The sequence below is a fragment of the Lepisma saccharinum genome, chromosome 30 (assembly GCF_977018435.1).
Source record: "Lepisma saccharinum chromosome 30, izLepSacc3.1, whole genome shotgun sequence".
NCBI classification, from domain to species: domain Eukaryota; kingdom Metazoa; phylum Arthropoda; class Insecta; order Zygentoma; family Lepismatidae; genus Lepisma; species Lepisma saccharinum.
The window spans coordinates 9,268,889-9,323,329 of record NC_139258.1 but is presented as its reverse complement, the minus strand read 5'-3'; the positions used below and the strand labels follow the sequence as shown (position 1 = coordinate 9,323,329).

The 54,441-nt window shown below is 40.0% G+C and overlaps 1 protein-coding gene across 2 annotated transcripts; it reads left to right on the top strand.

The window, feature by feature from the left end:
- Positions 1 to 8,290: 8,290 nt before the first annotated feature.
- Positions 8,291 to 49,247, top strand: LOC145981831 (uncharacterized). 2 transcript variants are annotated; one of them, XM_083115272.1, is made up of 6 exons: positions 8,291 to 8,595; positions 21,345 to 21,876; positions 26,405 to 26,513; positions 38,683 to 38,794; positions 40,727 to 40,955; positions 48,918 to 49,247. In XM_083115272.1, the coding sequence occupies exons 2-6, from the start codon at positions 21,353 to 21,355 to the stop codon at positions 49,090 to 49,092; spliced, it is 1,149 nt and encodes a 382-aa protein (XP_082971398.1). In that variant the 5' UTR covers positions 8,291 to 8,595; positions 21,345 to 21,352; the 3' UTR covers positions 49,093 to 49,247. The 2 variants fall into 2 exon arrangements, with proteins under 2 accessions (XP_082971398.1, XP_082971399.1); XM_083115273.1 differs by lacking the exon at positions 8,291 to 8,595 and adding an exon at positions 8,618 to 8,966.
- Positions 49,248 to 54,441: the final 5,194 nt, after the last annotated feature.

The window sequence follows — 54,441 nt, the reverse complement described above, 5'->3', positions numbered from 1 at the left end:
CAGTGCTCGAATTTGCATAAGCATCTTCCTCTGCCTATATACCCTGTCTCAGGTATCTCTGGAGTAAGGCTGTGCATAGCAGCAGAGAGAGGAGGCGAAATCGAGTGGACAGAGCGAAGCAGTACATGCAATGCTGGGAAGGCTGGTAACTGGACAATTTAGTTTTCGCTTTGTGAGACAAAGCAAAAACTAAATAAAAGCTTTTAATGAAACCACTTTAAAGTCGACGCGCTAACTACGTTAGTCTTTGAGGTCCACGGAGCGCGCCAATCAGCTGCAACAACCACATTGAACCCACAGTGTTGCCACCTTGTCCCTCCATGCACAAGCACTTTCCCACGGTCTCCACATTGAAGTTGCAAAGTACTGCAACAGCGTATCCACAGTTATGTGACTGAGACTCCAAGTGGAGTAGACGAGCAGAATGACAGCTGCGCCGATTGGCTGAAGGTTGAGTGTGATTGGACGAAAACAACTCCCTGCTATTTATCACCACCCACCTTCGTGGTGACAGCTTTCTTCAGTTCTTCAAATTAAACAAGTGGAATTTTACTATTTCTGTAACCAGTTAGTGAAGGAATTAGTTTGGTACTTCACAAATATTTGGTATGTATTAAAGTAACAAATTATTTTTTTTAATAATAATGTATTTTTAATTATTTAGTAATTTATTCTTACATTTAATGACATTATAAATATGTATATCGTATAATATATAAATATGTATGGGGTGAAATTGTAGATTAAGATCTTTCCCCCCACCAGTCTTCAATGATTTCACACCCTGCACTGTAAGGCTAACCGGGACTGAGCATACAGTAAAGTGGAATCCGAAACACTATATATATCCACCGGGAATTGAACCTGGGACCCATTGGCATGCCCAATGAGGACTTGGTGGGGTTATAGCACGCACCTTTGGCCCAGTATTCCTAAAAAAAGGAACATGAAGTGCAGGAAAAGATGGCAAAATGATGGCTGACTACTAGAAAATGTAACCTAACCCCCTCCTTTCGAAAATCCTGGGCATGCCAGTGCCGGGATCCCTTGTTGATTACAAGGTGCACTGGCACTGCTTTCGGGGCCCTCACTTCGAATTCAATTCGGTGCTATGTATCGATCTCGACCATTTTGGAGGTGATGTGATCAGTACCACGCTCCGGCCGCCATTACCCCCCCCCCCCCCAAGGTACCCACTGATTTGAGGCTGAGTGAGCCCTAAAGCCGCTTTAAGCGGGGGACAAGGCCAGAAAAATTCCGACCTTACATCTCCCGCGTTGCAGTCGGACGCCTTACCCACTAAACCACCACGGCGTGGTAGTAGTGCATAAATATCCTAATGTCACAAAATCAGAAACTTTACCTTACCTTTATGTGAGTTCTAGGGGTGTGCAGGACAGGCCCGTAGCCATGAATTCTTAGTAGGGGGACAAAGTCAATTCTTGAGGGGGCAATTTTTTAATATATTATTTCGCATTGGCAGATATAGTGGGGTACATAGGAGGACGCGTTGCGCCCCCCCCCCCCCCCACACACAAAGCAATTACTAACCGGAAAGGGATGAGATTGTGAAACTCCAACGAACAAAAGAAAAAAAGTCTAACATCAAATATGGATATAATTTAAGATAAATAGGCTAATCCGGATTGTATCTACTTGAAATTTAAGTGTGCTGCCACCGAAAATCGAATCTGAGGCAACTAGATTGCAGGTCGATAATGTTAATAGTCGATTAACACGTACCAACTTTATAAATCGTGCTTCATAAGTTTTTCCTCTAGTTTCCAGTATGCAAGATTTTTACGTATAAACGGATCTAACAAGAATTCAATAACACCAATGTGTTGTGTTAAGCAATAAAAATCGAATAATAGTAGTTACATATTATCTACACTTTGATGGATACTGTAAAAATTTGTAACGTACAACGTCTGTTACATTTTTTGTACATTAAAATATGGGTCTCTTAGGACTACCACGGATCCTATTTGCTTCAAAGGGGAGACTCTTACATCACTACAGAAAATGTTGGCTTACTGGTTACATTAACCAATTTGCTAAATATTGTGTGAATTGTATTATTTTTATGTTGAAAACACATTTCTTTGACACCCGACAAACAAATGGGAACCCCTTGATTGATCAATGACTTCTTGAATTACGGTGTCATTTCATACTAAGTTGCATACAGGGGAATTTTGTATCCTCTTTACATTATAATAAAAATGTTCCTTTATGACTATAATATGAAATCAACTGTACAGTGTATAAGGGGCCTCCTTCACCTTACTCCATCCTTGCTGTGTGAGGTCTCACAAATACCTGTCACCACCAAAGCGTACAAACCCCAAATATCAGGTTTTTTTTATACTGATACTGATTTCTGTGAAAAATAGAATGGCTTAAGATGAGTAAAATTAGGAAAATCCACTCCACAGCAGAAGAGTTGACAGAATGTTTTGGCAAAAAATTAGGTTATAAAAAAGGCAAGGTCTCCTGTATATAGTACCGTGCCATGAAGACACATTTAGGGGATGTGGGGATAGATCCCCACACATTGAAGGTGATGTGATCAGCACCATGCTCCGGCAGCCTTTACTCCCCAGAGTTACCCCCAGGGACCCATTTATTTGAGGCTGGATGAGCCCCAGAGCTGTTTTATGCAGAACAAAACCGGAAAAATTCCGATCTTAGATCACCCACCCCAGGAATTGAACCCCGGTCTCCCACGTGGCATACAAACGCCGTACCGACTTTTCTTATTTTTTAAAGGAATACCCCTAAGCGGTAGTATGCCCTGTTATTCACTTTCTCTCATGTTGTCATTTTTTACATTTTTGGACAAACACAAACATCCATGTCCAAACTTGGATTTGAATCCAGGACCTCTGGCAACGCAGCGTCATTTTCTTGAACCTATATATGCAGGGCAATTTTCACAGGGTGTAGAGGACATCAAGGCGAACAACGTTTCTTATATTTGCTCGTCCAGTTCTTGTTTCGATGCTACAATACAAGCCATCGAAAAATGGCATCATCTGCCATCCTTAATGTATGCAATCCCAATTAGCTTCACGGTTGCAAATGGCATTTATTTTTATTGCCGCTAAAAATTCTAAAAGCAATAGAATACTATGGAAATCATAGCATGCCGACAGGAAGTCAACACATATCCTTTCCTTTATAAAATATATTTATCAGATCACGCACCCATGTTGCTTATCATAATTACCCCCCAAAAGACACCATTTGAATTTGAAATCATCGCATTAATGTAAATTACTATGAAAAATCAAATTACACGTGTTAAATATATTATTTTAGGTTGACATTTGATTTCTAAGGGGGAATGGTAGCTTTGCCCCCCCCCCTTCCATGTCCCTACATTATTTTACTTTCACCTAGAAATTTAGTGTAGAGGAATCTTATCACCGATTAGACTCTTAAAGAAAATCAAGTATTTTCAAGCGATTAGAGTTCAAAGCACTACGGGGGAAGAGGGTGCAGTGGCGCAACCACAGGGCATTGCCCCTCCCCAACCTTGGACAGAAATCAATTCTAGGGGGACAAACATTGAGGTTGAAGAAAGCAAGACTAGGAGATAAAAATACAATTCGTAAAATTTTCTGCTTTTATTACAGTTTTGTCAAGTTCAGAGCCGTAGCTAGTGGGAGGCGGGAGTTGGCCCTGGGTGCCGAACGATCTAAATGAAAAAAAAAATGTAAAAGAGAATGCCATGGCGCCCCATGGAATTTTTAGTGCCATATTAAATCAATATTGTTTTCAGTTTGCAAAAATTTGGATGTAAAAGATTTCTTGCTCGCTTCGCTCACAATTTTATTATTTTCTCTAATGCATTGTAAATTACCAGAGAAGGAAGTTATAACTAAGTACTTCACACTCTTACTGCTAAACTATTTTGTCTTAAATGTATGAACACAATTATTTGAAGGAAAAGGAGGGCAGCATATTTCATAGATAATTTATTTATTCGTTATGATGACTCTATGTTACTGCATTATATATACCCACCAATGATATGAAACTAAACAGAGAATAAAATGAGGATTTTCTTTCCCGACTGAACTTGCATCAAGGCTTTTGCCCCTCCTAATCAGAAGGTCTGTGCAAGAATCTCGATCAGTAAAGAAGAGGATGGTGGTCGCCTTTACTGTAAGAGGACTTGTGGAGCACGTGGTGCTATTAACACAGAAGACCATCACCGCGAAGTGCTACACCGAGGAGTGCCTGCCCAAGTAGTTCAAGCTCTCAAAAACACTCGTCCACGCTCGAAGGCAGATGCTTAGTTGGCATCAAGTATTTGGCACCTACGGGACTGAAAGTGCTGGAGCATCCTCCCTACGGTGCAGACCTCGCCATGCGACTCTGCACTGTTTCCTCACGTCAATAACAGGCTAAAAGGAATAGGTTTTCCAATGAAGAGAACCTTCTAAGGCCGTGGGATGACGAGTGTACCCATTTCCCTCAGGAAATATGGAAGAGTTGGTTCGACGAATGGTTTTGAAGATTGAAGAAGGGCAATGTCTGCTGCCACGTTCTTTTTCTGCTGGAACCTCAAAAAAGATGCGCGTGACAGTAGACTCGGTCTTTGTTTTATCGTGATTTCATCATGCTATGTATGCAATTACGTCTGTAACACATACTGTGAAGTTGTAGCTATTACTTTCACAAAAATGTTTTAAGATTAGGTCCCTCAGCATTCTTCTAATAATAAACCTAAATGCTCTCGTAGTTAGGTTAAGTTCTGTTAGCATTAAAATAATATCGCTAAATGTTTTCTAAAGATAAAGGTTCTAAATTACCTGTACATTCATTCCCACTAATCATAAACTTGCATTTCTCTAGTCTTAATCTGTTCTTAAGATTTGTAACATCCTCTTAGCAGACGAATTACGTGGCAGCAGCAAATTTGACGCTTATTCTTACTGCTGACACGTGCGTGGCAGCAGACTCGGCCTTGAAGAAGTGGTGGAAAGTATTTTCAAAGATTTTGAAAATGAGAGGTGTATTGCAAAACTTTTCTCTCCGAGATATACTAATTTATTCTCTAATATGGAAATTAGCCATTTTTGCCAAAATGCAGGATTGTACATATTGCGTCATATTTCAGCCTGTATGACTAGAGACTTGAAAGAAGTTAAGTTCCCTTTGTTGCAGAAAGTCTATTCCTTGAAAACAATGCAAAAGTTTGCGCCCATTTTCCAAAATAACGGGAGAAGAGGGGGCGAACAGCAGATTTTTTTTTAATTGAAATTTGGGGACTTGGCCCCTCCCAACCCCGGTTTTCTCACTTGGGCTTTCTGAATTGTGCACGGTCGCGTGCTCCGATGATTTTGTTTTCAAACAAAAGTTATCCGAAGTAGATTGCTCAAATAGTCTCAGAGATATAACGTTTTTCTGAAATAAGTGTAAAAATTTAAAAATCGCGCGCAAAGGCCGCGCCGAGAGAGGGGTTACTTTCGAAAACCGGCTCGGTTGTTTAAAGGTTAAATATAACAAATCAACCACAACTTACTCTTCCAAAAATGGAGTTGCATTAGTTCATACCTCTTAGAAAGTTGAGATGGTAGTTTCAATTGCACAGCGTTTCATTAGTGGATCAAGGCAGCTAATTCCGTGAACAATGATGTTGTTTTCCGAAAGTCTCAAATATTTGTCTCAGGCAATCACCCTCCTAAAATGGACGCATCTTCTGTGGTGATAAAATGCCACGTTTGGTGTGAGATCTTTCTGTATATTTTCCCCCAAAGGCATAACGTTGTCGCATTATAATGAAGAGGTCCTGTGTTTGACTCCCCCTCCTCTGGTGGAAGCACAATGCACACTGGTTCCACGTTAAACTGTAGGTTTAGTCCCGATTAGCTTATCTGAGCACAAACTAATAAAATCGTCTTCTGGATACTTCAGCTGCATCTACAGATTCTGTTGACATTTTCGGCTGATTCATATGGAAAAATTTATGTGTGGGACGAGGATTTCTAAATAGGATAAGTCACTCATTAGCAATTGAATAATTCTGTAGCTTTTTCCATACATAACTAGTTTATTAAAATTTATTCACTGCAGTATTGTAGTGATTATTGTGAATCCTTCTTATTAGTAGAATGGATATAAAGTTGATATTTCGCATACCATATTGATATTTGAAGATAACAAGTATATAAAAATTGTAATGAAATAAAAAAAAGGACACTTCTGGAATTTTAATGCCGAGCTAATTAAAAAGTCAAAATAATGTATTGTGTTGCCGGAGGAAGTAACGCTAAGATGATGATTTTATTTGTTTATTTAGAGATTATTTTAACCATACCCAGCCCGGGATTTATATAAATATGTGGAGGCCCGGAGATGCAGTTCTCAAGTTCAATCTAAATTCTGATCTAATCTTGATCATACCCTGCATAATTTTGAGCCTCCTAAGCTACTAACTGCTTTTATTCATGGAAGTATTAATTTGATCACAGTTTTTGTTTCAATAGCTCTAGTATTTACTTTCACTTTCTAATGACAACATTGGCTTTTTATAGGTTGATAATATGTGAATATTTCAAGCATAGATAATATTTACAAGTAAAATATACATGTTATGAACACCAGAATACAGTTATTTATCGAATTATTCATATACAGGGTGTCATTTTAATGGCGCCCACGGACCACGGAAACGTATAGAGGACATCAAAACAAACAACTTTTCTCAGTAACATTTTTCTCGTTGGTGCATCATTTCGGCGCTACAGTCGTTCAAAAAAGACCGTTTTGCCGCCTGAATGCTGGCAACCACACACAACATTTGATTGCATTTGTGACGTCATATCCCGTCCTCAAGCGATGCGTTCCAGGGTTGCCAGGAACACTCATATTCTGTGAAAAATGACATAGCTACAATCAGCCACATTATGTACCGTAAAAGAAAACGACAAAACACGTTCTTTAACCTAACAGGAAGTAAACAAATGACACGAAAACTAGTAGAAAGAAAACAGAATTCAAGTGGAAGTGGTCATATCGAATTTTGTATCAGCTTACATTTCAAATATTTGCAAATCTAGTTACCAAGTTGGCATCTACAATTTAGTCTATCCACTTCGTCCTTCTGATACTAGTTTTTGTGACACACTGAACAGATGACAAAATACTAGAAATGAAAGAACTCAAAATCCCAAAGGTAAGCAACACATAATATAATGTATATTCAGTGCATTATGAGACAAGTGACAAAAATGGTTGAAAAAGCAGGGATATAAGTAGTAGTAATACAAGCACCAAGCTCTCCGACGACTGTGTTTATCTATGCACCGGATATACATGTAATGTAATAGTTTGCAACTATGAACAGGACAGTATATTCGCTACTGATTCATAATTAGATTGTTACTGTGGTTGTACGTGTTTTAGCCGTAATGTAACAACGTGAACCTCGGATACTTCCGTTATCAGCACAAAAGTACCACAAGGCATTTGGACACAAACCTGTAGATACCAATCTTGCAATGAGATTTGCAAATATTTGACATGTAACTGGGCGCAAACAGCCACATGTAAGCTGCAAGTCCAATGAAATGTATTGTTGTTGATATTTGACATGTAGGCTGAGACAAAATCCGAAATTGACACTTCATTTTGAATACGTTTTTACCATTTCTCATATCATCGGTTCACTTTCCCCTTCCCCTGAGATGACTGCTGACCTTCTGGCTGGTAGACTATGATGTTCGGTCTACTGGACGCGTTTCTCGCTTCGTTTTACACCTAATCATGTGGTTGGTAGTTTGTAAATTTTCACAAAATTTGTGTGTCCCTTGCAACTCTGCCGTGCGCTATTTCGCCGCAGGAAATGCCGTCACAGATACGATCAAATGTTGTGTTGGGTTGCCAGCATCCAGGCGGCAAAACGGTCTTTTTTGAACAGCTGTAGCGCCGAAATGATGCACCAACGAGAAAAATGTTACTGAGAAAAGTTGTTTGTTTTGATGTCCTCTATACGAATCTGTGGTCCGTGGGCGCCATTAAAATGACACCCTGTATATCTCCAAGTATATGTACTTATTGAATTTGATTGGGTGGGAAATCGGGTGGGCACAGAATTTTTTGGGTTGGCGCTTGCCCACCCGTGCCCACCCCTGGCGCCATCCCTGCCAAAATGCGTTGTTTGGTTCCAGGTTCGATCTAAACTTTTCTGTTACAATAGCTCATAGATACATTATTTCCTTAAACAATCCAAACAGTGTGAAGTGCGTTTTATGTTTACAACAAACAGAGAAACATGTAACTAAACAGAGAGAAATATGCCTCGCAGAACTTGAAGTGAATTAGATCTGTGGTGAATTACACATACTTTTGAAGTTTCTTTTTAAATGAATAGTGATTAGTAAAGCTGATACATCCAATCAATTTTCTGCGAGTAACGTCAATCATTTCACATTGTTGTTATGAACTAATGGTTTTTGACTATATTGAAAGAAAGTTACGGCTGATGTTATTGTGCTACGGCTGTCGTTCGAAATAAGAAGTTGCCAGTGTCTAATTTGTACTATATTGATTTGCTTTTAGTATAGTAAAAAAACTGGAAAAGTAAGGAAGTAGTAATATGATTGAATTGTCATTGGTGTTATTTGAGGAGTTGCTTTCGTGTGTGTATTTATTAGTACAAGGGGAATGATTATGATCGGTACAGAAATTTAGTTAACCCTGAAAAAAAAACAATTTACAAAAAATACAGGATGCCATATTCCTCCCATTCCATTACAGGAGTATAAAATCAACCTTTTACACAGTGATATATCTAAATATACTCCAATACACATCATTACATTGAAACAATATATCATGTAAACTTTTACAGGCAGTTGAAAAGATTATGGAGTACAGGATGTCCTGTAGAAATAGGACGACTGGTAAACTATTCTGGAGTATCTTCTTTCTCTTCAGAATCTACAGTTCATGTAAATATATCTAGTTGCATGTGTAAATGTTAGTCAGATCATATAATTCAATTATACTTGAAGTTTTCTCGGCCCAAGTTCCTTTTGTTTCATTGCGATTTCATCATGCTACGAATGCAATTTTAACATGGTTAGATTTCTAATTTCATTACCTGTTGTCGATCGGCTGAACACCTCTGACTCGTTTATTTCGTCACTTTTTACATTCATACTTACGTATTGTGCATTGCGAAATATTGTTTAAGGTAGGATTTTGCTTTTGAGTCATTCCATGCCAAATCAACACAGATATGTGCAATTTTTAACCTGACCATCTCCGATTCTCATGAAATTTGGGGAGTTGAAACTATGCATGGAACTTAGTAACTATGAAAATTTTAAGTCTCGTGCGTCTTGTAATTGTTAAATTATTCAAGGTCAAAATTTGCAGAAATTGCCTTTTTTGAGCCCGCTTAGCTATACTAAATGTGCTGTAACTCCGCCCCTATTTCGCCTAGGAAGCTCAAATAAAGCTTATTGTACAGGGAATTGAACAAGCTTTCCAGTGATATATAACAAGCCTACCTTTGGATAAAAATATAATTTTGTCACGTGACCTTGACCTTTGACCTTAAATATCTCAAAACACGTCATCACCAAAAATCGTGAAAAAAATATATTTGGTCCCTCATACCATACTCTAAAACATACCAAAAAATCATTCTGGGACTGTAATGGGATCAGAAGATACAAAATAATATGTGTAACTATGTGACTGATAAGAGCCCCATTACATGAACTATGAAGAGTCAAATGTCCCTTAACACCCCCTACAAAATGTGAAGGAGTTATCCTGGGTATAATTGGTCATAAAAGAAATAGGTTAGGCACAGGGAGATCCCTAGCCATGTGTGTCAAGCACAGATCCGGCATATTGTTGACCGCCATATTGAATTCAACGCAAAAATTTCAAAGGAAAGGGGGTTATGTGATATATCAAATCAGGCTAGAATTTCACGACAAATGAAGTGACGAAGGATTTTCCAACATATATTTAACCAGCAAAAATTTATTACTGCATGCTTGTAACCATTTTCTCCTTTTCGAGGTGTTAAAAACAAAGCATTGGAATGCTCCTAACGTGTTAGGAACTCATCGAGATCACGCTGACATCTTGGGAGAGAAAGAAGTATACGCACCATTGCATATGATTTTAATCAGCAACATTCACCAAATAGTTGAATAGTGAAGAATATTGGGAAAAGTATCTCAAACAATTACGTGACACTTCCTTTGGAATGAAAAATTCTTCAGTGACGAGGCAAATTTTTATGTTCACGGTGAAGTTAATAAAAATAATATGCAATACCTGTGATTTGCTCAGTCGAATGGTTGTTCCTGGTAAGCTAATTATGTGGTATAATGTATGGCGAACGGAAATGGTTGGTCCATATTCAAAAACGGAACCTTAAATTGTGAGGGCTTCTTGGATTTGTTAAGTGAACAGGTTTTTTCACCCTTGCTTACGGGATATGGCACTTTTCGAGAGTTTTGAAACAGGACAGAGTGTGACCACACTATATAGAGATTTTCGCAATTTCTTCATGGTAATTTTCTAGGTAGATTGATGGGCACACGGGGATCTATTAAAAGGCCTGCACATTCCCCAGATCTAACATCTTAGGAGGACTTTTACCTTCAAAAACATTTGAAGAGAATGGTGCATTCACTAAAAGTCCCTGATATTGACCATCTGAGAGAAGGCATAGTTGCTGCTTGCGATGTTGTTGCACATGCTACATTACCAAATGTTCTATGCGAGTGTGAGAGACGTCAACGAGTGTGCTCACAGGAACATTGACAACATTATAATGTGCATATATCGTAAGTGAAAGATATGTGTATAATTTTTTGCTGGCGTAAGATACGTTGGAAAATCCTTCGTCACTTCATTTCTCGTGAAATTCTAGCCTCATTTGATATACCACATCACCCCCTTTCCTTTGAAATCTTTGCGTTGAATTCAATATGGCGGTCAACAATATGCCGGACCTGTGCTTGACACACACGGCTAGAAAAATTCCCTGTGCCTAACCTATTTCTTTCATGGCCAATTTATACCCAGGATAACTCCTTCACATTTTCTAGGGAGTGTTAAAGGACTTTCGACTCGTCATGGTTCATGTAATGAGGCTTTTATCAGTCACATAGTTAAACATATTATTTTGTATCTTCTGATCCCATTGCAGTCCCAGAATGATTTTTTGGTATGTTTTAGAGTATGGCATGAGGGACCAAATATATTTTTTTCACGATTTTTGGTGATGACATGTTTTGAGATATTCGAGGTCAAAGGTCAAGGTCACGTGACAAAATTATATTTTTATCCAAAGGTAGGCTTGTTATATATCACTGGAAAGCTTGTTCAATTCCCTGTACAATAAGCTTTATTTGAGCTTCCTAGGCAAAATAGTGGCGGAGTTACAGCAGATTTAGTATAGCTAAGCGGGCTCAAAAAGGGCAATTTCTGCAAACTTTGACCTTGAATAATTTAACAATTACAAGATGCACGAAACTAAAATTTTTTATACTTACTAAGTTCCATGCATAGTTTCAATTCCCCAAATTTCATGAAAATCGGAGATGGTCAGGTCAAAAGCTGTGTTGATTTCGCATGGAATACGTTTTTCAACTAAAATAATGTCCACAACAGTAATTACAGATCGTCCTTCTTTCGCTTGCTTAAGAGACAATGTGGCAGGTACAGCTTCATTAGCGTCGATGATTAGTAGGTTTACAGTGTTTCCAACCTTTTTAACCGAAAGATGCCCCACAAACCATTAACGGTAAAAGGTAAAAAAAAAAAGGTAAAGTGTTCCCCTGTGCTTAGCACCATGCCATGAAGGCGTATAGGGGGTGTGGGGGTAACGCCCCACACTTTCTTGATCGGGTCGTGAGTGGGGGTGATGTGATCAGCATCACACCCCTGACTGCCTTTACCCCCCAGGGTTTCCCCCAGGTACCCATGTTATTCGATGCTGGGTGGGCGCCGGGGCCGCTTCCATCGTTAGAAAAGTTCCCGGATTTGAATTGGCCGGGGATCGAACCCGGGACATTTAGCATGGTAGTCAGACATGTTACCGACTGAGCCGCCGAGGTAAGGTTAGGTTTGGTAAGGTTAGGCAAACATAGTTAAAATTTGCGGTCGTAGTAATATCGGGAACGTATATTTCGTTTTTTCATCTGGTTGGAAACATTGACAGGATGTTACATCATCAACATCCGGTTTACATTTAGCAAGCGAGGGACAGGGACTTCAATTGTGGGTTGGAGAGATATTTTTCGTGAAAGACACCTGATTTTCCGCTCCAGTAGATTCTGCGATGACCGAAAAAACCTCTACAAAGTATCCAAAGGTAAAATTTTCATATCCGCAAAACGTATATCTTCAATTTTACAGGAGAAATTACTTACCAAATGCAGTTATAATTGTGGAAGTTCGGGAAAGTGTTTTCTCGAATGGTTCATTGAATTTTGCCGGTATATCATCTATTTTTCGATATAAATGTGTGACCAATGCACAAAAGCTCTTGCATCCATTTACTTCCAGGTGGATGTAGCCTGTGTGTGACGACGTAATCCCTGTCAGTGTTTCCAAACACGTGTTTTTTGTAACTGAAGAAGGTACGTTTCCGCAAATGGTTTGTGGGACTGTGTGTCAATGGTTTGTGGGGTTATGTGTCAATGGTTCGTGGGGCTATGCGAGAATGGTGTGTGGGGCTACGCATATTTTTTTCAAAACCAATTTTTAACTATTGTAACCTATACATGACCCTACCTAACCTAACCTTACCGGAAATGATTCGTGGGGCTATTTATAAATGGAAAGCGAACATAAAAAAAATTACTCGATATGTCTAAAATTGAGATTATTTGAGTCGAAAAAACTAAATGCCACCTTCAAGAAACAGAATGCAGAATACGTAAGTATCAATGTGAAAAATAAGGGAATTAGAGACGTTTGGTGGTTACTGAAATTTTACCAACAACGGTTACCCTATTTTCTTCTGTTAACACATACTGCGGAATTTTAGCGATTACTTCAGATTTTGTTCAATATATGCTTTCGTAGTTAGGTTAGACATGTCAGGTTTGGTTCTCTTAGCATTAAAATAAAGTTCCTAAATGCATTGTACTAAAGTTCCGATTTACGTCTACATTAATTCCCGCTAGTCTATGATACTTACAGTCACTTGTCCATGGGAACAACACATGCTTGCACAAGGTATTTTTTTTTTTCAACGTAAATAACTTTCTTTCACAATCCAAACAGTGCTCATTACTTTAAGGGAGGTTCAAATTTTGTATGACAATGATTGCTAAAATTGTACGATAATTAGTCTTCCTCCTAGGAAAATTTGAAAAAATAATTTACCGTTTACTCATTTCTTCTATGTTTTATATTGGTAATGGTGCGATCTCGCACAAACGAATTTCTTCATTTTTACAGGAGAAAGTACTTATGGAAAGGAGTTTCTATAGATTGTTGTATTTTCTTCCATCGTTCAATATATTTGACTGCAAATACATGTATATTTCAAGAAAACTATGCTTGCCTAACTGAACCTAACCTAACCTTGCTGGAATGGTGGGGCTATCCGTGAATGGTTTTTTGGGGTTCGAACCTGGCAAAAATCCGAAAATCAGTAAAACCAAAGTAGTACTGTTAATGTGATAAATTGAAGTTATTTTCTTCACAAGAGCAAAGTCTCACCTTCAAGAACCTTTCGCAATGCATAATCGGTAAGTGTGATTGTTAAAAATGAAAGAAATGAGTGAAAAGTGTTTCTTCGAGATCGCACCAGTACCTTTATATTTATTAAGTAACAATACTATGAGCTCTATTACAACACAAACACTGGTACAGTGAGATGCACAAGTCCACGACTACCTATATTTTTTCTCTTGCACCCTACTTGTTTTTAAGGAATGAAATTTTATGTTTAATCCTGCTAAGGTATTAAACGTAATTAAAATTAAACATCTTGTATAATAAGTTGCTATATATTACGAAATTCATCGTCCGGACTTGTACCCCTCACTTTTTCACTTTTAGATGGCTGGTAAGGGATGAACCTGCCCCCCCTAAAAAAAAAATAAAAAAAAAAATCAGGGTATAGGTCTGAGCACAAGTATTGTAGTAATTCATTGATTTAATGTAGAATAACGGCAATGGTTCTGAATGTTTAATGTTCTTCACAAGTTTTATAGGAGTGAAAGGAGTTTTGAATACTGAAAATGATTGTAGGAGTAAGTTCGAAGGTTGAAGAAATTAATTAGCACTGTTGAAAGTATCACTAAGTATTTACCAGAGAAATCATGATTTGGAAACTATCTCACACACAGAGTTCTTACAGATTTTGATGCGGGGGTTTCATGATTGAGACGAGGTATTACATGATCAGGTGTTGGAAACATTTAACGATGCTAATTTAATGCTAAGAGCCTTAAACCTGATCAACCTAACCTAACCAATGAAAACATTTAGAGACGTGATATCCATTAGCACCTCTCGTTACATAATGTAGTAGGAGCAGCAGTCCATATCCAAGACGACAGTAAGTAATAACAACAAATAAAAATCGAACCATGTAATAATGATGCTTAGTTTGGTATTAAATTGGAACCTGGGCCAGAAAACGTGCCTGAATACAATACAATACATGTATTCATTGTTAGACATTGTACAATGCAATAGATGTTGTCTGTTATTGGTTAAATCTTTGTTATTGTATATATGTAAATATACAGGGTGATTTCGAACTCCCATTACAAACTTAGGGGGGTGAATCTAGAAGGAAAAACAAGCCGAAAGTGCCATGTGGCAAAATTACGAAAACGGCACCGTGTGGCTGCCAGAGCCGTGAGAAAATCGGTTCACACCTCTTTCAAAGAGCAATAACGTCTGAACCACGAAAGATACGAAGATCGGCTCTGGCGGAAGTGGAGGAAGTCGTATCCAAACAATATCAGGGCGTTGAAATTGCGGCGCTTTTCGTAATGTGAAAGGGGAATCCCCAAAGGAAATGGGGAATCCCCACTGCATGTGAGCGGAAACTCGCGCAAAATGGAGAAAGACGACGAGGGAACATGCTGTCACAGGACGGTCGAAAAGTGACACATGGAGGGAGTCCCCAGAGGAGCGCATGAAGTGCGACAAATGGAACATGCTTGGACAGTGACTGTCGCGCATCCCAGATGGTACGCAAAACGGAGTGATGGATGTACACGTGCATGCTACATGGAACGCAACGTGCAATTACAATTGCGATATGAACCACTACGTGCCCCCTCCCACCGGGAATTCGTTGAACCCGGGACCTCGGGAGTACAAGGTCAGCCGGAAGTTGGCTCTCTGAGGAGCAGCACCAAATATGTATCCACGTGCTCCACGAATGCTGGGACACGTTCGTATTGTTCTGTACTACATTACTGCAGAGCGTGTAGAGGTATCCCATGCGAGTCCAACGTTAGTCATTAACGTTCTCACGTGAAGGACATGGAACGGGAGCGACCAACCCGTACTTACTGACGTTCCTTCCCGTTCGTAACCTCTGTGATGCATGAAGGTGTGCGCTGACGTCATACTAGGAGTCACTCGCTATTCCTGGTCGAAGTTGACCCTTGCGCCCTCTGGGTATTGCAAGACTGTATGTAGAGAGCGCTGGACGTGACACATTGGTTGAGTACGTACACACGACGTATCTTCTGGGAACATTACGACGTTGTGGGTGTGTGTGGACGTGAAAACTCCCACGATGGTGCAATACAGTTTCGAGGAGTATGCAGACATGATGCTCATTTACGGGGAAGCGAGATGCAATGGAAGGGCTGCCCGTGCGATGTACCAGGAACGTTTCCCGGAACGTGTGACGCCATCACACACCATATTCGAAAAAGTGAACCGTCGTCTTCGTGAATCTGGAACATTTGTTGTGAGTAGAGTGGACACAGGTGCCCCAAGGACGAGGTGCACGCCTGTGGTGGAGGAGGCAATTCTTCATGCTGTGCACGAAGACCCTGGTACGAGTACGAATCGTAGCACGGGATGTTGGTGTATCTCAGTCTGTAGTGTGGAATGTCCTTCATGATCAACAACTGCACCCATATCACCCCCAGAAGGTGCACGCCATGGGTCCCACAGATTTTGAACCACGTGTTCGCTTCTGCACATGGTTTGTGCGTCGTTGCGTGAATACGCCTCAGTTTCCACAGTTGGTGCTCTTCACGGATGAGGCGAAATTCACCAGAGAGGGTGTTTTTAATTCCCGCAACAGCCATGTGTGGGATGAAGAGAACCCATTCGCAACGAAAGCTCGTGGGTTCCAGCAGCGAATGGGCATCAACGTCTGGGCAGGAATACTGGCCGGTCGTTTAATTGGCCCATACATACTTCCACCAATCTCACAGGTCGTACTTAACTGATTTTTCTCCAAGAGACATTGCCCGAGATGTTGGAAAATGTGCCATTGGCCATTAGGCAAAACATGTGGTTCCAGCATTATGGGGCGCCACTCCACTTTGCACGGGACGTACGGGACCATCTGACCCACAGATATGACAGGCAATGGATAGGGCGTGCCGGGCCCGTGCCGTGGCCCCCACGATCTCCCGACTTAACGCCCCTGGACTTTTTTCTATGGGGGCGCATGAAGAGTCGCATTTATGAAACCCCCATCGAGTCTGAGCATGACCTGGTTACTAGGATTGTGGCAGCAGCGAACTTCATTCGAGAGAATCCACTGGTCTTCAATCGTCTGTATGAGAACATTCTTCGAAGGTACAATGTGTGCATCGATGTTGGTGGTCGTCATATTGAGCCCCTGTTGTGAGTTTCCGTTCTGCACACGCCAAAGGATGTTTTCATACTGTCCTTCGCAGTGCTTACGTGCTGCATTCAGAGTTCATCGTCGTTCCTTCATACCATCGGTAATGAACAGAAACATCAAGCAGCAATGATTCAAGATTTAGCACAAGTTGCCTATTTTTCAGGACAAAGGGTCAATATCTGTGTTACTGATTTTTATCTGTTTGTGCTACTCTCTGTTTTCCTTCCGCCAAAGTGATACTGTACATTCCAATGTGAAACCCTTCATACGTACGTGCCAATTCCTTTTTTTTTTGTGTGTGTGTGTGTGTGTGTGTGTGTGTGTGTGTGTGTGGCTGTGCCTTTTAGGGAGGTGTCCCAGCATTCGTGGGGCACGTGGATACGTATTTGGTGCTGCTCCTCAGAGAGCCAACTTCCGGCTGACCTTGTACTCCCGAGGTCCCGGGTTCAACGAATTCCCGGTGGGAGGGGGCACGTAGTGGTTCATATCGCAATTGTAATTGCACGTTGCGTTCCATGTAGCATGCACGTGTACATCCATCACTCCGTTTTGCGTACCATCTGGGATGCGCGACAGTCACTGTCCAAGCATGTTCCATTTGTCGCACTTCATGCGCTCCTCTGGGGACTCCCTCCATGTGTCACTTTTCGACCGTCCTGTGACAGCATGTTCCCTCGTCGTCTTTCTCCATTTTGCGCGAGTTTCCGCTCACATGCAGTGGGGATTCCCCATTTCCTTTGGGGATTCCCCTTTCACATTACGAAAAGCGCCGCAATTTCAACGCCCTGATATTGTTTGGATACGACTTCCTCCACTTCCGCCAGAGCCGATCTTCGTATCTTTCGTGGTTCAGACGTTATTGCTCTTTGAAAGAGGTGTGAACCGATTTTCTCACGGCTCTGGCAGCCACACGGTGCCGTTTTCGTAATTTTGCCACATGGCACTTTCGGCTTGTTTTTCCTTCTAGATTCTCCCCCCTAAGTTTGTAATGGGAGTTCGAAATCACCCTGTATAATTACATATATAGAGAGGGATTACATGGAACTACAATATGTTACAGATACTAATATGAGAGTATATGCATATATAAAGTAAGAGTACGTAGACATAGGACAATTATAATATTAGTGATGATGAAATAATATAAATATGGCAGTGGCGATGTACATAACAATAATACATAAAACAGGAAATAAACAATAGGCCTACAATATATTCTAGAATATTAAATCATTTTTGGGATGGATTTCGAATTCTTCTAGATTATAGAAGACCTTTTCTTTTAACCAAAGTTGAAGTACACTTTTAATTTTTTTTAAGAGAGACACTGCGAGCAGCTTCTGGTAACATGTATAACTTAATTCCTAAGTACTTATAACTATTATGTGTTTTACTTAATCTGATTGATGGTGTGTCGAGCTTGTAACAGAATCTAATATTGTGTCCGTGCACAGTGTGTCTTGCATTATAAGTATATACATTTTCTTTTGTATACACTAGACAAGTAAATATATATAAGCTTGGCACAGTCATTATTTTTAGTTCTGTAAAGAGAATTTTATAGGAAACTGAATGTGAACTGAAAAAAAACCTCCACATTTTAAATCCTGACTTCAGAAAAAAGTATGTTCCAATTAGTAGCTTTTGTACACGGTGTCCAATTGAAGTATTGAAGGTTAATGTCGTGTGTTCCTATGTGCCTTAGGGTACCAGTTGAGTACATTTCATATTGAGTACCATTCTGGATATAGGTGTTCTTTGAAAGTGTCACTTCATCAATCCCATCTAAATACCATTCATCCTCATCATTTTGATTAATTCAAAGAGGCAGGAAAGCAATATAATGATTTTTAAAAATTACAAAATACAAATATATAGACTATATTTATTGTGACAACAATTTTATTGATTTATGATCAGAAAAGAGCAGCATTAAAGAAAAGGGGTTGAAGAAGAATTGTAAAAACTAACCTGTGACTCGCTAAACATTAGTGTCCATTTTATTACCCACTTAATGAAGTATCAATGGAACAGATTCAGGCACGTAGCCAGGGTGGAGGGCTAAGGGGCCCAAAGCCCCCACCGAAATCCTACAAATATCTTATTTAAATAGTGTATAGTGGTAATTAATTTTTCTTCGTTATCAGCATTGAACATCTTGTATAATAATTTGTAATATACTGAGAAATTTATCTTCAGGGCTTCCTCCACTCCCTCCCCCTTTCCCCTCCTATTTCACCTTTATATGGCGGCTGCTGATAAGGGATGTCCTCCCAAAATAAAATCCTGACTATGGACCTTAACAGATTAATTGGTACTCTATCAGCTAATGTAGGCACATCAGTGTAGATTATAACTTTACTAATTTTAACTTTCTACAAATAGCCTGTTTAATGCAAGATTGTGCTATTTAATTTTTTCAATGAAACAGAATTATAATTCGTGCATTCTAGTTTTGTAAAGTAAGCATCTAAGTGAGCATTTGTTTTTTAAAGGCAAAACCTATTGCTGTCACTTGGTTACACACATTTATGATCTATTCAGATTTTTGATGGCTGACGTTCATAGACTAGTAAGTGTAATGTGCTACGAATGAAGTCCTTGGTCAGGCACTGATGCACAATTTTGTTCATTGTCAGTGGTGTGCCAAAGATTTTCAAAAGGTTGTAAGTCTTCATTTGGCCATTTTTTCCTGGCTTTGACATTCTGTTTTTAAGAAAACTGGGCTGGGGGATGGGAGCCCTCACTAGAGGTAGACAAAACTCAAAATAATTCAGGCACCAGCCTCTTTTTCTGAGGAGGCAGGCTAAGAAAGCATATAGGAAGTCTCCTCTGACTGGGGTTTAGAGGAGTGGACAAGACTGGCAGGGGACTCACTTTTCGATTTGATTAGAGACAGGCAAGAGCACTTTGGGAAGGAGAGAAGGAGAGCAGTCTGCCTGACTTAGGTGAACTATCTACCAAGCCTGGAGAAAGGATAGTTTTATTTTAGTCTTCGATATAAACTTCATCATTATTCTTCTACCTCTAGACAGGTATTTGTCCTAATCCTAACCATGTATGTTTCGGGTTCAAGGTTCTAAAATCCAACGAGTGACTATTTGCCATTTCTAGTTGTTTAAGGTATTTTATTTCTGTTGTGCCTTTTGCTGCCAAGCATTTAACATATCGCTGCAGATCTTAAAATGTGGCTAGTAACAGTGCAAAAAATTATAATGGCTTGTTTATTATTCTGATTTAATGATACAGAAAACACACAAACACTGTTGTACTCATTATTTAAAAAATGGAAATTTAAATTACTTTAAGGAAACTCGATTTTTTTTAAAATTTAGAACTGAATTAAAAAATTCAGGCACAGGTAAAATATTTTCAGCCATCGTGACTGGTCACCCTGTATTTTTCTACCCCTGCCCCCTTCCTCTTGGGTACCTCACTATTATGATTAACCCAAGAAGTAGAGATATTTGAAACATTTGTAAATTTTGTATTGGATCAGTAGAATATCATTTTATTGTTATGGGTATATGTTATATTGCTACTCTAAAAGGGGGTATGTGCCAAAAATTTCATATCAGTCCATCTGTAGCAAAAACAGCGAAATAAGTGTAAGATCAATTGCATTTTTTATGTATTGATTAATTTTTCAGTAAATAGTAGGTAAGGTTTCATGGATTTTCTACCAAAGTACACCCGCTGCAAAGTGACTTCAGACCTCACTAATGTTTTCCAGCAGACTCGGGTGCACTTCTTAAGTTCTGACGCTGTCAGTCGAGGGTTTTTCTTTATTTCTCTCATTAGGAGACCGTCTGTAGATTTGGTTGTTTTTCTTGTCCTCCAACCACCAAATTTGTGCTTTGGAATGACAGTCGGGGGCAGTCCTCTGTCAACTGCCAGTACCTACATTATGGTTGTTTTTGCACGACCTGTTTGTTTACATGTTGTCTTTATCAGGACGTTTTCACTTCACCATGCAATCTACTACAATACTTTCCCGGCATATCACAAATACACCTGCACAGTAGTCAATACGGTAGTAAAATATCCAACACAAAGTGCACCGCACAAAACACAGCAATTTATCACACACACACACTACAGCAGAAAGTCACCCTTCCTGTGTCAACTAACAATTCCAAATGAAATGAACTCAACTCGCTTTCAGCAGTAATACACTGTTGCCAGATACGTTCATGCAGAAACAATTCCGTGTTCGAAACAAAACAACACTAGATACAATAGACCGCTTACTACAGCAGGTTTCACATGATGTCCAAAGTCATTTTGCGGCGAATGTACATGAAAATACAGTGGACTCTCTTTAATTCGAACTTGGGTAATTCAAAGTACTAGGTAATTCAAACAGATGTTTGTTATCCTTGAAGCGATCTTCAATGATGTGATGTTTTTGTTAATTTTAATTTTGGATAATTTTTGTGTTCCTTTGATTTGGATTTAATAGAGTTCACTGTACATATATGAATACTCTCACCTAGAATTTTTTTTGTAGAAGCTGCTATGGGAGGGCATTCGTCAGATGAAGAGAATCGACACCACCGAAGGTCATCTCATTTCTCAGGTTCAGGAAGACATTCTAGAAGGCCATACGAAAGGCCCGATTTGGCCTCTGGCTCCAGAGACTTTAAGAGGCCGGACAGAAGACGATCGAGGTCTCCGTCTGCAGATGGTAAAGTTAGAGGAAGAAGTTTCCAAAGACAGACGCCTGCCAGGTACCCTCCCAAGAGGGAGTCTCCCCAAAGGACCTCTCAGGTGGCCAACGGGAGGTGGAACAGGCCTTATGAGCAGAGGGGTAGCTCTTCGCGGATTGGTCTCTTCGCGAACAAAGAGGAGGGTTCGCCAAAACTGTGGCCTCATGACAAGTTTTTCGCTGACAATTACGGTGATTTCTCTCCGAAGAAGGGTGGTGACAGACACAGGACGCAGGAGGATGACTTCTTCGATCATCGCCGTCAGGAGAGAGAGCGGATAGGCATGATGGGAGCCGTTGAAGTCTGGGGGAAGTCACCGCAAAGGATTGAAGAGTAAGCTATTAAAACTGTTACATTGTAATCTGTGATGGTCAGTTGTTAGGGATCTGACAGATTCAGGTTTAAGTCCTTTAGCGTATGATCTCCGGTGGGAATTTTTCCTTGTATAAAGCAGCTCTGGAGTTCATCCAGCCTGTACAGTGGGTACATCTTAACCAGAGGTAGACAAAAACAATAATTCAGGAGCCAGCTATTCTTTTCTTTTGGTAAATTTCTCGTATCGGACAAACGGATTTCTTCAAATTTACAGGAGAAATTACTTACCGAATGCAGTTTCTTTATACTTCTGGAGTTCAGGGAAGTGTTTTCTCGCATGGTTCATTGAATTTTGCCGGTAAATCATCTGTTTTTCGATATAAATGTGTGACCGATGCACGAAAGCTCTTGCATCCATTTACTTCCAGGTGGATGTAGCCTGTGTGTGACGACATAATCTCGGTCAGTGTTTCCAAACATGTGTTTTTGTAACTGAAGAAGGTATGTTTCCGCAAATGGTTTGTTGGGCTATGTGTCAATGGTTCGTGGGGCTATGCAAGAATGGTGTGTGGGGCTACACATATTTTTTCGAAACCGATTTTAACTATTGTAATGTATACGTGGCCCTACCTAACCTAACCTTACCGGAAATGGTTCGTGGGGCTAGCTGTGAATAGTTCGTAGGGCTATCAGTGAATGGTTTGTGGGGCTATGTAGGTATTTTTGGGTGCAGTGGGGTGGAAACACTTCATGCCGAGTACGGTAGTGAAACTGTGTCCACTATTTTGCGTGTTACCGAAGGCAAAAAGAAATGAAGAAAACTTACTCGATATGTCGCAAATAGAGCTTATTTCCGTGAAATAATCGAAATGCCACTTTCAGCAATGTTCAAATTAAATAAACTAGCAAATTTCAGCTGTTTGTCCGATACGAGAAATTTAATCATGGGCTAAGAAAGCCGCAAATTCAACTAAGCTACACATTTTGAAATATGTTCTGATCTTACCTTATTTATTCTTAATTGCGAAAAGAGAGATGCGGTAGTAGATAAATATGGAGAAACTAGTACTCACTTTATCCACAAAACTGTGAAGCAAAAACAGTTTCGCTGATAAAGTGAGTGCTAGTTTCTCTGTATTTTCATAATTTAATTTATTAATTAATATGAGATTTAATTGAAAGTAACCATAACAAATTACAAATTAGCCCTGTGCTAATAAGAATTGTTTCAGTACCTCGGTAAGTTTCATGGAGAAAATTACAAGTGGCTACATGGCACACGTTCCACATGTCTCCAGGTCGTGGCTAACATACCCGTGTAGATCTGTCTAATTGCATCTGCATTTTTTGTTTTCAATCCCACTATGCTCCATCGTATGGGGGGAATGCTGATGGCATATTTCACATGAAAAAATAACATGGTGTAAGGTCCAAGGAACTTGCTGGCCATACAATTGGTTCTCCACGACCAATCCATCATTGTGGTAGGTGCTGATCGAGAAATAAGTGCATCACATTTGCAAAACTGCCACACCGTGCTAAAACAAATTTGCTACACAAACTTGGAATACGGCATGATGCTTGAGTGAAGAATCTGAAACTAAGTTGTAAGCACATCCTTATTATGCCACTTCAATATCTGAGACTAATTTATAAAAAACTGTATATATATTCCACTGCATAGATGTACTGGAGATTGAGAATTGCTATGAATAATTGATTATAAATTATTAGCTTTGCCCGTAATCTCACTTTGTTGAACAGAATATGTAACGTGTTTATTTTAATTGCACATAAATTTGAGAAGAATTGTGGACAATTAGCAATTATAGCGGAACCAGGGTTTTACATTTTCCTGCATTATGCATTCAATTTTGATGGCCCCAACAATTTTTTCTGCATTTCAAGTTTTTTTCAGCTTATTCCCCTGAAAAACGTCAAATTGAGGTTTCACTGTAATTAATTTTGTTAATCCCTGATCTTGACTGTGTTGTCATTAGTTTTACGTTATTCTCTATATAGTTTAAAATATTATGTCTGAGCCAGTACCTCTTTGAACTGATGCCCATACGAATATGATTGCACCAATTCTCATACCAACAGATGGACATACACAGTCCGACAATTAAGTAATGAGACTGATTTTATATTGTGAAAAAGAACCAAAATAATTGAAGATTGCCTGTTTATTGCTCAAAGTACATCCCTCCTGCATCAATACAGCAATTGGCACGGTTGGCCAACGATTGATACGACGTCTGCAAGTCTTCATGTGGTATGACTTGAAGATTGGATGTCACAACCTGTTGGATGCTCCTGTGATCAAAAGTGTGTAATTTCAGCAGCAGTTTCACTTTTGGGAACAGAAAATAATCACAGGGAGATAAATCTGAAGAGTTGAGAGGAAGATTCAATATTTTCACTTGTTTTCGGACGAGGAATACCCAGACAAACACTGCTCCTTGGCACCTTGCATTATCGTGTAGCAGGAGTCAACTGCCCGCCTCAGGAAACTGAGCTCGGAGAGGGTCAATTCTCCTTCATAACCATTTAAAGCACTACGATAGCAACAGCCAATTACAGTTTCATCCTCTGGAACAAATACATTATGAATAATGCCTTTGCTGTTGTAAAAACCACAATATTTCGATCTGCATTTTCTTCCCTCTTGGTAAAGAGGGACTTTGATCCTGCGATTTGTCGTTTCGTACAAGAACCATTGTGAAAATGCTCTGCTTTGTCCTCCACAACAACAGAATTCAAGAAATGTTTATTCCCCCAAGCAGTTTTCAGAATGTCTTTCATGAAACTTGAAGTTTACTCACTGCTACATAGCTATTACGTGACAACACCCTTGCACCTCCTTTACGACATGGCAGCATAATTCCCAGCATGTCCATCTCAAGTTCATGAGGTGTCGCCAGGTTGTGGATTATGGACCACACAACATCATGAACGCGTTACTTCACAAATAGAATTAACACGTGGGACAATATAAAATCAGTCTCATTACTTAATTGTCGGTTTGTGTATTAACAATTAAAAACTGTGTTCAGAGTATCTATAAACATTAAGTAGCACTTACAGCACATTTGTCTACCAGAGTCATGTTGAAAAGATTTAAAGAAAATCAGAATATTAAAGTAATTAGCATTTAATCAAGTTCACTTTTGCCACATGATGTTCATGGAAAATTTAATAAAATTATGCATTTTAGTAATATACAGGATAATTATACTGGTTGTATTTTCAGCTGTATACTGGTTGTATTTTCAGCTATATACTGGTCATATTTTCAGCTGTATACTGGTCGTATTTTCAGCTGTATACTGGTCATATTTTCACCTCTATACTGGTCGTATTTTCAGCTCTATACTGGTTGTATTTTCAGCTGTATACTGGTCGTATTTTCAGCTGTATACTGGTCATATTTTCAGCTGTATACTAGTTGTATTTTCAGCTGTATACTGGTCATATTTTCAGCTGTATACTGGTCGTATTTTTAGCTGTATACTGGTTGTATTTTCAGCTGGTGGCTGACCTTTATGGCTATTTGTGGCTCTTTCTGGCCCCTAATCGTCTTCGGTGTCAGTTGCAAAGTAAAAGCTGTAGGGATAATATCACTCTCCTGAAGCAACATTGTCAAATGTATGTTTTTGCCAGTTGCGTACGGACCTGTGGGTGGTCTTTCCGGAAACTTCACTGTCCAGGACCGCATGTGCAGTTGTACCATTAACCTAAGTTGATTTCTGGTGCTGATGTTGTTGTTGTAGAACTCTGTTGGTTTACAGTACGTTTGGCAACATGTGGTGTATCCGATGCTCATTTGTTTCGCCCTGCTATACTCCATGAGGCCTTAAAAAGATTGCTTCGTGGGCTTGCAGCAGACAAGAACCAATCAGGTCCGCGAATGAGCGAGCCCAGTTGCCTCAGCTAGCTTGTTGCACCCTTCTGGAAGGGTGAGTGACCTCTGCCTATTGTGAGTGAGTTGTAACTGCGACCGTGCTTGTGCTCAAAACATAATACGTGTTAGAGATGGAAATTTTCATTTGTGTCACTTACTTGTTCTTCGTCTTTTAAAACAATATATTTCTTGACTTCAGTATACTGGAATTAGATAGCGATGTGGCTATTCTTTCATTCACTGAAGCAAGCACTGAAATCACCGTGCGAAAAATTATTCCTCTTTGCTACCTGGGCCTGTATGTTCGGCTGTTAGCCTGCGAAGCGATCTTTCTAAGGCCTCCTGCAGTATAACAGCATTTTTTGCCTTGTGACTCAAAATTGCCCAATGTCAGTCAAAGAAAATTGAACTGATCGCTGTTTCCCAGCTGCGACGTGTAAATGCAACCAGTGTAGACTCCATAAATGTGTCGTGCAGCTTTTTTGCAGATTTCAAAATACATTGATGCCAGGGAAGTAAATAAATATAAACCAATATGATTTGCATTGGTATCAAGTCACCCTTATTTATATTGGCTTGTTCTGCACTGAAAAATATTAAATTATTATTTGGAAATAATTTAAATGTGTGCCTTGTTTTTAGCTCTGATGAAGTAGACAGTGAAGTGGAAGAGTCAAACAAGAAAATCAGCTCAGACACCAGCTCCAGCACAGAGCAGAGGAAGAAGAAGAAGAAAGAAAAGAAGAAGAAGGTAAAGTGATTTCAGTGTCAGAATATTAACGGAGTATATTTGTATCGCAGTAATGAAATTTTTGCTTACTTCGGTTATTTTATATCGCTTTTCTGCCATTATTTGGCTAATCGCGTCGATGAATGGTGACAAGTTGAAATTTATGAAGGGACATTCACAAGGAACACCTAGGTCCTGGCTGGGATTCAAACCTGGACCCTTGGCATTGTGGAGCACTGTGCTAACTACACCACCACAGAGGTTGGCAGTAATGACATTTCACAATACAAATTTATTTATTCAAAAAATCCTGAATAGAAGAAATCCATTTTACATCAAGATATCAACAGAGAAAATGAAATTAACAAACGAGAAGCACGTGCACACACACACACACATATACAAGGTGCGGTTAGAAAAAAAAACTGATTGATGTTGCTGTCGACAAACAGCAAGAGCGTCAAGGTCAAGCGGTGCATGAGTGTATAACGTGATATCCTGCTTATCGACTGTTTGATTTCCCAGGGTGCGTGGCACTCAGTTCCGCTGTAGCTTGTCGACGAAGTGAACCGTACATCTGTGCTCCGTCGGAAAAATGTTAAGTGTGAAAGTGGAACAGCATATCAATGTGAAGTTTCTTATGTAACTCAGAAAATCCGCCACAGAATCTTATGGTTTGTTGAAGGAAGTGTACGGAGTATCACGCACGCAAGTATTTGAGTGGTTTCAAAGGTTTAAAGAGGGACGAGAAGTGATCGCAGACGACTTGCATCCTTGACGGCCTTGCATGTCAATAACTGAATCAAACATTGCAAATGTCGGTGAATTGATTCAGAAAAAAAGTCACTTGAGTACTTGAGCTATTGCAAGACAACCAACATTATTACATTCCTGTGCTGATGACCATTCGTGAGCGAGTAAGAAGACGACGACCTGATTTGTGCAATAACAAGTAATGGATTCTTCATCAGCACAATGCTCCTGCCCACACGGCATTGTCAGTCAAGGCTTTTTTTGGCCAAGCATGGGATCCCAGTGTTAGAACATCCACTTTATTCGTCCGATCTCGCTCCATGCGACTTCAAAAGGTCAAATCAGCACTGACAGGAACCAGATTTATGACCGTATAATCTGTAAAAACCAAAGTGACGAAGGTCATGACCATGGTTTCAGAAAATTATTTCCAGCACTGCTTCCAGCAATGGAAGATTCGTATGGAGCAGGGTATCGATAGTTCAGGGAGTACTTTTAAGGGGATTATGTTCACATTGTACAATATAACCAATACAAGATTTTGTAGCAACAGTCCGGTTTTTTTTCTAGCAACACCTCATTACACCAATATTCCCCATGCCCATGGCCTCCGTGCCACGGAATCATTCCTTAACAGCCGACCCAAACCCCACAATCCCAGCACTCACTTCCTGATTCAACTAGCCAACCTTGTACTTACCTGCAACAACTTCTGCTTCGGTGACCAACATTACCTGCAGATACGTGGCACAGCTATGGGTACCCGCATGGCCCCCTCTTATGCCAACCTGTTCATGGGCAGGCTGGAACAGGAATTCCTTGACTCCCAGCAACTGAAACCACTCCTCTGGCTAAGATTCATTGATGACATTTTTCTCCTCTGGACACATGGCGAACCCTCCCTCACAACATTCCTAAACCGACTCAATGAGTTCAGCACCCTCAAATTCACCTGGTTCCACTCCAAAGACCAAGTGACCTTCCTCGATGTGGACATCCACATTGTGGGAGACCACTTGGAAACATCCATACATATCAAACCAACCAACCACCTCCAGTATCTCCACTACTCCAGCTCACACCCCTACCACACCAAAAAAGCCATCCCATTTTCCCTAGCCCTCAGAGGCCAGCGCCTCAACTCATCCCCCTCATCCCGCCAAAACTACAACCTACGCCTGCACCAAGCCCTAACCAACCGTGGCTACCCCTCCACCCTCATCAACAAACAAATCACTAGAGCTAACTCCCACAACCGCACCAAACAACCCAAAACCAACCCTCCAACTCTGATCACCCAATACCACCCTCACATTACGAAAATCAGACATACCCTCCACTCCCTCCTCCCCATCCTGCACAGCGATCCCGAGACCAGAGACATCTTTCTGGAAAAACCCAGGGTCGTCTTCCGTCGCCCCCCCAACCTCCAAAACATCTTGGTCGGAAACACCCCCACCCCTTCCGCACCCCTTCCCCCAGCCCACAGGTGCAATAAACCCAGATGCAAGACCTGCCCCATACTCATCACCTCCCCCACCCTCCTGATCCCTACAGCGGCAGGTGAGTTCACCCTTCACCCTAAGGGCACCTGCCACTCATCTAACCTAATTTACACCCTCATCTGTCAAATCTGCGGCAACTTCTACCTAGGCGAAACCTCCACCCCCTTGAATCTAAGGATAAATAATCACCGTTCCTCCACCCAAAACTCCGATTTCACAGTTGCCATCCACACCAACAGCCATAACACCACCTTCAATAACTGCTTCCGTGTTGCCATCATCCACCTTTTACCCCCCCGCTCTGACACATCTTTCCGCAGGCGATGGGAAAGGGCCTATATAGCAGGCATGCACGCCACTATACCCCCCGGACTCAACCTAGCCAACCAGTAACTCTTTCCTCTCCTCCCCGAAACTACCCACCCACCTGACAGTAAACACTGGCTAAAGTATTTCGTGTTTCCTTTCAACTGTTTCTGGCAACACTGACCGTAGAGACGCTACGGTCAGTATTCTGTGCCTCTACTCCAAGTGTCGTCGATCTTTTATCTACCGTCTTGAAAATGCGACTCAGATCGCGAAATATTGAATTATTTCTATTTGTGTGGTAAGTGTTTACTGTCTCCTTCATTATTTGTATTTATCCGCCCTTCTGGCACCATTTCTAACCCTATTCCTGTATATATATATACGTTGATATATACACCGGGTGCGTCAAAAAAATGTATACACAGTTTGAACTGTCATAGAAAATTTATTTTCCAACCTACAAGGTTAAATTTCTGGGAAAAGAAAGGCTACAGTCCAATTTGAAAAATAAGTGTACTTTCTGGTCTAACTGAAAGTTCCAAATGGTGGTTAAAGTAAATGTTCAAAATGTTGGCCTTCAGCTTCGATACATTTCTGAGCAAGGGTTACGTGAGAGTGGTGTAAGTGCTAGTAGTGTGCTACGCATTCTGAAGAAAGGCAAGTTGCGTGTGTACATTCCAAGGCTGGTGCAACAACTAAGTGACGACGACCCAGATCGCAGGGTAGAATTTTGTGAATGGGTTCAGGAGGTGGTTACATGCAAACCGGGATTTATGGGTAGCATTGTTTGGTCGGATGAAGCACAATTCAAACTGTCAATAGGCATAATTGTGTGTGTTTTATTACCAACAAGATGGTGCCCCGCTGCACTATCATAGGGATGTGCTAGCATACCTGGATCAAAATGTACCAGGCCAGTGGTAGGATGCAGGGGACCAATCGAGTTTCCTGCATGCTCTCCAGACCTTACGCCGCTCGATTTTTCTTATGCTTGATTGATTGATTGATTTAGTGTTTAAGTCCACTTTATGCACAGTAATCGATTTTTCTTATGGGGCACAGTAAAAGATGAGGTGTACCGTTGTAAACCACGTAACCTGGACACACTTTGGGATGAGATTCAAGCGGTGTGTGCAGAAATCCCATTGGACACTTTGGTGCGAAGTATGGAATCAGTCGTGACTCGTACTCGGAAATGTATCGAAGCTGAATGCCAACATTTTGAACATTTACTTTAACCACCATTTGGAACATTCAGTTTGACCAGAAAGTACACTTATTTTTCAAATTGGACTGTAGCCCTTTCTTTTCCCAGAAATTTAACCTTGTAGGTTGGAAAATAAATTTTCTATGACAGTTCAAACTGTGTATACATTTTTTTGATGCACCCGGTATATATATATATACACACTTTGAACTGTCATAGAAAATTTATTTTTAATATATATAAAAACATAAAACACAAGAATAAAACAATAACAACTAGGGTCATATAACAAATATTAATTACTATTTAGCTGGTTGATGCACGCTGTTCTGGAAGCCTGGAGGATCACTTAATGAATTGTACCTTGTTTGTCGCCTATACAGAAGTGACCTTTGTTCTAGGGATAACCGGGGTGTAAGGGGTGCTCCTTCCACATAGTCAACCTCACTTCACGTAGTACACCCTGGACTGCAGACTAACGAGGCTGTGGCGACTGGCCTCATGGCCAGTATAATTTTGTTTGTGTTGTCCTGTGTTTTGTCTTTATTTGTGCTGAGTGCTCCTTTACAGCCTCAGCTTTTAATGAAAGTCAGAAGTTTTTAATATTTTATGCTTTTAGTTCTGCAACGTTAGAGTTGTTATGTGTAACGATAAGGGGCTGGACCCCGTATAATGTGACGGGTGCAAAATAGCCTTAGTGCTGACGCACCCAAAATTTTAAATTCAAATCAAATCAAATCTAGGGATAACCTTGGAGACTTAGTGTAAAAGAAATTAGTGCATTTGCTGTTGGTACCTGGGATCCGGATTTGAAGAAGTGGCAAGAATTTGTTAGCGAGAACTTGTTCATTCATACAAATGGTACAAAATGCTTGTACTAAATACGTTTAACAAGTAAAATGGCTGATTGCTACTTGGAGGACTCAGGTTTAATTCCCAGGGTGGGTTATGTTAGGTGGGAAGCATTTGATCTGCTAGAATACTTGAACTTTGTCTACATAAATATAATTTTACGATCATTCTATTTCACTACATTATTTTGTAAGGCCTCCCCAATGGAGTTGTATCAAAGTTATCTATCCTGAGGACATCCAAATGTCAACCTCTCTTCCAGTACACCCTGGACTGCATTTTGCAGACTAATGAGGATCTGGTGCCTGGACTCACAGCCAGTATAATCTTCTGTGTGTCTTCTGTATGTGTTTGTGATAATTGGTTCATAATTTATATTCATGTCCAGATATTATTAGAATAATCAAATCAAGAAGACTTAAGTGGGCAGGCCATGTGGCACGAATGGGAGAGGAAAGAAGAGTTTACAGGATTCTTGTTGGGAAACCTGATGGTAAGAGACCTGTAGGAAGGCCAAGACGAAGATGGAGGGACAACGTTGAGATGGACCTAAGGGAAATTGGTAGGGATGGAAAAGAGTATATACAGGGTGGCGACAGACCTGGAAAACCTGGAAAACCGGGAAAAGTCAGGGAATTTGAGGTGTCAAAAAAAGTCAGGGAATTTCGTCTTCATTGACTTTTTTTTAAAATTTATTTAAAGATAACAGTATGGAACTCTGCAGGGGAACAGGAAATCTCGTTCGTAAGTTTCGGCCTCAACTTTTATGCCCCCTTTCTCTCGCCCGCGCTTCTTGGCGGGAATTTTAAATTCGAACACTTTTTGGAGGAAAATTGTTATAACTCGGGCACTATGGGAGCAATCTACTTCGGATAACTTTTTTTTTTCAGCTAAAACATCAGCGCATGCATCCGTGTACAATTCAGAACACCGGACCGAGCAAGGGGGCTTGGGGGCAGGGGGCACGTCCCCCGAATTTCAATGGAAAAAACAAAAATCTGGAGTTTGCTCCCCTCTTCTCCCGCTATTTTGGGGAGAAGGCGCGAACTTTAGTATTCTTTTCAAAGAATGGACATTTCTTAAGAGAATGAAACATGTTTCATGTTCTTGGGTGTCATACAAGTTGAATAATAAGCCAAAATGTGCATTTTTTTTTTACGAAAAATAGGTAATTTGCATTTTTGGAGGAAAATTGTTATAACTCTGGCACTATGGGAGCAATCTACTTCGGATAAGTTTTGTTTTGTAGCTAAAACATCAGAGCATGCAACCGTGTACAATTCAGAATGCTGAACCGAGGAAGGGGGCTTGGGGGCACGACCCCCGAATTTCATTGGAAAAAATATAAAAATCTGGAGTTTGCCCCTTCTTACCCCGCTATTTTTGGGAGCGGGCACGAACTTTAGTATTATTTTCAAAGAATGGACATTTCTCAAGAGAACGTAACATGTTTCATGTTCATGGGTGCCATACAAGTTGAATAATAAGCCAAAATGTGAAACTATGTTTTTTACGAAAAATAGGTAATTTGCATATTGCTCAGAAAATTGTTATAACTCGGGCACTATGGGAGCAATCTACTTCGGATAAGTTTTGTTTTACATCAGAGCATGCAACCGTGTACAATTCAGAACGCCTAACCGAAGAGGGGAGGTTTGGGGGGCGCGACCTCCAAATTTCAATGAAAAAAACATAAAAATTAGGAGTTTGCCCCTCTTCTCCCGCTAGTTTGGGGAGAAGGCACAAACCTTAAGTATTCTCTTCAAAGAATGGACGTTTCCAAAGAGATTGAAACATGTTTCATGTTCTTGGGTGAACAAGTTGAACAATGAGCCAAAATATGAATCTCTGTTTGGAAATGTGTCATGGATATGTTGCGGAGGGGGGAGGTTGGTCATCAATATGAATTTCCCGGGCTTGCTCCAGACCTGTGTCAGTTTCCACCCAAACATAAGAGTATGAAGGTCCAAAAAGCACATTCATTTCGTAATCAGCACCATGATACCATATGGTATCATTGGTCGAGTACGACCTTACTCTGGTGATACCATATGGTATCATTGGGGGAATAAAGGTTAAGACTCTAAATATTACATGGAAAATGTATGGAATTATCATTTTTTCTTGTCCGTATGGGAGTAGTAAGGGAACTTGTCAATGGATGGAGGGGATAAGAGCGGGTGGCTCCGTCCGATAGTTGTCGAACGTCGTAGTAAGGCATTTTGTTGGGCAAACTGAAGGAACATGGAAACAAATAGGTTCCATTGATTCATACTATTTTTGTCGAATATCGCCACCCGACAAAGTATCTCACTACAACATGCGACAGAAATTGCATGGACTGCAACATCCAACAAAAATCGCATGCATAAACAAGAAGAGCTTCAGACTGCAAATATGCTGCTGGAATTTTATTACTCTTCTGGCTGACTTCAACTTATTTAATGTAGCAGTGCTTACGAAGGTTTTCTTTCATCATCCTGACGTATTACTGGTTTCGCACAAGTTAACATACGTTTACAATGACATTGCACTATTCTTAGATATCAAGAAGAATCCAACCAAACGGGATATATGTATATTGAATACTATCACGAAAAAGTGAAATATAAATCTGCATTGGTGAACGTTATAAAAATTGGCAAGTGCATGCTCCCAACCTCAAATTTACTGCAACAGTAGTATTGCAATGAAATTAACGCCACTCTCTGTTCTGTCTGTTTAAACTCGTGAGAGATGGTCATTAATCTTTCACTGAGTAAGGTTAATGTCCAATATTATGAAATAAAATACTAATAATAAATACGTAAATATTTTAATATCATATTTACTCGAATTATTCCATCATAAAAGCAAAACACTTTCTTCAAGAATTGACTTTTCTCTGTCAGCCCTGCTAAATTTTCACTTTCCATCTACTGATTTATACGAGGGGTGGCCAGAAAGTAATTTCCAATTAGTACGGACATTGATTTTTCGCAAACGCCAAAACCGTGAAAAATGGTAATTGGTGCGAAGTTATGTTTAGGAATGTGCAGTGATGTCTGGACACATTTTTCGCCCGTTCGAAATATCGAAATAATGCGAATTGTTGGCGTTTTTAGCGATTTTTTTTAATAGAAATGTCCTAAAACAACGAAAAATTCCATGAAATCCAACATTCTTGTATTTTCTAGGCCATGTTTGTGTACATAGAACATGCAAGTTTTCCAACATTTTACTCAAGAGTAAACTATAGAGTTATACGTACATGGAATAATTCAGACAACCACATTAAATCATGTATTTCCCACGATTTTTTCAACTTCTATCAAAACCATTTGCATCACAGAGCAAAGTAGCAGGGTTCTAACAGGAGATCGAGTGCGTATCTACTGTCACACGGGAGCCACATCTTTGTATTTGTCGCACGAGATATGTTTTGAATTACCAAGCTAAGTGCGCACAATCAGCATTTGTCAAGCGAGTAATAATGGAGCGCAGTCGTTAGGGCATCTGACTACTATGCGAGAGACCCGTGGTCGATCCCCTGTGGGATGTTTTCCACCTATTGAAACTGCTCCGGCGCCCACCCAGCATCATATGAAGCTAGTACCTTGAGGAAACTTTGAGGGATAAAGGTAGCCAGGAGCATGGTGCTGATCACATCACCCCTACCTTCGTGATCAAGAAAGTTTTGGGGCCCGAACTCCACACCCCTATACACCTTCATGGAAAAGTGCAGGGGAGCACTTTACTTTTACTTATAATTTCATATATTTGCCAGAAAATGTGCTAAAGTGAATTTTGGGGAAAATAACACCGTATAGTAAAAAATAAAAAATAAGAAAATACACCAATTTGAAAGAAAAAAATATCAAGATCCCTACCGATTAGGCATAAATAAAACAAGAATAACAGTTGTAATTTATTGCATTAGTAACAGTGAGTCCTAACCTAATTTTCGGCATAATCAACACCGTTGTACTGGCATTTGTCGTAGCATGGCACTAAATTTTGTATGCCCATGGTATATGTGTCTTGCCAGCAAAGGCTGGAACTATCTACCGCAGTGTAGCTGCCAAATCCTTGCCCTGCCAGAAACATCTTCAGTTAAACAAAAAGATGAAAGTCGGTACATTCAAGGCCAGGACTGTACAGGGAGTGGTCCAAGATCTCTTACCTGAAGTGATGCAAAGGGCCCATGTGTACTCAGCTGTATGGGGTTGTGCACATTCGATTGGCTTTCCGTGAATTGTCTGCACCATCGCCTGACCATACTATCACTCACGACGTCCGTTCTGCACGCCTCACACGATTGCTGGTGGCTCTGTGGCAAATTCTGAGCATGCAATATAGGCTACATCGCAGTCGGTGGGAGACTGTATGAGAGTTGCAATCTTTAACCTAGAACTGTCCTATAACGGATGCATTGCAACTGTACCAGATTACAGCTACATGTCACTTCTTCCTGCCTGTATGTTGTATGTCGCTCTCCAACCACTAGTGCTTTTTTCAGAATGCCCCTCGTATATGAACTTTCAGAAGCTTTTATCATTAGAGTGTTCCTGCTTTAATGTGTGGTTAGCTAAATCAGGTACCTATGCAATGCAATTCTATAAATCCCTTGCGTTAAATTTCTAATACCTACATACCCTTTTCGTCAGCATTAATGGTATAACTGCATGTTGTCAGTTTCACAGTACTTCACTTGGATATACTGTACTGAAGCAGAAATCCCATTGATAATGTAAGGAAATATGACAATTTATTTTGTTCGATTCAATTGTTTCACTTATATGCAAGAGTTAAGTTGTTTGCTTTACAGAGAAGAGAGAGAAGTAGCTTTATGCATTGAAAAATGAGTCCGCACTCATGGTTCTTGCAAGCATAGGGTTTCAAACCTCAGTGGAAATATCAACATATAATACCAAGAATGTATAAGGAGACTGATAAATTACAAAATGTATTTCTTAGTCAATCACTCTTCACTCTAATCTCATTTAGTCGTAACTTTAAAAATAATCAAGTATTTTATTTTAAACTTACTGCGTATGACAAAATTCTGTAATCCTTCCCTAGTTTGTGAATTGTAATAATTTCCAAATTCACTATTTTGCAGTTTGAATTCAAATGATAGAGAATAGAGAAATGAAGTCAATTTCATAGAAGATAATATTGGTACTTAACAAAACCATACGTGGATCTGTATGAGTTTATTATTTCTTTTTGCAAAAACATCGATTTAGTTTATTTTGTAATTGTCAGGGAAAAATGTAAATTTTGTCCTGGAAAACCTGGAAAAGTCAGGGAATTTCATTTCTGCTTGTTTGTAGCCACCCTGTATATAGATCATGCTCAAGAAGGGACAGATGGAAGGCCTGTGTTCCTGCAGCCATGAACCTTTGGGTTTAAGAAGGCTACAGAGAGAGATAGTTGCTTCATCTTATCGCCATTCATCATCATCTTCGTGATTAGCCAAGAGTGGCAGAAAAGTGAAGTAAAATAAATCCAATCAATCATCCTCCCGGATGGCATAGTGTTATCGTCGTTGCCTTGTAATCAAGGGGTTCCAGGTTCAATACCCAGTGGAGGCACATGGCACAGTAGTTCGAATCCCACTGTAATCCAGTCCCGATTAGCCTTCCTATGCATAACGTAGACTTAAAACAACAAATCAATCAATCAAATCATTGTCTTATCTGTGCTATTTATGTTTAATTTTAATCTGTGGCATTTTGGGCTGAGGGAGTCTGTTGGAAGGCTTTATTCCTCGAACCTTTTTTGTTCAGTGCAATGTAACAATGTAAGCACTTTTAATAACATTTGTCCACCCTTTTCGGGAGGGACACATTTCCCCATGATAAATTCACCAGTGGTTGGTCTTAAGTTTACCAAGTGGGATCTGAACCATTATGCAATGGTCTCCACAAGGGAACAAACCCAGGACACCTTGATTACATCACGACAATAGTATGACATGTCATAAAAATACAAGTGTTGATTCAAATTTGAAGTTGCAAGTACTACTTTCAGATGTATAAGCAATATTTGGGGTGTAAAAGATGACCTGGTAATGTACCTTAAGACAACTTCACTTCCACGTAGTACACCATGGAACTCTGGCATCTGGGCCCACAGCCAGAATAGTCCTCTGTGGGGTTGTGTTGTCCTGTATTCATAGGCGCCGACTCCATGGGGCTTGGGGGGGCTCAAGGCCCCCCCCCCAATGTTAAGTTTACTCTGAATTGTGCCACATGAGTTTAACTTTAAATATACATTTGAAATGTTCTAGACCATCAACTTTGGGGGGCTGAAACTGCTAAACCACCAACTTTGGGGGGGGGGGGGGTGGGGCTATGACCAGAGACAGTAAAACACATGACTTATTACTATATACTAAGTATATAATTATGAGTATTGTTAACATTTTTACTAAAAAGAGTTTCAAAAGACGATGTGCATGAACTAGGGTAGTGGATGGGACGTTTGGGCTACAAATGGCTCTCACATGACATTCAGAACGAGATCATTGATATATTAAGGAGATCTGTTTTGCACTCTGTGGTAGCACATCTTAAAAGTCGGGAATATTTTGCTATTATGGTTGACGAAACTTGTGACATATCCATCCATGGACAATTAATATTCTGCATTCGAACTGTGAATAAAAATTTTAATATTTTTAAGGAATTCATGGGCTTTTATGAGATTCCGAACACTGAGGCCAAAACTTAAAAAAGGGAGAGAGTGAGTCATTCATTAATTTATTTCAGTGATCAGAGCCCCCCAATAATTTTGACAAGTCGGCGCCCCTGCCTGTGTTTGTTCTATGTGTTGAGGTCCCCTTTACAGCCTCAGCTTTTAACCTAGGTAAGGAGATTTAAGGGAGAATTCACACCAAAGTGACAAGCTGCAAGCAACAGGCATCAAGCAACACGGAAAATTCATACCAAAGTGACAAGCGACACTAGCCCATTCAGTCCAAAGCAAAACATTCACTGTCCATGAACAAGAGCAGGAGGCGACGCAATGTACGGTATTGAGGAAAAGGGGCAAGTCAAAGCGACGTGCAAGCTACAAGTGACATGTGCAGCTTGTTGTGTTGAGTCTGTTCGAAAAGGTTCAATTGATTACTGATCGTTGGGTCACTTCCAAGCGACACATATTGCTTCAGGGCCTCCCCAATGGAGCAGTGGTAGCGTCGTCGCCTTGTGATCAAGGGGTCCCAGGTTCGATACTCAATGGAGGCACAAGTGGTTCGGATCCCACTTTAAACTGTAGGTCCAGCCCCAATTAGCCTTCCTGTGCATAAAGTGGACTTAAACACCAAAACATGTTGCTTCAGTGTCCTCAGAGATAACTTTTTTTTGTTTGTTAAGTAATGAATGCATGAATTAGTTTTAAAATTGAGTAAGTTCGTTTTTAAGAGGCATATTTTATTTTCTTGTTAGGGACCTCCATTTCGTTTTAGTTAAGCGGCTTATCACTGTATTGTATAATGGGAAAAAGTAGTCTATGTGCTGATGTGCCCAAACCATAAAAATCAATCAATCAATAAGCAATATTTGTACCTGTGTTGCAGAAATCCAGCCACAAGAAGAGCAAGAAGAAGAAAAAGAAGAAGCGGAGGCATCATTCATCAGAGAGTTCAGAATCCGGGGAGGAAGTCCCACAGTGGGTGGAGAAGAAATTCAGTAAGTATATTTTACCCAGGTGGAGAAAGTCACATGTTTGTTTGCAACAGATTGAAAACCTGTGATGAGCATGGCCTGCAACTTTATTTGTAACATATTTCTTATTTGGCATCGGATCGAATACAGAAGGTTGTTTCACGTTGATGGTAACGATTTCGATCACCAAGGAGCAGCACGTAGGCACAGCACAGAGCAGCCAGAGCCAGTAGGACGAAAGTACTGTGTGTTGACTTGCAAAAACGATGGTTGGTGTGTGAGTGAGTGTTTATATGCCACCAAAAATTCCAGTATTTTGGGAGGGGTACATCTGTGCCCTTTCCGACGTTGGTTATAGTTATAGCCAGATAATTAAACAGTGCCACATGAAAGCATTCCATGTGTCAAAGAAGGGTATCAATGCAGTATTTAATCGCCATAAAGCTTGCACTGTACCTGTTGCTGGAACCAGTCAAAGTGGGCCTCGGACATATCATAAGCCCAAGCGTTCCTCCGATGTTGTGCGGAAAGTGAGATCCTTGGTGCGATGTGAAAACCCTGCAACGCAAAGAGTGATTGCACAGGCAGTGCAATGTTTCCCTGCAACTGTAAATCGCATCATAGCCCAAGATTTACAACTTGTGCAGAAGCACAAGGCTCAAGTTCATAAGTTGCGTGCCTCACATGTCCAGGAGAGGAAGACCAACAGTCGGAAGCACTACGAACGTCATCTGGCAGGGGACCGCTGGAAGTATGTGGTGTCCCTGGATGAAGCATGGGTGTATCTGTCGGGATGTGGTAAAAAAAGGGCCATCTACTATCGTCCACGTGATGCAAGAGGTCGATCTGAGTGGGTACGTGAATGTGCTGAAAGTTTTCCACGCGGGTTCATGGTTGTTGGTGGTTACTGCCATAATGGCAAAACTCCACCGCGCAGAGTGGTAAAAAAGGCTAAAATAAATGCAGCCTATTACCAGACGAATATTTTGGAGCCACTTTACAGACATGAAATTACTTCTCTCTATGGCAGCGACACATCTCGTGTTGTCATCCACCAGGACAAGGCCTCCAGTCATACGGCAAATTCCACGCATGCATACATGGATCGGATGGCACGTGAAACGGGCATTCATGCAATCCCCTTTACGGACATCCCTGTGAAATCCCCCGATGCCTCTTCCATGGATTTTTGTGGGTTTCCGTTGTTGAAACGAGCCTTGGGAAGCAGACGGCTCCTTACAATTGAGGGTCTTTGGAAAGCTTGTCAGGAGGACTATGATCTTTTGGACCAATGTGTTCTTCGACGCAGTCTCCTCCAATGGAAACTCCGCTGCAGGGCCATTGCTGCAAGACAGGGGTATCACGTGGAGCACCACCGCTCGTGGCGTCATGGTTTTTCTTAAGGTCAGGTGGGTTCTAACTTTGTTACCATGGACATGAAACGACCTTCTGTACTGGGGTGAGAACTTTACATATCTGATGAAAATCAGCTGAAATAGATAAAATTTATAAGGCATATTTTGACATATTTTCCCAATATCGCGTTTTTACAACATATTCAATTTTCTCATAAGACATATTACTGTATAATTGTCTTGCATATAATCGGTTATTTTATAATTTATTCTTCGCACCTTTAGCGCAACGGATAGTTAATATTATCGATGGCAGGATAAGGAAATTAGGAACAAAGAAATTAAAAGCAGATGCCATCTTTTCTTACCAACTAGTACGGAACAATAATACCCCAATTATGCTTCAGTTTCGACAAAGGTGTAAATCTGACAATAGTAAATTAAATTTGGGATAATTGCAGTGAACCTCATAATATTTTCAGTATTTGGACAGGAAATGTTTTTCTGTCTGACATTTCAGTATCCCACATACTCCTAGATTGGTACACAAATTGGAAAGCTTTTTTGTAGAAATTAATAGAGTTGTTTTGTTCCTTTGCAGAAAGCAACCAGTCAGGTTCGGACGAGGAGCAGACAATCGGCCCTGTGCAGAAGCAGCAGGTGCACCTGACCACAAAGGATTATGGGAAGGCCCTGCTGCCTGGGGAGGGAGCTGCGATGGCTGCATACGTTGCTGAGGGGAAGAGAATCCCCCGTCGAGGCGAGATTGGCCTCACGTCGGATGAGATTGAGTCCTTTGAATCCGTTGGCTACGTGATGAGTGGCAGCAGGTATGGATGAGACAGATTAATCATCACCCTATCAGTAAAAGTCAGTTTTCTGATTTTGGTCTGTAATTTGTCAGTTTATTTTTAAATTGGTCATTAAGTGAGCTTTTTTTGTTTTCATGACAGCTATTTATGACTTTTTTTGTTTCCGTAACATCATTTTGAGAGAGAGAGCCCAATGCAGCTATCTTTGCCGTTCCGCAGATACCAATTTTCGTTTAGTCTCCCTCTCTCTTAGCATCACATGTTCTATCCTGCTTGCCAACCTTCGCCATTGTTGCCATATTGTCATTCCATTCCTGGACACTCACGCAAACATCATTGAAAACAATTGAATAGCGCTCCAGCTCGCGGTTCACACCGTTCGGCAGGGACGGTAATGTGGCAATATAGCATGGTGTAGTGGTTGCTTCTTTTATGCAGTGCATGTTCATTGGCTAGCTAGTGACTAGTGTTACCAAATGTAAATATGAAGCACTATTTCTGTTACGGGAGAAAGGCAAAATGACTGAGTTTAGTTGGATTGTAAAGTGTAAACACCATATTTTTATTTTAAGTATTTGACTGGTTTGACATTGTGTGCGTGTATTGCGTGTGTGTTTGGTTAGTGAACGTTAAATTCCATAATGCCTAGAGTATTATTGTTCATATTTCATCACTTTAGAATTGCTCGAAAGAAATAAATTATGTGGATGCATGAGCATTTCATCCCTCGGCTCCGGCACCGGCACGTGGTCTTGTAGGAATTGTATGATGGAAGCTGTTGTTTTTGCTGCTTAATGCGATGCATGTTTAGCAGTTTTAGTCCATATATATGTACATAACCATTATGGAAAACTGTGCGTTTACTCACTAAATATATAAAAAAATAAAAATGTTAAAAAACTTACGTGAGTGAGTATAAAAGTTTTGCAGACGACGTTTCACGAAGCTACGCTTCGCTTCTTCAGGTCACTTATCAGTATTTAAAAATACTTCGTCAGGAACATAAGAAATCCAGGATTAGGTTAAAAGGGGTGATAGGATGTGGAATTAAAAATACCTGATGTTAAAAATGCCATGTAGGCTAAGATCGCCTTCAGAGATGGGTTATGGATAAGGGAATTGATGTTGTGACAGCCTGGGAGTTCGTTCGGTGGTTTCATTTAGTATCAGGATATAATTATTTCTGTTTCAATGGAAAAATTTATAGGCAGAATCAGGGACTGGCCATGGGCAACCCAGTTTCGGGAATAGTTTCCAGCATATTCCTCCATTACATTGAGAAAGATTCACTGAGTGAGGTTAACAATGATATCAAATATTTTTGTAGATATGTTGATGACATCTTGATTATCGGGAAAAAAGAAAAATTAGATTGTATTTTCGAAATTATGGGAGGACAGGACGATAGAATAAAATTCACATGTGAGGTAGAAAATGAAGGAGTAATCAACTACTTGGACTTGAGGATTGAACGGGTTAATGGCAATGTTCGAACCGGGGTTTACCACAAAAAGTTAGCAGGGGACAGATTTATCCACCAAGATTCTGAACACTCAAACAGAATTAAGAACAATCTATATATGAACTTCTACATTCGGGCCGGGAGACTTTGTAATTGTAGGGAGGAGAGAGAGAAAGAAGAAAATTGGATTATGAAGGTAGGGTTAGGAAACGGTTATAAAGTAGAGGAAATGAGGAGAATAAAGAGGGGGGCACTCAAAGTCTTGAATAATGAAGGTGGAAAGAAGGGGATAAGTAAGAATAACGAGGTAGGGGAAATAGAATACAAATACGTCGGCATCCCGTATGTAAAAGGGGTATCCGAAAAGTTTGACAAAATTCTAAAAAGCTTCAGGATAAAAGGGGGAATGAGAGCTCCCCGAAATATCGAGAATTTTTTTACTGAATATAAAAAGGATGGAAAAGGGCGAAAAGATGTCAGAGACGAGAAGGGCGTATATAAGATTACCTGTTCCTGTAATAAAGCGTATATTGGACAAACTGGAAGAAGCATGGGAACCCGTTGGGACGAGCATGACAAGGATATTAGGGAACTATCTACGAAAACCGGGCTTTCTGAACATATTTTAGAATTTAACCATAAGGTTGATAAAAGAGAAGTTGTAAAAAGGGTGCATAAACAACCTGATTTGAACGTTCACGAGGCCGCAAGTATTTGTGTTGATAGAGGGAAAAAATTAAACAGGGACGACGGTAACCTGAACGAACCCTGGATTCACATGTTTAAGCGATGGGGAAATAATAGGAGTGAATCTGTTACATTCCATGTCACGTCGGAAGTGACCCGCGCTGCTTCTGAGTCTGTGGAGTTTTCATTAGAAGGAATGTAGCACATGTATGCTACTACAGCCACTCCTTCAATATGGTAGTACGGGCACTAATCTTTTAGATTTATTTCTTAGCCCACATGGCATTTTTAACATCAGGTATTTTTAATTCCATATCCTATCACCCCTTTTAACCTAATCCTGGATTTCTTATGTTCCTGACGAAGTATTTTTAAATACTGATAAGTGACCTGAAGAAGCGAAGCGTAGCTTCGTGAAACGTCGCCTGCAAAACTTTTATACTCACTCACGTAAGTTTTTTAACATTTTTATTTTTTTTATATGTACATATAAAGCCACTTGTTAGCACATATTAATCCCAGCCCTGGTTATAATGCATGACGTTTAAAACTCAACGTTAGATAGAGCTGAGTTCTCTAATTTCCTTGTTATACGAACAGCTGTGCCTCAGCGCACTGTAGCGATTTTCCTATCGAGCATATTGGCAACACTGGTTCTCCCGATCTACTGCGTTGATCGCAGCAGAAATATCTGGGTTTGACTCTACAGTCTGTCTCCAAATTGAAAACTAAATTTATGACGATGGTGGCTGAGAGAAATAACATTATTTTTGCTCAGAAACAATGCAGAACACACAACAGCACAATAGAAAAAGGCACTATTGGTACCGAGCTGTCGACCTCTTAGAATCATCTGTGGCTGTAGTTTGTCATTGTAAGAAGTTTATAACATTATGAGAGTGAGCATAACACAACTCATGCTAGAAGGAATAGAGTGAGTTTAAAAATGCATGCAGAAGCATTTCATTGATAACTTTTTTAAAAAAAGAAAAGGCAATTAAAAATAAGTTTTACCTTATGTAATTATATTTTGTTCTCATAATTACTATTTTTAATAAGTGCCTCTTCAATGGCACTAAACTCTAGGTCCAGTCCCAATTAGCTTTTTTTTTTTTTTTTTTTTTTGCATAAAGTGGACTCAAAAACTATTTTTAAGAGGGAATACTTATTACACTAAACACTTTTGTGCAATAATAAAGACATGTTTTAACCTTCATAAGAAATTAAGTTTTTTTTTTTTTAAATAATTGTGTTTAGCTATGTTTTTTTTAATGAAATCCCAGTTTGATTTTCAAATAATTTGTTGCAAGGCCTGCAATTAAATTTGATCAGTAATTATTCCGTATTTGTTTAGGTCAATCAGACATTTTGACCCTTCGACAAGTTTCAACCCCTGATATAAGCATAGAAAAACATATAATTTAATCACTCTGATAAACTAGCATGTAATTTACTGCAAAACTCAATTCTGTCCATACTGGTTCAGATTCCTCTCTAATTTGTAGGCCCAGTCCCGATTACCCTGCCTCAGCATTAAGTGGACTTAGAACAACACTTAACTCTCTGCCATACTACGTACGGCACATCTATCAACATGTTGGCTCCATTAAGATTGAATATATGATGCACGAAAATGTAAAATTTGAGATTTCGTTGTAATTCATACAACCTATTCGTAAAGTAGGCTTAAATGTCTAAATACACAATTTATTTTCCAAAACAAATTGCCGACACCTGGTTATGCACATTAAATAAGGAGGTTAAGTCGGATCAGTAGAATGTTAGATGTTGGTGTCATGTTCTCAGCTTATTATTATTTCTTCAATTTTTGGCATTGATTGTCAATGCTTAATACATAACGTTATATTAGCTAAGGGCAAGTGGCCTGGCCCCCGTGGTGGAAAGATTAGCACATTGTGCTACGATGACAGGGGTCTGGCCAAGGCATGGATGTTTGTGTGTCCATTCATCACATCATCACTCATCCCCATCTTCACAAATTAGCCAAAAGTGGCACAAAAGAGGCCCTCCCTGATGGTTCAGTAATAATGTCTTTTCTTTGTAATCAAGGGGTCCCAGGTATAATACCCAGTTGAGGCACATAGTTCGGATTCCACTTTAAACTGTAAGTCCGGTCCCGATTAGCCTATCTGTGCATAAAGTCGACTTAAAACAAATACAACTCAAACTAAAGGGCAAGTACCATATATCACTACATAATCGTCACAGATTCGTCACATAATCGTTTTCTGCAAAAAAAGGAGGGTGCTTACCAAACTGTCTTTAGTGCAAGATTAGGATGCATGAATTGAATTAAAATTGAATAGTTCAAATTGGGACATTATTTCTTTGTGACAGTTTTGGGAACATTTATCCCATCTGAAAAAAAGTTAACACATTAGTTATGATTAGGGCTCGGAAGTTGAAGACCTATAAATTGCCAAAAAAAGACCTAAAAATATCAAAAAAAGGACCTAAAAACGGAAAAAGGGACGTATAAATGTGATCCAAATTAATTAATAACCAGTTTTAATTACATATTTAATGAATATGCACAGCAGCTTCTTATCTGACTTGAGATCTTTGCAGGCGCGTGCTGTCTGGTCGTATACATCGTGCTGAAAGCTTCAAAACAAGAGAAAGTTGCCACTTACAGCGCGACCTTCCAGACAAGTTACGGTTGAAGGACCTTGTACCGTACCTGCTTCAGTCGTCCAAAAATGTTTTTCTCTTGTTTCAGGGATGGTTCAAATATATTTATTTATTTCATTTTTTCATTTCTTTACTACAGAAAGGATGTTTAAGAAGTGATGAACTGTAAACTCTTTAAGGAGATCTCATCACATCATGACATGATGATTCTTCAAAATGCTCTCACAGAACTTGTTACGTGGTGTCGTCAGTGGAATTTAGAACTAAACCCTCAGAAATGCTCTTTCCTTACTTATTCCCTAAAAAAGAACAAAGTGGTGTCTACTTATTCTATTGAAAACAATCCAATCCAAAACGTTTCCACCCAAAAGGACCTAGGTATTATCATGGATGAAAAACTCACTTTTAATTATCATATTATAGCTACCACCAAAAAAGCCATGCAGCTTCTCGGTCTTCTATACAGATTAGCGAAATTCAAAACCCATCATCTCTTGCTTTATTCTTTAAATCTTTCATCTCGCCCATCCTCGAATACTGTTCGCCAATTTGGGCGATGGCCTCAAAAACCAATCTCACCAGAATAGATTCTGTTCTCAGTTTCTTTCTTGCAATTGTTCGCCATAGAATACCTTCCTTTCGACATGTGTCCAAATCAGACACCATGGCTGCTCTGAATATTCACACTCCATCCTTTCGTCGTGATCTAGCTGACATGAAATTTTTATATGAGATAATAAATGGCAAAATCAGAACAGATCTCCTAATCAGTAAATTCACACTTAGGGTACCCCAAAAGCAAACGCGCAACCTGCAACTCTTCCACAACCCAACCACTAGGCTATCCCTTCTACAACGCTCCTTGTTTTACAGGCTCCCAGAAATCTACAACAAACTTCCCCTGAATGTAGATATTTTCCTTCCAGAACATAATTTTTGTATATTACTGACCAAGAACATATAAATCTATCCCACCTTGTTATTGTTTTGATCTTTTGTTATTTTTTGTTTCTACTTTATGTTGTTTCAGTGTAAAATGGCCAAATAAGACTGTATCTGAAACTCTGAGTAAATAAATAAATGAATTGAGAATAGGCAGTAAAAACGTAGTCGAAAGAAGGTGAAGTTGCAAAAAAAAAAGCCGTTAACCTAAAAAAGGCTAAAAAAGGACCAATAAGCCAAAAAAATGCTGAAAAAGGCAAAAAAGGACAAATAAAACCCGCCTTTTTCTGGCCTACAATGACCTAAAATGAACATATATTATGTTGGACCTCGTCTTCGGACACTAGGGAAAAAAATGATTTTTCCTCAACTTCCGAGCCCTAGTCATTATTGAATTCTGCATTATATAGTAGTAATATTAAACTGAAGAAAATTTACTATGCAGTTTTGAGAAGTACAGAGTAACAAAATTTAATATTCTGCATCTGAAATTCTGCTCCACTATTATTGGTTTCGTTATCTGATGTGCCAATGCAATGATTATGAGATGAAAGGTTATAAACTAATTTTTGGACTGAAAAATAGGGTGCGACGATTTTGCAGTGACATTTTGTTAACTTCCTTCTCGTCTCTCTCTCTTCTTCCTCTTCTTTTCTTTCCTTCCCCTCTTCATTAAGGAGAGGAAAGAAGGAAGAGAAGCCTTTTCTTTCTTCTTTTTTCTCTTCTCTTTCTCCCTTTTTCTTTAGAGAAAAGGAGAGAAAAAGAAGAAGAAGAGGGAGAGAGAAAAAGATAGAGAGAGAGAGAGAGAAAAAGATATATAACAGTTGGGCTGAAAAGTTCGAAGGCTAACATAGTAAAAAATATTTTTTTGACAAAATTCGATTTTATTATTCAATATAGTTGCCTTCGAGGGCGATACAACGATTATAGCGGTCATACAATTTTTCGATGCCATTTTTATAGTACGATTTCTGTTTAGCCTCAAAATAGGCCTCAGTTTCGGCGATTACCTCTTCATCAGTGCTAAATTTCTTTCCAGCGAGCATTCTTTTAAGGTCTGCAAACAGGAAAAAGTCACTGGGGGCCAGATCTGGAGAATATGGTGGATGGGGAAGCAATTCGTAGTCTAATTCATATAATTTTGCCATCGTTTTCATTGATTTGTGACACGGTGCATTGTCGATTGTGAGCACCCATTTTGCACACAGCTTTCGCATGTTCAAATATTCATGCACAATATGTACAACACATTCCTTTGATATTTTTAAAGTCTCAGCTATCTCGATCAACTTCACTTTACGATCATTTAAAATTATTTTGTGGACTTTTTTGATGTTTTTGTCGGTAACAGCCTCTTTGGGGCGTCCACTGCGTGCATCGTCTTCGATGCTCATTTCGCCTCGTTTAAATTTAGCAAACCACTTCTCAACGGTTGATTTTCCTGGTGCAGAGTCCGAATAATGTTTATCAAGCCAAGCCTTGGCTTCAACAGTAAAAGAAAAAAAGGAGAGAGAGAGAGAGAGAGAGAGACAGAGAGAGAGAGAGAGAGAGAGAGAGAGAGAGAGAGAGAGAGAGAGAGAGAGAGAGAGAGAGAGAGAGAGAGAGAGAGAGAGAGAGAGAGAGAGAGAGAGAGAGAGAGAGAGAGAGAGAGAGAGAGAGAGAGAGAGAGAGAGAGAGAGAGAGAGAGCTTCCTTCTTTCTTTCTCTCTCTCTTTTCTCTCTTTTCTTCCTTCTCTCTCTTTCTCTTCTTTCTTACTCTAGAGAGAGAGAAAGAGGGGGGAAGAAAAGAAGAAGGAAGATCCTCTCTTTCTTTCTTTTTTCTCTGCTTTCCCTCTCTGTCTCTCTCCTCTCTTTTCCTTTCTCTCTCTTCTTTCTTCTTCTTTTCTCTTTCTCTCTCTTCCCTTGAGCAAGACAAGAAGAAAGGAAGGGAAAAGGCTTCTTCTTCTTCTTCTCTCTCTCTCTCTCTCTCACACACACACACACAACACACAACACACACACACACACTCTCACTCACTCACTCACTTACTCACTCACTCACTCACTCTCTCTCTCTCTCTCTCTCTCTCTCTCTCTCTCTCTCTCTCTCTCTCTCTCTCTCTCTCTCTCTCTCTCACTCACTCTCAGAGTGAGAGAAAAAAAAGAGCCACAATTTTGCCAATAGGAAGAACATTATTTCATTCCACTGCATGGTTACATGGTGCATTTTTGTAAATAAACAATATTGCTTACTTCCAGGCACCGTCGTATGGAGGCTGTGAGAATCAGGAAGGAGAACCAGATCTATTCTGCGGACGAAAAGCGTGCTCTGGCCATGTTCAGCAAGGAGGAACGACAGAAGAGGGAGAACAAGATTCTTACCCAGTTCAGAGACATGGTCAACAGCAAGCTACAGAGTGAAAGCGGCAATTAGCAATGAGTGGTTGCGTGTACATTATGTGTATATTGAGAATGGAGCTGTGATTTGTGCTGAGTGCATTTTGAAGTTGTGTGTGTGTATTTGTGAAAGACAATCTTGTATGGTGGAAAATGTTGTACAAAGGCAAATAAATTGAGCTGTAATTTTCACCTGTCACAGAGGTTTTTACCAGAACATGACAATATGTACGAGGGTGGGCTGAAAAGTTTTACCTGTTGATTAATATCTCTGATTATAGTGAACAGAATTTAATCAAATAAAAGACAATGTGTACATTGACATCTTGGCTTCAGTTCTGCAATATCACTTCCACGCACTTCCTCCAACGGCGCACCAGTCCTTCCATGGTGTCACGGTAGAAATCCTTGCGTTTGCGGTGACACCACGATCGCACATCACGCTGGACGTCCTCATCTGATGAGTACTGGTTTACCTTAAGGTGTTCCTTCAGTTTAGGAAAGATGTAGAAGTCACAGGGTGCAAGGTCAGGGTGGGTGTGGGAGGACAGTGTATCCAAGCTTCAATATTGCGTCGGTGGTCAACTTGCTGGTGTGAGGTCTAGCGTTGTCATGGAGAAGAAGAGAGGCTCTATTGTCAGGTCTGACGCGTCTCAGTCGAACCTTTAGCTTCTTTAGGGTTTCGATGTACCACTCTGAGTTCACGGTGGTACCCTTGGGAAGAAACTCTGTGTAGACAACACCATTCACATAAAAAAACAGTCAGCATGACTTTTCCCGCAGGTACACAGACCTTGAATTTTTTTGGAGTGGGAGAACTTTTGTGACGGTACTCCATGGACTGCCTCTTCATCGCTGGGTCATAATGGTGGACCCACGATTCGTCGCCTATGACGATTTTGCACTCCTTCCGCCGTCAAGAATTCGATTACGGCTCTCTGCTTTAACCGTACGTCCGTACCAGTTGCCATCTTGGTCGCAACTGCTGATCACGTGGGCAGATGACTACAACTCCCGCTATGTGGCGTTGTAGGTAAGGAATGGAGGAACGCTCAGCAAAAGTTCCAGGATCTCTGCATATAAAATAAGAGGGATATTAATCAACAGGCAAAATTTTTCAGCCCTCCCTCGTAGATTTAAATGTAAGAGTTAGTTGCGATGTTTTGTCTTGTGTTGCTGCTGTTTCTGGGGCCAACCTCCATGGCTGAGTGGTTAGCATGATGCCAGGGGTCCCAGGTTCAAATCCAAACTTGCACATGGGTTTTCTGTGCATCACTTCATCATATCATCACTCATCCTAATCATCACGAAGAGCCAAAAGTGCCAGAAATGGGGTGCTAAATTACAAAAATCAAAATTGTGTTGCTGCTTTTGTGACATTTTATAATGTAGGTCAAGTTTCATATTGCTTTTTTTGTTGACTGTCAAAGTAGTGTATTAAATAATGGCAATGGCCCTTTGAAAATAACCATTCAACAAAAATAGCAATGTGTAAGTACGAAACCACTCTGCCTTTTTTCTCACCATACTGTGAATGACACATTACAGTTGAGTTTTTTGCGATGCGTACAAAATATTGTGCTCAAACTGGAAATTCCTACGTGGGGTGATGCTTATGTAAACCAGGACTCAAACTTGTTCCTTTGGCATTCCACAATATTTACTGGCAAATACGAGGGCATATCAATAAGTCTGTTCCACAATTTTTTTTTCACAGCAATTTATTGGTCAAACAAGACGACAATAGGTGTGCAGGAGTAGCAGTTCGTTACTTATTTTTCTACATATCCACCACCGACGGCAATGCATTTTTCCCACCGTGACACCAATTTGGATATGCCAGTGGCATAGAATGTCGTCGGCTGCTGCTGTAACCACTGCCGCACAGCATGTTGAACTTCACGCTCAGACGAGAAGTGCTGGTCATACAATGCCTTCTTCATAGGGCTGAAGAGGTACCGTGCGTCCATTTCGATCTTCAGCCGAGAGATCGGGAGAAGCATGGCGGGCAGCGCTGACGGAGATGCCGACATTTGTGGCCTGTAATGCCCGCTTATTTTTATGGACATATGCAGACATTTATATAAATATTGCAAAACGAGCACTAACGTGTGTTATAAGAGTTGTTCAAACTGATATCCACCAAGTGCCAAGTATGTAGACTTTCTGGGAGAATACCTTGAATAGCCTGAAACTTTCGTGCTTGTAGCTAAAGTCTTTCTGGGTCGGGCCGAGAACTTATCAGAACCCCTCGTAACGTGAACCTTGCAGCTGGCATTCCAATCCTCTCACTGACACAACACACATTCACACTGCAATAACACAAACAAGTAACGGCAAGTAGCCAAGAATAACACTCTTGCGCACAGTACGAAATTAACATGCTCTTGGTTTACATCTGCTCGCCACTATATTCACAGCTCTGTCGCGAAGGAACAAAAAGCTCGAGCTCGGAGATTTCGGATTGCAAGGAAGTTCACGAGCACCATTGGCTTTTAACGGTTTCGTCTACAGTGTAATCTTGATACAGTGTTGGACATTCGAAACCTCCAAACGATCCCCATCGGCACAAAACTCTTTCAAGGATATAAACTTAAGCAGGACGTTACTGGTCAAAACTATGATTAAAATGTTTTATTATCTGTGGCTCTTAACATCGGTTCTAAAGCATATTTTTTTGTGTATATAAGGGCAGAACTTGGATGAATTACAGATGATAAATTATAACACAGGTTAGTGTTCGTTTTGCAATATTTATATAAATGTCTGCATATGTCCATAAAAATAAGCGGGCATTACAGGCCGCAAATGTCGGCATCTCTGCCAGCGCCGCCCGCCATGCTTCTCCCGATCTCTTGTCTGAAGATCGAAATGGACGCACTGTATAATCAGAGGGCACCAGATCTGGACTGTATGGCGGATGTTCCATGATTTCCCAGCCGTACACGTTCGGACTGCTCCTTGTCCGTGACACTGGTGCGACCGGCCGTGAACCGCTGACACCTATCCCCAATGGCTTTGCAGCACAGGACGTCGTCCCCATACACCAGCTTCATCCTCGCGTGAATCTCCATCGGTGTCCGTCAGCCCAGAAGAACCGCACCACGGAACGCTGCTCCTTGACCGTCGACAATGTCAGGCAGGTAGTCATGTTTGCCACTGCTGCCATGTGTGGAAGAGACAAAGGAACATTACAAAATCACTCATTATGACCTCAGGTCGGATGACATTTTCAGTACCCAAAAGTTCACCTTGGTGTGATTATCCAATCCTCTGCAAAAAAATCGTGGAACCGACTTACTGATTTGCCCTCGTATAAACAAATATATGGGTTATTTCCGTAAAAAGTGAAACGAAAATGTCAAATTCTTAGATGTACTTAAACCAATCATGTTGTAAGTGACTGTCTTAGTGGCCTACGACTGACTGTATGATATTAATTAGGGATGGGACATATTAATCGATACTCTATCAGTACCAACTGATATAGGCATATCGATGTATTGGTAAAATTACCGATCCGATAAATATCTCATAATTTAGTGCAATATCAAAATATTTACACAAAAATTTCAGTGAAAAATGCAGGCTCGACCAGAATTTGAAGCTGGGTCTCTGACATATTGTATCATTCCTCTACCAACTGAGCTACCAAACCAGGCTTGTGTTTTATTTTTTGCTTCCGTTTTTATCTTCTGTGTGATTCGTCTCTCATCTCATGTGAGTGAGGATGCTTGGTTGAGCCTTGGGAATAGGTGGAGAGGGTGTTATGCATATTTTCATACTAGGGGAGATGCTTTTAGCAAATTATGCTTGCTGGGTGGGGTGGGGGCATATTAGCTTCCTTGTTCCCTCTACTTTGAGCACTGATTCTAGATGAAATATTTCTTTTTTCCGAATGTTACACTGATCGCAGGCTCAACTGGCAGCTGACCTACTTTTTGCTACGTAGATCTATCTGTCCATCAATTGTCTTTGTTTTTGTCACAATCTCAGTTGTGAAGCAAAAGCTGTAGGGGAAACATCACTTTCCTGTTACAATGTTGCCAAGTATTTGGATGTTTTGTTTACTATTGTACAACTTTTATCCAGTAACGGTGCTGATCAACACTCTCTCTCTCTCTCTCCCCCATTTTACAGTACTTTTGGCAACTTGCTGGGTATCTGATGCTCATTTGTTTCCTCCCAATTCAACTGATCGCTGATTTGCTGTTTCCCAGCTGGAAATGCGACCAGTACAGTGACAATAGTTATTTAGTAGCATACAATGTTGTTGGACTTTATCCATTGTCCAGTGTGTTTTGAGAGAGCACCTCTTCTCTTGTCAGTTGAACAAATTTCTTTTTGGTGTTGGTGGTGATCAAACCTAAGACAGGCCTGCGATTTTAATGCAAATCTGGTGTGCTGACCAACTACTACACGGCACGCCACAACCACCAAAAATACATTTGTTCATGTGAAGATGCCGAGACAAAGTGCTCTCTCAAAATGTAGTATTAGAATAAGTGTAAGTAAAAAGTAGGCCTGAGCCGATAGTGATGCCAACATAAGTTGGTGTCGGTGTTGGAAATTATCGGTTGGAATTTATTTACTGATACCAGTCGATACTTTTCCGGCATTTTGGTATTTCGGGATTCACAAAAAGCCACTTGACACTTTCGCTGAGTCTATCCTGGAAGTTATGCAAATCTTAAACTTTATTTTAATTTTGCACAAAAAAACTGTATTTTATGTTTACATAATAATTAATGTAATTTTTGAACATTCTAAAGCAAATTTCTTGATAAATTGATGCATATAATTGGAGAATATTTACACACCAATATTGATTAATATTTTGAACAAATTTTATATTTCAATTTTCAAGTATCGGCATTGGTTCAATGCACGGCCGTAGGCAGGAAAAAGTTTCGGGAGGGGGGGGTCATTCATAATTGTTCCCATGGGAGTCGCCAGAAATTTGAATAATAGAAATAATAACAATGATTGTACAATAATTATTAAAATTTCATAATAATAAAACAATTTTATTCCGTAATAATACTAATAATAATTATTATTATATCCTTGAGGGGGGCTTACTCAATCCAGCAGATGAGTGAATATCTAGCAAAAGTTTCTTTTTGTTTTTTTACTTTTCATACAGTGTGTACTGAAATGCACAATTATTATACTTCGTCATTAAACTTTAGACACCTTCAAGAAAAAGCTTTAAAAGTTAGATGGAAATTTTAGTCGTAAATTTTTTGTTGTTTAATTTTAAAATTATATTTTTGGAATTTTGAAATGTGTGGAAGCAGTTATTATTTTTAAAAACTTAGCCTGGTGCATCGATTGTAACCTCAATCGCGAACGTAACGCGCTACGAAACTGGAGATCCTAGGTT

What these genes read in the sequence shown, in the direction of transcription:
- LOC145981831 (XM_083115272.1), top strand. Translation starts at nt 21,353, where the DNA reads ATGGGAGGGCATTCGTCAGATGAAGAGAATCGACACCACCGAAGGTCA. An exon ending in AGAAAGAAAAGAAGAAGAAG is followed by an intron (nt 26,514 to 38,682) that starts GTAAAGTGATTT and finishes CCTGTGTTGCAG; the next exon opens with AAATCCAGCCACAAGAAGAG. An exon ending in GTGGGTGGAGAAGAAATTCA is followed by an intron (nt 38,795 to 40,726) that starts GTAAGTATATTT and finishes GTTCCTTTGCAG; the next exon opens with AAAGCAACCAGTCAGGTTCG.